General features: G+C 45.5%; 2 long non-coding RNA genes across 2 annotated transcripts; both read left to right on the forward strand.

Moving 5' to 3' along the window:
* Positions 1–34,369: 34,369 nt before the first annotated feature.
* LOC127906379 (uncharacterized) lies at positions 34,370–41,535 on the forward strand. Its single transcript, XR_008061080.1, has 4 exons — positions 34,370–34,560; positions 34,668–34,852; positions 38,396–38,591; positions 41,358–41,535. It is a non-coding gene; the product is annotated as an uncharacterized LOC127906379 (long non-coding RNA).
* On the forward strand, positions 36,140–37,897 carry LOC127906380 (uncharacterized). Its single transcript, XR_008061081.1, has 3 exons — positions 36,140–36,187; positions 37,500–37,547; positions 37,649–37,897. It is a non-coding gene; the product is annotated as an uncharacterized LOC127906380 (long non-coding RNA).
* Positions 41,536–72,089: the final 30,554 nt, after the last annotated feature.

A 72,089-nucleotide genomic window follows, 5' to 3' on the forward strand; every position in this document is an offset into this window, starting at 1 on the left:
TCGTTATCTTCTCGATTTGCATGGTTAACTGGAGACAAAGCAACATCCCAAAAGGTGAACATTCCATCTAACCATGACAATGTTGTACAGCTCAAAAAACTCCTCAGCCAATCACAATCTAAAATTCCAGAAAGCCGAACTGCAACTCTTCATGTTTTCTATCTATTAATTCATTACAATTAAACATAAGTGGGTTATAAAGATCACACATTGATCACAGAGGTCATTCCGCATCGTTACTGTTAAGCCAATAACAAATAAAGACAAACCCCCATCAGTTTCACAATAAGGCTGTAATACAACAAAATGTGGAAAGAGTCAAGGTGTCTGAATACCTTCCAGATGCACTGCAGAACAGACAGAGGAGCCCCTTCTGACTAATGCAGAACAGACAGAGGAGCCCCTTCTGACTAATAAAGAACAGACAGAGGAGCCCCTTCTGACTAATACAGAACAGACAGAGGAGCCCCTTCTGACTAATAAAGAACAGACAGAGGAGCCCCTTCTGACTAATAAAGAACAGACAGAGGAGCCCCTTCTGACTAATAAAGAACAGACAGAGGAGCCCCTTCTGACTAATACAGAACAGACAGAGGAGCCCCTTCTGACTAATACAGAACAGACAGAGGAGCCCCTTCTGACTAATACAGAACAGACAGAGGAGCCCCTTCTGACCAATACAGAACAGACAGAGGAGCCCCTTCTGACTAATAAAGAACAGACAGAGGAGCCCCTTCTGACTAATAAAGAACAGACAGAGGAGCCCCTTCTGACTAATACAGAACAGACAGAGGAGCCCCTTCTGACTAATAAAGAACAGACAGAGGAGCCCCTTCGGACTAATAAAGAACAGACAGGGGAGCCCCTTCTGACTAATAAAGAACAGACAGAGGAGCCCCTTCTGACTAATACAGAACAGACAGAGGAGCCCCTTCTGACTAATACAGAACAGACAGAGGAGCCCCTTCTGACTAATACAGAACAGACAGAGGAGCCCCTTCTGACCAATACAGAACAGACAGAGGAGCCCCTTCTGACTAATAAAGAACAGACAGAGGAGCCCCTTCTGACTAATAAAGAACAGACAGAGGAGCCCCTTCGGACTAATAAAGAACAGACAGGGGAGCCCCTTCTGACTAATAAAGAACAGACAGAGGAGCCCCTTCTGACTAATACAGAACAGACAGAGGAGCCCCTTCTGACTAATACAGAACAGACAGAGGAGCCCCTTCTGACTAATACAGAACAGACAGAGGAGCCCCTTCTGACCAATACAGAACAGACAGAGGAGCCCCTTCTGACTAATACAGAACAGACAGAGGAGCCCCTTCGGACTAATACAGAACAGACAGAGGAGCCCCTTCTGACTAATACAGAACAGACAGAGGAGCCCCTTCTGACTAATACAGAACAGACAGAGGAGCCCCTTCTGACCAATACAGAACAGACAGAGGAGCCCCTTCTGACTAATACAGAACAGACAGAGGAGCCCCTTCTGACCAATACAGAACAGACAGAGGAGCCCCTTCTGACTAATACAGAACAGACAGAGGAGCCCCTTCTGACTAATACAGAACAGACAGAGGAGCCCCTTCTGACCAATACAGAACAGACAGAGGAGCCCCTTCTGACTAATACAGAACAGACAGAGGAGCCCCTTCTGACCAATACAGAACAGACAGAGGAGCCCCTTCTGACTAATAAAGAACAGACAGAGGAGCCCCTTCTGACTAATACAGAACAGACAGAGGAGCCCCTTCTGACCAATACAGAACAGACAGAGGAGCCCCTTCTGACTAATAAAGAACAGACAGAGGAGCCCCTTCTGACTAATACAGAACAGACAGAGGAGCCCCTTCTGACCAATACAGAACAGACAGAGGAGCCCCTTCTGACTAATACAGAACAGACAGAGGAGCCCCTTCTGACTAATACAGAACAGACAGAGGAGCCCCTTCTGACTAATAAAGAACAGACAGAGGAGCCCCTTCGGACTAATAAAGAACAGACAGGGGAGCCCCTTCTGACTAATAAAGAACAGACAGAGGAGCCCCTTCTGACTAATACAGAACAGACAGAGGAGCCCCTTCTGACTAATAAAGAACAGACAGAGGAGCCCCTTCTGACTAATACAGAAAAGACAGAGGAGCCCCTTCTGACTAATACAGAACAGACAGAGGAGCCTCTTCTGACTAATACAGAACAGACAGAGGAGCCCCTTCTGACTAATACAGAACAGACAGAGGAGCCTCTTCTGACTAATACAGAACAGACAGAAGAGCCCCTTCTGACTAATACAGAACAGACAGAGGAGCCTCTTCTGACTAATACAGAACAGACAGAGGAGCCCCTTCTGACTAATACAGAACAGACAGAGGAGCCCCTTCTGACTAATACAGAACAGACAGAGGAGCCTCTTCTGACTAATACAGAACAGACAGAGGAGCCTCTTCTGACTAATACAGAACAGACAGAGGAGCCCCTTCTGACTAATACAGAACAGACAGAGGAGCCTCTTCTGACTAATACAGAACAGACAGAGGAGCCCCTTCTGACTAATACAGAACAGACAGAGGAGCCCCTTCTGACTAATACAGAACAGACAGAGGAGCCTCTTCTGACTAATACAGAACAGACAGAGGAGCCTCTTCTGACTAATACAGAACAGACAGAGGAGCCCCTTCTGACTAATACAGAACAGACAGAGGAGCCCCTTCTGACTAATACAGAACAGACAGAGGAGCCTCTTCTGACTAATACAGAACAGACAGAGGAGCCTCTTTGGACTAATACAGAACAGACAGAGGAGCCCCTTCTGACTAATACAGAACAGACAGAGGAGCCCCTTCTGACTAATACAGAACAGACAGAGGAGCCTCTTCTGACTAATACAGAACAGACAGAGGAGCCCCTTCTGACTAATACAGAACAGACAGAGGAGCCTCTTCTGACTAATACAGAACAGACAGAGGAGCCTCTTCTGACTAATACAGAACAGACAGAGGAGCCTCTTCTGACTAATACAGAACAGACAGAGGAGCCCCTTCTGACTAATACAGAACAGACAGAGGAGCCTCTTCTGACTAATACAGAACAGACAGAGGAGCCTCTTCTGACTAATACAGAACAGACAGAGGAGCATCTTCTGACTAATACAGGATTCTGGAAGGTGTGTTGGCTGACCTGCCAACCGCTGACCTGCTTACCTCACAACACACGTATTCACACACACATACTTTTGTCAAACCTTTCTAATGACCTGCCACTGGCTCGGAGTAAAGCCTGTGTGTCTATGTATGCGGATGAGTCAACACTATACATGTTAGCTACTACAGTGACTGAAATCACTGCAACACTTCACAAAGAGCTGCGGTCAGTTTCAGAATGGGTGCCAAGAAATAAGTTAGTCCTGAATATTTCAAAAACAAAAAGCCTTTTATTTGTGATAAATAATTCACTAAACCCTAAACCTCAACTAAAATGTGGAATGAATGATGTGGAAATTGTGCAAGTCGAGGAGACTAAACAGCCTGGACTAACCCTGGATTGTAAAACTATTATGGTCAAAACATATTGATGCAACAGTAGCTAAGTTGTGGAGAGCAGTGTCCGTAATAAAGCGCTGCTCTGCCTTCTTAAAAACACCATCAACAAAGCAAGTCCTACAGGCCCTAGTTTTGTCGCACCTGGATTACTGCCCAATCGTGTGGTCAGCTGCCACAAAGATGGACTTGGGAAAATAATAATAATATTCATGTAAATCTCTCACCGCTCAAAGTGGAGGAGAGATTGACTTCATCACTATTTGTTTTTTGTATTGACATTTTGAATGCACAGAGTTATCTGTTTAAAAGACAAGCACACAGCTCAGAGACCCATGCATACCCAACAAGACATGCCACCAGAGGTCTCTTCACAGTCCCCAAGTCCAGAACAGACCATGGGAGGCGCACAGTACTACATGCATGTAGAGCCAAGACTACATGGAACTCTATTCCACATCACGTACCTCACAAAAGCAGTAAAATCAGATTTAAAAACAGATGAAAATACACCTTATGGAACAGTGAGGACTGTGAAGAGTCACACACACAGGTACAAACACACACCTACAAACACACTATACAAACACACTATTCCACTATAGTGGAAGAAATACCCAATTGTCATACTTAAGTAAAAGTAAAGATACCTTAAAATAAAATGACTCAAGTAAAAGTGAAAGTCACCCAGTAAAATACTACTTGAGTAAAAGTCTACAAGTATTTGGTTTTAAATATACTTAAGTATCAAAAGTAAATGTAATCGCTAAAATATACTTAAGTATATTTAAGATGGCACCGGAGAAGATGGCAGACTTTTTACGTTCCCCCAGCCGATTAGGTTTTTTGTTTGTTTATTTGCATTGTTTGTAACTTATTTTTTAACTTATTTTGTACATTATGTTGCCGCCTGTATATAGTCTCGCTATTGTTATTTCACTGCTGCACTTTAATTACTTGTTACTTTTATCTCTTATCTGTATTTTTTTTTTACTGCAGTGTTGGTTAGGGGCTCGTAAGTAAACATTTCACTGTCGGCACATGTGACTAATACAATTTGATTAATTTGATTTGAATGATCAAAAGTAAAATATTCCTTATGTTAAGCAACCCAGATGGCACAAATTTCTTATTATTATTTCAATTTACGGATAGCCAGCGGTATACTTTAACAGTCAGACATCATTTACAAACACAGCATTATTTTTGTGTTTAGTGAGTCTGCCAGATCAGAGGCAGTAGGGATGACCAGGGATGTTCACTGTTTAGTGAGTCTGCCACATCAGAGGCAGTAGGGATGACCAGGGATGTTCACTGTTTAGTGAGTCTGCCAGATCAGAGGCAGTAGGGATGACCAGGGATGTTCTCTGTTTAGTGAGTCTGCCAGATCAGAGGCAGTAGGGATGACCAGGGATGTTCACTGTTTAGTGAGTCTGCCAGATCAGAGGCAGTAGGGATGTATGGGATGACCATGGGATGTTCACTGTTTAGTGAGTCTGCCAGATCAGAGGCAGTAGGGATGACAGTAGGGATGGGATGTTCTCTGTTTAGTGAGTCTGCCAGATCAGAGGCAGTAGGGATGACCAGGGATGTTCACTGTTTAGTGAGTCTGCCAGATCAGAGGCAGTAGGGATGACCAGGGATGTTCTCTGTTTAGTGAGTCTGCCAGATCAGAGGCAGTAGGGATGACCAGGGATGTTCACTGTTTAGTGAGTCTGCCAGATCAGAGGCAGTAGGGATGACCAGGGATGTTCTCTGTTTAGTGAGTCTGCCAGATCAGAGGCAGTAGGGATGACCAGGGATGTTCACTGTTTAGTGAGTCTGCCAGATCAGAGGCAGTAGGGATGACCAGGGATGTTCTCTGTTTAGTGAGTCTGCCAGATCAGAGGCAGTAGGGATGACCAGGGATGTTCACTGTTTTGAGTCTGTGAGTCTGCCAGGGATGTTCAGAGGCAGTAGGGATGACCAGGGATGTTCTCTGTTTAGTGAGTCTGCCAGATCAGAGGCAGTAGGGATGACCAGGGATGTTCACTGTTTAGTGAGTCTGCCAGATCAGAGGCAGAGGGATGACCAGGGATGTTCTCTGTTAGGGATGACCAGGGATGTTCACTGAGTCTGCCAGATCAGAGGCAGTAGGGATGACCAGGGATGTTCTCTGTTTAGTGAGTCTGCCAGATCAGAGGCAGTAGGGATGACCAGGGATGTTCACTGTTTAGTGAGTCTGCCAGATCAGAGGCAGTAGGGATGACCAGGGATGTTCTCTTGATAAGTGTGTGAATTAGAACATTTTCCTGTCCTGCTAAGAATTCAAAATGTAACGAGTACTTTTGGGTGTCAGGAGAAATGTATGGAGTAAAAAGTATATTATTTTCTTTAGGAATGTAGTGGAGTAAAAGTTGTCAAAAATATAAATAGTAAAGTAAAGAACAGATACCCCCCCAAAAACTTCTTAAGTAGTACTTTAATGTATTTTTACTTAAGTACTTTACAGCACTGGTTGTAGTAGAGTAGTGGCCCGAGGCCACACACTTTATGTGTTGTGAAATTTGTTGGAAAATGTATTTTAATGTTTGAACATTTTATTATAGTGTGCTGTATTTTACTGCCTTAATTTTAGCTGGACTCCAAGAAAAGTAGCTGCTGCCCTGGATGCATAATAAATACAAATACACCTACACAGAAGTACACACACACTTCACTGTTGGAATTTCCTGCCTCTATGTCATCCCATGTTTCCTCTGCTTGACAGCCATCCAGATAGCTTCAGTTCTCACTCATACTGACAGAGAGAGAGAATGCAAACACTTAAACTTTCGCATCCATGCCAATAAAAACGGGCAGAGAAAACAACAGCTTTAAATGTCACTGAGTTTGGAGAACAATATCTTGAGCCAAAACAAAAGCTAATCCTTTCTTTATTGTTTGCCGTTATCAGACAAACCTCCAACTTTCATGTTCGTACATCAATAGTGTTCGCTAACAAAGACCAACAATCTGCCAGGCTAATATTTGCTTTTCAGACCTGAATTTGAATATATCAACTACCAAAAATGTTGCACATCTTTTCAGACAGTGTGTGTGGGCATCTTTCTGTGTGCAACTGAAGATTTGTCTCCATCAGAAGTTTGCCTTTTCGCGGACACTTATCACTCTTCTCCAAAGGTGAATGTCTGTCAAACTCATTCATCATGACTCTGATCTTCATCTGTATAGACAGAAATATACATATCCCCAATGCCTCGCCAAGGGTCTCTGATCTGAGCTCCAGATCGAGACTGGGTTCAAGGACTATTTGAAATGTTTCAAATAGTCTACTCTGCCTGCAGTGCAAGATTGACAGGTTTTGATTTTTTGTGACTATTCTATTGGTTCCATTGTGCCAGGCAAGCTCAATCATGTCCAGAAAAATATTAAAATGGTAATTGAACCCAGGTCTGGTCTGTGAGTCCACAATCAGAATGCCCGAGTTCCCTATCCATGGAAGTCACAGTGCCAGCTCTGAAAAGCTTACATTAAACCCATCTTCTAAAGTCCACTCCTTTAGTGCCGGCCTTTTACATTTAGAGGCAAAGAAGACATTTAGTAGCAGCAGCATTTTTACAGTATCCATCCTGTTTGGGCCATTGGCATTGTGACCTAGACAATAGAAAGATTGTGTGCACTATGGCAATTTCTTTGCCTCAAAACAAAATGCATGTTAGATTAGTTCTTGCTGATTAAACGGGAGATGTATTGTAGAAGACGTGGCTGAGATTAGATGAGATGTTTGCCAGAACGGGTCAGGCTACTTCCTCTGGGCCACATCGTAATGATAGCACTTACAGTGGTTAGCTAGCTACCTACTGCAGAGTATAAAAGCGCAACATTTTACTGCAGTGGGCTAAATCAGGGTCACACAGAGTGATTATTAGTCTACACTACAAATTTACACTACATGGCCAAAAGTATTCTAATTTGCTTGATTTGGTCTCAGAGCATTTTGTAATATTCTGTACTTAAATCCGAGAGACTCCATTTAGTTTGATTTGTTACATTTGGTATAGTTACATAAGACAGATGGTTACTTAAGGCAAAATGGAAGTAGGGTGGATGTGTGGGCGTATAACGCAAACATCTTTATAATTTTAGCTAATTGGCAATTTTTCAACTACTTGCTACTTTTTAGCTACACTACATGACCAAAAGTATATGGACACCTGCTCGTCAAACTTCTCATTCCAAAATCATTGGCATTCATTTGGATTTGGTCCCCCCTTTGCTGCTACAACAGCCTCCACTCTTATGGGAAGGCATCCACTAGATGTTGGAACATTGCTGCGGGGACTTGCTTCCAATCAGCCACAAGAGCATTAGTGAGGTCGGGCACTGATGCTGGGAGATTAGGTATGGCTCGCACTCAGCGTTCCAATTCATCCCAAAGGTATTAGATGGGGTTGAAGTCAGGGCTCTGTGCAGGCCAGTCAAGTTCTTCCACACCGATCTCGACAAACCATGTTTGTATCGACCTCACTTTGTGCACGTGGGCATTGTTATGTTGAAACATGAAAGGGCCTTCCCAAACTGTTGTCACAAAGTTGGAAGCATAGAATCGTCTAGAATGTCATTGTATGTTGTAGCATTAAGATTTCACTTCACTGGGAGTAAGGGGCCTAGCCTGAACCATGAAAACAGCCCCAGACCATTATTCCTCATCCACCAAACTTTACAGTTGGCACTAAGCATTGGGGCAGTTAGCTTTACACTCCAGACGACGCTTATCATTGATCTCAGGCTTGTGAAATCCACTTCATGAAGCTCCCGACGAACAGTTCTTGTGCTGACATTTCTTCCAGAGGAATTTTGGAACTCGGTAGTGAGTGTTGCAACCGAGGACAAATTATTTTTACGCACTGCGCGCTTCAGCACTCGGAAATCCTGTTCTGTGAGCTTGTGTGGCCTACCACTTTGCGGTTGAGCCGTTGTTGCTCCAAGAGTAGATGTTTCCACTTCACAATAACAGCACTTAAAGTTGACCGGGGAAGCTCTAGCATAGCAGAAATTTGATGAACTGACTTGTTGGAAAGGTAACATCGTGTGACGGTGCCACGTTGAAAGTAACTGAGCTCTTCACTAAGGCCATTCTACTGCCACTATTTGTCGATGGAGATTGCGTGGCTGTGTGCTCAATTTTATACAACTGTCAGCTAATGGTGTGATTGAAATTGCTGGATCTATTCATTTAAAGGTGTGTCCACATACTTCTTTATATATAGTGTACTTTGAAACAAAAGTATACACCTCACACACATGGTTATAGGCTTAAAAAAAGATGTAACATTAAAAACCATGTCAGATATAGACATTTTGAATATTGATCCCAATATTAGACTTTATATACAACACAGAAGACTGAAAGACTGTTTGACATAGAAACACAAAATTAAACAAATAAACATTCTTTATGAATTATGAAATTATGAAAAATATTCATAACATTCCATAAGGCCAAAGAGGGCGCTTTTGGTCAATGACTGCAGGAAAGGGCTACAGAAAAAGTTATTGTTGCTGTTGTTGCATAGGTTGTGTGTAGAAAACACCTACTCTTTAGTACTTAACAGTAGTGATAAGACTAGCAGTAGTTTAGCTACAGTACCTACTACAGAGCCTAAAGTATAAACAGAATGTTGTTGATGCTGCAAAGGTTCTCAAGTGAACACATAAAACATTGAAGACAAATGCAATATCCATAGTTAATGTTGTTTAGTTATCATCTAGGGTTAAGTATTTCACATTAGATAACATAACAATGCTAATAGTCATTACAGAGTCGGAAGACGTTGGCGCAGTATACTTTTACATGGATTCATTTTCTCATATATCTCATACAATATATCTGACTTTGAATTTCGAGTTGTGATGCGTAAATAAAGGCAGTGGTGCCTTCAATGACCACTGAAAAGCATTATTAGATATGCCTCTCAAGATGAAGGGATTCAGATAACACATAAAAGTTCCTCTGCTTCAGATTCTTTAAATGACAAAACTAATCAGAATGTTCTGTCATTATAGACTGAGAAAACTCTAAAGCCTTCCGTTGAAGAGCATAGCCTCTAAACCAAATGCAGCTCCAGGCTAAGCTACGACTTGCGAGACATCAAATGAATTTCATGCACTGCAATCTTCCAAGGACAGATATTTTCCTTTGTGGAAATCTCACACACAAGTGCAGTCAAATGTGGTATCAGTGGCGGCTGTGGAACGCTTCAGAACAGCAGAGCCAGGTAATGACTTTGGACAACCTCTCACACACCTTTGATATTTCTCGCAGGTTAAACAAACCTCGGAAAAACCTGTTACCGTAAAACTTCTCTAAAGAAGCATTACCTTTCTCATGTACACATGTCGCTGCCTGGGAATTATCGATGAAAACCTGAACCAAAGCTTCCCTGATGTCGAATCAAATGACATAGCTTCCTATGGAATGTCATGCACCATTGCTTTATACGGACCAGCTGATTTCAAGATCAAAGAATCTTATTACATACAAGGTAAGAGAGTGCCTTCGAGATGCAAAACTATGATAACAGCTCCAATAATCATGCTTTACTGTACCTGTAATGACTGAGTGATAGCATGTGTCTGTCTCAGTCTGGCTATGACAGGTAAAACTCTAAATCATTTCAAGTCTTCCCCCCTTCCCACACCCATGTCTGTTTTGTTGATATTCATGTGTGTTGCCCCTTGCGAGCGAGCAGCCACCCAGAAATCTTATTCTACCCCATGTCATCTGATTGATAATGTTGTCAACGTCTCTCGTGGAGAGATCTGTCGCAGTAACCCTCCCTATCAGGGGCCTGGGTTAGGGTTAGAGAGATCTGTCGCAGTAACCCTCCCTATCAGGGGCCTGGGTTAGGGTTAGAGAGATCTGTCACGGTAACCCTCCCTATCAGGGGCCTGGGTTAGGGTTAGAGAGATCTGTCACGGTAACCCTCCCTATCAGGGGCCTGGGTTAGGGTTAGAGAGATCTGTCACGGTAACCCTCCCTATCAGGGGCCTGGGTTAGGGTTAGAGAGATCTGTCACGGTAACCCTCCCTATCAGGGGCCTGGGTTAGGGTTAGAGAGATCTGTCACGGTAACCCTCCCTATCAGGGGCCTGGGTTAGGGTTAGAGAGATCTGTCACGGTAACCCTCCCTATCAGGGGCCTGGGTTAGGGTTAGAGAGATCTGTCACGGTAACCCTCCCTATCAGGGGCCTGGGTTAGGGTTAGAGAGATCTGTGGTAGTAAATGATTAGCTCCCTATAAGGGGCCTGCCATGTAGCACATCTGCCTTAGAAGCTTAATTTCCCAAATAGCAAGGACGGCTCTTAAGTGTCCCGCACCTTCACAGACACACACACACACAGGGAGAGAGAGAGATATGGATGTTTATCTTCTCACTCTCATGGATGTATAATCAACTAACAATCAGTCAGCTTCCTGCCGTGAAGAAGTTGTCTGAAGATACTGACAGGCTTTATTTAGTCATGTGAAACATCAACACCAACAACACACAACAGGATACCAAAAACCCCATTGTGATGGGAATGATAAGGCATCTGCATTTCAATCTTAAACATACAACATACTTCCGATAGGATTTTAAACACAAACACTGTTTTTGAGAGGGGAGCTCTTTATCTTGTATTGTCCTCATGATACCGCCTAATCCCTCTGAAGGGCACGAGACGAGTCTAGACAGTACTGAAGACGAATGGTCTCCAGTCGAGCATGGAGTGTTTGACCGTAGCAACTTGATGTTGATGATAAATGAGTGCATCCAGCCTGTAGTTAACCGCTTTCATTTGATATTACATATGCATGGAGAGACAGGGTGGGCAAAGACAGGCCCACAGTGGATTGGTAGATCGACTTGCCGTCTCATTTTATTTCTAAATCTCCCTCAAGTGCTCTTCACAAGACAACACTAATCTTAACAATAGTACTGTACAGCAGCCACACTTACTATAATCCACTTGACTTGGAAAATCCCTGGGTTTATATACTCAATCACGCAAGTTAATAGTCCATATCTCATCTCTTGCAAACCTTAAACCCTTACACTGTGCCAGTAAAGCAGCTGAGAAGAGACGGTAGTGATGGTCTTATGGGTGGCTGATTCAGAGGCCAGCCAGGGTGAGGGCAGGAAGGTAGCAGGCTCAGTCTTCTGACACGTATTCCAATAATGTCTCCTTCCTCCTGAAGTGTTCACTTGCTCACTACTCCGTGACTGGAAGTGAACAAGTGTACACTTCGGGAGAAATAAGAGATTATTAGGACGCAAACGTGGTCTAATGCACCACTTCTCTCCTCTAATTACCACATCATCTCAGTAGTCCAGCAATCAGGCCAAGCTGATTATTAACACACTGAGAAGTGGACCGCCGGACCGTTGGCCTTAATTGAACACCTTCTCTTGACATTCAAGAGGCAGAAAGATACAGTAATGAGAGATGACGAGAAACTCAACACAAACAAGATGAACAATGTGTGTATAAGGGCACAAGGCGAGACCCATATGCAGACACAGGGGGCAGACGGCTGAGCTCTGATATTTATTATAACACAAGGGGTAGGCAAAAGGCAGGTCGGGTACAGGAGAGAGTTCAGTAACCAGGTCAGAGTCCAAACAGTACAGGGTGTTAGACCGTCTCGAAATCAGGGGTTCAGTTACCAGGTCAAAGTCCAAACAGTGGGGGGCACTAGAGAGCGTGCTATGGAGTAGACATCCTTTGCTAGAGCTCCGCTCCATTTTGAAACAAATTAGTATTTATCTTAACCTCTCACGACCTATATCTTCAAACAAATATGACAAAGGGAAAAGGCACCAGAAAAGGGAGCGCTAAACAAGATAATTTGAATGAGATAGACAACAAACCAATTTCAACGTCGCCAACCCACGAGAAGTTAGCTGAAGAGGCTAGCTTCCAAGAGATCCCCACAGAGCCTACGTAAAGTGACATACTGGCTGCCATAAACTCACTAAGCAAGAAGGTGGACACAAGGTTGACTGATATCTCAAAGAGTATTGGGACTTTGGCCGAAACTGTGAAGGCAACTCAGAGAAGGGTGCATGAGGTTGAGCAGACGACAGTCGATCACGAGGCCAGGCTACAGGACATAGAGAAACAGTGCGCAACGTTCAAAAATGACAACAAAACCCTGAAAGCCCGACTGGAAATGCTTGAGTCGCATTCAAGACGCCAGAACATCCGAATATGTGGCATCCAGGAGGACACTGAGAAAGGGAAACCCACTGAATTTGTCTCGGAGCTGATACCGGCCCTGCTGGGGAGTGAACACTTCAAAACGGCCATCCTGATCGACCGCGCACACAGATCTCAGGCAACGAAGCAGGCCAAGGGCGGGCCACCCAGGCCATTCATTGTACGGCTGCACTGTCCCCAGACCAGGGATCTCATCCTCAAGCTGGCTAGTCAAAAGTTCCCCCTTAACTTCAACGGAGCCAGGGTGTCTTTCTACCCAGATCTTACCTTGGAGGTGAGGAACCAACGGGAAGAGTATGATGAGGTACGCAACAAATGCAAGGCGGCAAACATCCGATATGGATTCCTCTTCCCAGCCCGGTTTAAGGTGACAGTCGAAGGATCAACACGTACGTTTGACAACCCAAAAGAGGCCGATCTGTTCTTGACAAGCAAGCTCCCTGGCTGAGGATACAGAACGGCTGTGTCAGCTGGCTAAATTACCAAATACAGGCCGATCTGTTCTTGTCAAGCAAGCTCCCTGGCTGAGGATACAGAACGGCTGTGTCAGCCGGCTAAATGACCAAATACAGGCCGATCTGTTCTTGTCAAGCAAGCTCCCTGGCTGAGGATACAGAACGGCTGTGTCAGCCGGCTAAATGACCCAATACAGGCCGATCTGTTCTTGTCAAGCAAGCTCCCTGGCTGAGGATACAGAACGGCTGTGTCAGCCGGCTAAATGACCAAATACAGGCCGATCTGTTCTTGACAAGCAAGCTCCCTGGCTGAGGATACAGAACGGCTGTGTCAGCCGGCTAAATTACCAAATACAGGCCGATCTGTTCTTGACAAGCAAGCTCCCTGGCTGAGGATACAGTACGGCTGTGTCAGCCGGCTAAATGACCAAATACAGGCCGATCTGTTCTTGACAAGCTCCCTGGCTGAGGATACAGAACGGCTGTGTCAGCCGGCTAAATGACCAAATACAGGCCAGGAATGTGTTTGAATTTCCAGACTATGTCTTTTCGATTAGAAGATCAGAATTTGTGACTTATGATTGGTGAGATGTTGTGGCTAACATAGCATTGTTTGGCACATCATGTTTTAGCGCCACTCACCCCCTAATGTGAGAGTTAAGTGTTAAGTGTTATCTAATATTAGCGTATATGCGGAGCATCTATAGACGACGAGTTAGTTCAAGCTGTATGTCTAGACACCCTAAGGTTTGTGTGTTAGCCAAGGAGTGCTTCGTTTGGGGAAGTCACTCAGTAATGGGACGGGAGGGGGGATGGGGTCTGTGTTTTATGTTCACGTTTATTAATACAGGTGGCATGACAAGCTCCCGCACGGCGGGACGTTTTTCTTCTGGGTTTTGTATGACAGCAACAATTTGCTCTAAAATAAGAAATGCCACATAGTGACAGAGCACAGAGTAGACAAGGTGGAATAAAGATAGTCAGCTGGAACTGTAATGGCTTAGGGCATGTGGTGAAACGAGCTAAGGTTTTTTCTCATCTTAAATCACTGGGTGCTGACATAGTGCTTCTTCAAGAAACTCATATTAAATGCTCCGCTCAGGCCAAGCTACGAGTCGGCTGGATCGGTCAGATATACCAGTCTAACTTTGATGCAAAAGCGAGAGGGGTAGCAATCCTGATAAGGAAAAACATTCCATTTGTTTACTCATCCTCGATTTCAGATCCTAATGGTCGGTATATTATTGTGGCTGGTACACTGAATTCGAAACCAGTAACCTTGGTCAATTTATATGGACCCAACTTCGATGATCCATTATTTTTTCAAAGGGTATTTAAGGACATACCAAATATCTCGGATACAAGTGTTATAGTTGGAGGGGACTTTAACTCTACGTTAGATCCTCTTGTAGATAAACAGCTATCAAGGTCACTTCAACAATCAAATGCCAGTGTCTGTCTAAATACATTGATGACAAACCTTAAAATTGTCGATATTTGGAGACTGACGCACCCAACAGACAGTGATTACTCTTTCTTTTCATCAGTTCATAAATCATATTCCAGAATTGACTATTTTTTGTTGGACTCCAAACTAATTTCAGCAGCTGAGTCGGTTACCTATCACCCTATTCTAATTACGGACCACTCTCCTCTGTCCATGGTGCTGAAACTCGACAATATGTCGACAGTTCGGCGACCATGGCGCTTAGACGCATACCTGCTGAAAGATGAGGCTCTTTGTCAGTATTTGAAGGAGCAGATTGCCTTTTTCCTCGGAACTAATGACACCGGGGATGTTGACGATTCCACCCTTTGGGAATCTCCCCATAGAATCTCCCCATAGAAAATAAGGTGTTGACAAAGATATTGGCAAACCGATTGAAAACATATATTTCTGACATCATACACCCTGACCAGACAGGTTTTATCCCGGGCCGACATATACACTACAATTTGAGACGTCTTTTCAATGTAATGTATCACGATCATAAGGTTGAGGCAGTGGTAATAGCTCTTGATGCAGAGAAGGCGTTTGACCGGATTGAGTGGAAATATATGATGTCGGTTCTAGAGCACTTCGGGTTCGGAAAGGAATTTGTTAATTGGATAAGAATTATTTATGCACACCGAATGGCGTCCGTGGTAACCAATCAAGAAATGTCGCAGTTATTCCGCTTGTTCAAGGGGTGCCGACAGGGGTGCCCTATTTTGCCTGCTCTCTTCGCTATAGCCATGGAACCCCTTGCTACTCTCATTCGGGCATGAGCCGATATAGCTTCTGTTAAATATAAAGGACACACAGCACAACATTTCCCTATATGCAGACGATGTTCTTTTGTTTTTGTCCAAGCCTAAAACTTCTATTCCACCCTTACTTAACTTGATAAACACATTTGGTTCCTTCTCTGGCTACAAGATAAACTGGCAAAAAAAGTGATTTGATGCCAATATCACGGCCTGTGGATATGCAATTTCTGCAATCTACCCCGTTTAGATCAGTGATGGACAAGTTCACAAGCCTTGGCATTGTAGTGACAAGAGACCTTGATCAACTATTGAAAGCGAATTGGGACATGAAAATATATCAGCTTAAACAAAATATAGATTTTTGGAAAACTCTGCCTATCTCCTTGGTTGGTCGTATAAACGCTATTAAAATGGTTGTCCTGCCCAGGTTTCTTTACCTCTTCCAATGTCTACCCAATTTCATACCACAAAGCTATTTTAAGAAACTGGATTCAATAGTAACTCCATTTTTATGGGATAACAAGGCAGCCAGAATTTCAAAGAAGCATTTATGCAAGTACAAAATAGAGGGGGGCTTTGGCCTTCCTCACTTTAAACTGTATTATTGGGCTGCTAATCTGAACATTTTGTCTTTCTGGAGGGAAGGTTTACCTGCGATGAGACAGAAGGATATGCCTGCATGGCTTTTGATTGACCAGGCCTCCTGTCAACGTTCCTCACTCCCTGCACTTGTAAACAGCCCATCATATGTGAACAAAATCCACTTATGACTCTAACCCAGTCATTTGTCATACGCTTATGATCTGGAAAAAGATGAGGTATTTTCTTAACATACCCACTGTATACATTGACAACCCGATTTACCTGAATCATGCTTTCCACCCCGCATTGGATAATGTGGTGTTTTTACAGTGGAGGGAGAAGGGGCTCACAACAATTGGTAATCTATACATAGATGGTCAGTTAGCTTCATTTCAACAATTACAGGGAAAGTTCAACATGCCAACAACACATTTTTCAGATACCTCCAAATCAGGAATTTTGTAAGGACACATATCCCACAGTATGGCATGAAGCCAAATAGTTCTACATTAGATAGCTTGATCCTTGTCAAACCCCATTCAAAAGGGTTGGTCTCTAGACTGTATGATGTGCTACAGGCCCACATAGAGGTATCCACAGACACCATTAAAAGGGCTTGGGAACAAGAACTTGGGTCAGAAATCTCAGATGAGGACTGGGTAGAAGCTCTCAGGAATATAAACCACAGTTCAGTGAATGCCAGACACAACCTTGTACAGTTTAAGGTGATACACAGGTTACATTACTCAAAAGTAAAACTGCATAAAATATTCCCGGACACCTCACCACTGTGTGAGAGGTGCAAGCAGGATGAGGGGACGTTGACCCACTTATTCTGGACATGTCCTAAATTACATGTTTACTGGGCTCTCATTTTTGATTATTTATCTAGAGCCTTTGATAGAGTTCTAGCCCCAGACCCATTGACCGCTCTGTTTGGTACAGTTGATGGGAATAACCACGAAGGGAAAGCTGTCTCTCTTTGTACTCTATTAGCCAAAAGGCTTATATTGCAATTTTGGAAACTGGAGACTGTACCCACATTTGAAATATGGTTACGGGATTTAGGGAATGTAATACATATGGAAAAGATTCGATACAATACCTCCAATAGAAGTCCAATGTTTTACAAAATATGGCAGCCGATACTGGATAAATGGTCTCGTCCCGCTTCATAACTGGGTTGACGATCTGCTGCTACTCTGTGCTGTACTCCACTCAATATCTATTTTTGGCTTAACTACACTGCTTGTAATGACTATATGCTGTCTTCTAATACATGTACCACCTAATAGGATTTAGTTTTATTCTGTGTGTGTGTGAGTTAAGTCTTGTTTTGTCCTCTAAATTGGCCATCCCATTCAACAGTACAATGAATGTCATTGTTAGTATTGCTGTCTTTTTTATTTGATTTTTTATTGTAAAATAATAAACATATTATTTTTTTAAAAGTCCAAACAGTACAAGGCGTTAGGCAGGCTCGAGGTCAGGGCAGGAAGAATGGTCAGGCAGGCAGGCAGGCAGATTCAGTGTCAGGACAGGCAAGGGTGAAAACCAGGAGCTCTAGGAAAAACAGAGACTGGGAAAATAGGAGCTAGGAGATAAACGCTGGTTGACTTGGCAAACAAGGTGAACTGGCACAGAGAGACAGAAAACACAGGGGTAAATACACCAGGAATGATGAGCGACACCTGGAGGGGGTGGAGACAAGCACAAGGACAGGTGAAACAGATCAGGGTGTGTCAGTATGTTTTATCTGTCACGCCCTGACCGTAGAGAGACGTTTTATTTCTCTATTTGGTGAGGTCAGGGTGTGATGTGGGGTGGGAATTCTGTGTTTTGTATTTCTTTGGTTTTGGCAGAGTGTGGTTCCCAATCAGAGGCAGCTGTCTATCATTGTCTCTGATTGGGAATCATACTTAGGTAGCTTGTTTTCCCACCTATGTTGTAGGATCTTGTTTTTTGTTAGCTCTGTGAAGCCGGCAGAACGTGACGTTAGTTATTCCTTTTGTTGTTTTTGTTTGGTGTTCTGAGTATAAAAGATCATGAACACTTACCACGCTGCACCTTGGTCTGCTTCTTCAGACGAGCGTCACATTATCTCCCTTCTGTCTTCCCTCAGAAGTACTCTTCTCTCAAATCCTTGTTGAGTCTCAAATGGCACTATATTTCCTACTCTGTATATTGCACTACTTTTGGCCAGGGCCCATTGAAAGAGTGTGCCATTTGGGCAGAGTGATTGTTTCATGAATTATGCCAACTCAGAGAATAACCCTCTATACCAGTGGTGTATACTCAGTGGTGTAACCCTTAAAGGGTCCCCTCCTTTCCAGGCAAATTACACATTGTTCATCTTTAATAGATGGTTTCTCACAAATATTCCTTATGTTATATTTGTTTCTTTATGTGAATGAATGCAACGTTTAGATTCAACTTAATAATGAGCTAGTACAGTGCATATAGCAATTTAAAATATATATTTTTTTATCCCGTTCTAGAGTATATTATGATTATGATATTATTATTTTCATTTCTCAGTGTAATATTTCTAGTGTTGACACGAGTTAAATTAGCTCTGTAAAGAGTTAAATAAACACTCAGTGGTGTAAAATAATACCAGTGCTGGTGTTAACCTGTTAAGTCGACCCTCTACTTTTTCGAACATTCTGTTCAAAATCGCGCAACATTTCAGCGCCCTGCTACTCAGGCCAGGAATATAGTATATGCATATGATTAGTATGTGTGGATAGAAAACACTTAGAAGTTTATAAAACTGGTTAAATCACGGCTGTGACTATAACAGAACGTGCGTTTCATCGAAAAGTGCAGGAAAATCTGATCACTGAAAATGGAAATAAATATCCTTGCGCTACTTCCAGGAATTGTTCAAAGTGAAACTAATTAAATGAGGCCGAGGTTGCAGTGCCTACAGCTTCCACACGATGTCTAGAGTCTTGTCATTTGATTCGGCTTTGATTCTTGGTCAAACCGAATCAAGGGAACCGATTCCCTCCGGTCTTCGACCGGATGTTTTGGTCGAGCTCTCTCCAGACATTTTTTCGAGACGGACACTTCAATTTGCTTACCACCCCAATAGAGCCACAGACGATGCAATCGCCATCACACTGCACACTGCTCCATCCCATCTTGACAAGAGAAATACCTATGTAAGAATGCTGTTTATTGACAATAGCTCAGCAACACCATAGTACCCTCCAAGCTCATCATTAAGCTCAGGGCCCTGGGTCTGAACCCCACCCTGTGCAACTGGGTCCTGGACTTCCTGATGGGCCACCCCCAGGTTGTGAAGGTAGGAAACAACACCTCCACTTCGCTGATCCTCAACACAGGGGCCCCACAAGGGTGCGTGTCAGCCCCCTAATGCACTCCCTATTCGCCCTTGACTGCGTGGCCAAGCACGCCTCAAACTCAATCATCAAGTTTGTAGATGACATGACAGCAGTAGGCCTGATTACCAACAATTACGAGAGCCTACAGGGAGGAGGTGAGGGCCTGGAAAATAACCTCTCTTTCACAGTGGAGAACGTGGAAAGCTTCATGTTCCTCTGCGTTCACATCACTGATGATCTGAAACGGTCTACCCACACAGACAGTATGGTGAAAAAGGCGCAACAGCGCCTCTTAAACCTCAGGAGTCTTAAGAAATTTGGCTTGGCCCCTAAAACCTTCACACTTTTACAGATGCACAATTGAGAGCATCCTGTTGGGCTGTATCATCGCTAGGCATGGCAACGCAGGGCTCCCCAGAGGGTGTTGTGTGCTGTAGGTGTCCATAGCGTGGTCCGGTCTGCCCAACCCATCACCGGGGACAAACTACCTGCCCTCCTGGACACCTACAGCACCAAATGTCACAGGAAGGCCAAAAATATAATCAAGGACACCAACCACCCAAGCCATGGCATGTTCTCCCTGCTATCATCAAAGAAGGCGAGGTCAGTACACTTGCATCAAACCTATGACCGAGAGACTGAAAAACAGCTTCTATCTCAAGGCTATCATATTGTTAAATAGCCATCACTAGCCAGCTTCCACCCAGTTACACAACCCTGCACCTTAGAGGCAGGGCTCCCCAAAGGGTGGTGCGGTCTGCCCAACGCATCACTAGAGGCAAACAACCTGCCCTCCTGGACACCTACAGCACCCGATGTCACAGGAAGCCATGGCCTGTTCACCCTGCCACCATCCAGAAGGCGAGGTCAGTACAGGTGCATCAAAGCTATATACAGACACAGACTTGGAATCACGGACCACATTAATAATGGAACACTAGTCACTTTAATAATATTTAAATAATGTTTACATGCTGCTTTACTAATCTAATATGTACATACTGTATTCTGTTATACTGTATTTTATTCAAAGCCACTCCGACATTGCTCAATCTAATATTTATATATTTCTTAATACTTCTTTTACTTTTAGATTTTTGTGTATTGCTGTGAATTGTTAGATAATACTGCACTGTTGGAGCTAGGAACACAAGCATTTCGCTACACCCACAATAACATCTGCTAAATATGTGTATGTGAACAATACAATTTGATTTGACATATTGCACCATTACTGAAATGGTTGTTCCAGTTTAAATGGTTTAGTTATTTTCATAACTGAGTCGACCCAACCAGGGCAGTCATTCTGAATTTTCGCATAGGATCAAATCAAATCAAATTGATTTATATAGCCCTTCGTAGATCAGCTGATAAATCAAAGTGCTGTACAGAAACCCAGCCTAAAACCCCAAACAGCAAGAAATGCAGGTGTAGAAGCACGGTGGCTCGGATAAACTCCCTAGAAAGTCCAGAACCTATGAAGAAGCCTAGAGAGGAACCAGGCTATGAGGGGTGGCCAGTCCTCGTCAGGGTTCCATAGCCGCAGGCAGAACAGTTGAAACTGGAGCAGCAGCACTGAGGAGGACTGGGGACAACAAGGAGTTGCCAGGTAGTCCTGAGGCATGGTCCTAGGGCTCAGGTCTTCCGAGAGAGAGAGAGAAAGAAAGAAAGAAAGAAAGAAAGAAAGAAAGAAAGACAGAAAGAAAGAAAGAAAGAAAGAAAGAAAGAAAGAAAGAAAGAGAGAAAGAGAGAATTAGAGAGAGCATACTTATATTCACACAGAACACCGGATAAGACAGGAGAAATACTCCAGATATAACAGACTGGCCCTAGCCCCCCAACACATAAACTACTGCAGCATAAATACTGGAGGCTGAGACAGGAGGGGTCAGGAGACATTTTGGTCCCACCGGACAGGGCCAAACAGGCAGGATATAAGCCCACCCACTTTGCCAAAGCACAGTCCCCACAAAACTAGAGGGATATCTTCAACCACCAACCTACCATCCTGAGACAAAGCCGAGTATAGCCCACAAAGATCTCCTCCACGGCACAACCCAAGGTGAGGCGCCAACCCAGACAGGAAGACCACAAGACTGGCCCTCCTAGGGACGGCATGGAAGAGCACCAGTAAGCCAGTGACTCAGCCCCTGTAATAGGGTTAGAGGCAGAGAATCCCAGTGGAGAGAGGGAAACCGGCCAGGCAGAGACAGCAAGGGCGGTTCGTTGCTCCAGTGCCTTTCCGTTCACCTTCACACTCCTGGGCCAGACTACACTCAATCATAGGACCTACTGAAGAGATGAGTCTTCAATAAAGACTTAAAGGTTAAGACCGAGTCTGCGTCTCTCACATGGATAGGCAGACCATTCCATAAAAATGGAGCTCTATAGGAGAAGCCCTGCCTCCAGCTGTTTGCTTAGAAATTCTAGGGACAATTGGGAGGCCTGCATATTGTGACCGTAGCGTACGTGTAGGTATGTACGGCAGGACCAAATCGGAAAAATAGGTAGGAACAAGCCCATGTAGGTTAGCAGTAACACCTTGAAATCAGCCCTTGCCTTAACAGGAAGCCAGTGTAGGGAGGCTAGCACTGGAGTAATATGATCAAATTTTTGGGTTCTTGTCAGCATTCTAGCAGACGTATTTCTGTAGTTTCTGATTTTTGCAATTTTAGGTAGATGAAAAAAAGCTGTCCTTGAAACAGTCTTGATATGTTCTTCAAAAGAGAGTTCAGGGTCCAGAGTAACGCTGATGTCTCACCCTGACCTTAGAGCCTTTTATTTCTCTATTTTTGGTTAGGTCAGGGTGTGATTAGGGTGGGAATTCTAGGTTTTCTGTTTCTATGTTTTGTAATTTTGTTGCAGTGTTCAGTTTATTAAAAATCATGAACGCTTTCAACGCTGGACCTTGGTCTCCTTCTTCAACCCTCGAGAGTCGTTACAGAACTCCCCACCACAAAAATACCAAGCAGTGTGGTCAGGAGAAATGGACGTGGGATGACATCCTGAATGGTAAAGGATCCTGGACATGGGAGGAGATCCTGGCTGGGATGAATCGCCTCCCAAGGGAGCAGACGGAGGCAGCGAGGAGGGAGCAACTATACAAGGGGTCACGGCTAGCACGGAAGCCCGAGAGGCAGCTCCAAAAAATGTTTTTGGGGGGGGGGGAACACGGGGAGATTGGCGGAGTCAGGGTTTAGACCTGAGCCAACTCCCCGTGTTTACCGTGGGAGCGTGTGACCGGTCGGGCACCGTGTTATGCGGTGATGCGCACCATGACTCCAGTGCGCAGTCACAGCCCGGTGCTCTATATTCCAGCTCCCAGCATTGGCTGGGCTAGAGTGGGCATCCATCCAGGAGGGATGGTGCTGGCTCAGCGCTCCTGGCCTCCAGTGCGTCTCTTCGGCCCAGAATATCCTGCGCCGACTCTGAGCACTGTGTCTCCGGTGCGTCTGCACAGCCCAGTGTGTCCAGTGCTAGCGCCCCGCATTTGCCGGGCAAAAGTAACCATCCAGCCAGGACGGGTTGTGCCAGCTCTACGCTTAAGACCTCCAGTGCGTCTCCACGGCCCAATGTATCCGGTGCCTGCTCCACGCACCAGGCTTCCAGGGCATCTCCCCAGTCCGGTGAGACCTGTTCCGGTTCCACGTATGAAGCATCCAGTATGTCTCCCCAGCCTGGTAAGCCCTGTGGCAGCTCCACGCACCAGGCTTCCAGTACGTCTCCTCAGTCTGGTGAGACCTGTTCCGGCTCCACGTACGAAGCCTCCAGTGATGATCCATGGCACGAAGCCTCCAGTGATGATCCATGGCACGAAGCCTCCAGTGATGATCAATGGCCCGGAGACTGCAGTGAGGATCCAGGGAAAGGAGCCTCCAGCAACGGTCCCCAGTCCAGAGCCTCCAGCGACGGTCCCCAGTCAAGAGCGTGCAGTGACAATCTACGTTCCGGAGGTCCCGGCGATGATCCCTGCACTGGAGGCACCACCGAAGTGGGGGGAGCCGAAAGCGGAGCGGGGTCTGCGTCCCGCACCGGAGCCCCCACTGAGAGTAGATGCCCACCCGGGCCCTATAGGTTCAGGTTTGCGGCCGGAGTCCGCACCTTTGGGGGGGTACTGTCACGCCCTGACCTTAGAGAGCCTTTTATTCCTCTATTTTTGGTTAGGTCAGGGTGTGATTAGGGTGGGCATTCTAGGTTTTTTGTTTCTATGTTTTCTATTTCTTTGTTGTTTTTGCCATGTGTGGTTCTCAATCAGAGGCAGCTGTCTATCGTTGTCTCTGATTGGGGATCATATATAAGTTGTGATTTTCCGTTTGGGTTTTGTGGAGAGTTATTTTCTGTTTAGCTGTTTTGTTGCCTGACAGAACTGTGCGCTTTCGTTTTTTTTCTACTTTGTTATTTTGTTGCGGTGTTCAGTTTATTCAAAATTATGAACGCCTACCACTCTGCACCTTGGTCTCCTTCTTCAACCCACGAGAGTCGTTACAGCCGAGGTCCTTCACAGTTTTATTTGAGATGACTGTACAACCATCAAGATTAATTGTCAGATTCAACTGAAGATCTCTTTGTTTCTTGGGACCTAGAACAAGCATCTCTGCATTGTCCGAGTTTAAAAGTAGGACATTTGCAGCCATCCACTTCCTTATGTCTGACACACATGCTTCCAGCGAGGCCAATTTTGGGCCTTCACCATGTTTCATTGAAATGTACAGCTGTGTGTCATCCGCATAGCAGTGAAAGTTAACATTATGTTTTCGAATGACATCCCCAAGAGGTAAAATATATAGTGAAAATAATAGTGGTCCTAAACGGAACCTAGAGGAACACCAACATTTACAGTTGATTTGTCAGAGGATAAACCATTCATAGAGACAAACTGATATCTTTCCGACAGATAAGATCTAAACCAGGCCAGAACTTGTCCGTGTAGAGTGTCTCTCTTGATCCTAGGTCCTGGCAGAGTTGTTCAGACTCAGGACAACTGAGCTTTGGAGGAATACGCCGATTTAAAGAGGAGTCCGTCATTTGCTTTCTAATGATCATGATCTTTTCCTCAAAGAAGTTCATGAAATTATTACTGCTGAAGTGAAAGCCATCCTCTCTTGGGGAATGCTGCTTTTTAGTTAGCTTTGCGACAGTATCAAAAAGACATTTCAGATTGTTCTTATTTTCCTCAATTAAGTTGGAAAAATAGGATGATCGAGCAGCAGTGAGGGCTCTTCGATACTGCACAGTACTGTCTTTCCAAGCTAGTCGGAAGACTTCCAGTTTGGTGTGGCGCCATTTCCGTTCCAACTTCCTGGAAGCTTGCTTCAGAGCTCAGGTATTTTCTGTATACCAGGGAGATAGTTTCTTATGACAAATGTTTTTAGTTTTTAGGGGTGCAACTGCATCTAGGGTATTGCGCAAGGTTAAATTGAGTTCCTCAGTTAGATGGTTAACTGATTTTTGTCCTCTGACGTCCTTGGGTAGGCCGAGGGAGTCTGGAAGGGCATCAAGGAATCATTGTGTTGTCTGAGAATTTATAGCACGACTTTTGATACTCCTTGGTTGGGGTCTGAGCAGATTATTTGTTGCGATTGCAAACATAATAAAATGGTGGTCCGATAGTCCAGGATTATGAGGAAAAACATTAAGATTCCCAATCCCAATTTATTCCATGGGACAAAACTAGGTCCAGAGTATGATTGTGGCTGTGAGTAGGTCCGATCTCATTAGTGAAGGCCACAGGATGGAAAATTAACAAATGCAACAACCATATCTCTTTCATGGTTGGTAACCAATGATATACACTCAGTGGCTAGTTTATCAGGTACACCCATCTAGTACCGGGTCGGACCCCCCTTTGCCTCCAGAACAGCCTGAATTCTTTAGGACATGGAAAATATGCTCAATTAGGTATCAGAGGACCAGGAAAACATTCCCCACACCATTACACCACTGCCATTAGCCTGTACCGTTGACACCAGGCAGAATGGGGCCATGGGCTCAAGCTGCTTATGCTTAACACCACTGCTGTACTGTACCGTTATTTGCCTGTTTGTGACCCTCCTGTTAACTTGGCGATTCTTGCCAATCTCCTTCGACCTCTCATCAACGAGTTGTTTTCGACCCACAGGATTGCCACTGACTGGATGTTTTTTGTTTGTCTCACCATTCTCTGTAAACCCTACACACTGTCATGAGTGAAAAGCCCAGGAGGCCAGTCGTTTCTGAGATACTGGAACCGGGGCGCTTGGCACCTACAATCATACCACACTCAAAGTCGCTCGTTTTGCCCATTCTAACGTTCAATTGAACAGTAACTGAATGCCTTCATACAGCAAGCCACGGCCATGTAACTCACTGTCTGAGCAAACCATTTTTGTGAACGGGGTGGTGTACCTATAAATTTGCCATTGACCTTATATGTACTCACTAGATGACTGACAGGGGGTGCTGTTCTGAAGTCACCGTCCATCATTATGATACTCCTCATAAGGAACAGCCTCCATAGGAATTTATTTACAGTATTTCAATGTAATGTTTCAAGGACAAAAATACATGCATGTCTTTGTTGTAGTGGGCACTGGAACATAACAACTCTATGCAACGTTCAAACATGTTTTTATGTTGTACATTTTAAGTGAGAAATGATTGGATTCTGTTCAATTTATACAATACTATATATTGTTTTAAAAAAGTATGTATTGCAGTGTCTGTAATAAAAAATAAAAATAAAAGCATATATTTATTTATCTAGCTGTTGAAATGGAAAATGTGCAGCTCACCTCTCTACACTTCAAATCAACACAGTGTTGATTACTATAATGTACAGCTGGACAAGTTAATACATGATCCCTTAATAATATGTTTTCAATATTGCTGACCAATTTAAGATCAATCTGATGCAAAGTCACTCCTCCATGAAGCCAGTAAACCCAATAAATGACGCTTAGTACAATAAACCTAGTAACTGGTTCACTGGTGGTCTTTTTCTATAGATCATGTAATGTGGTACTAGGCTTGACATTAACATCAACTACATTCAATATATATCAATCAAATGTATTTATAAAGCCCTTTTTATATCATCAGATGTCAAAAAGTGTTATACAGAAACCCAGCCTAAACCCCCAAAAAGCAAGCAATGCAGGTGTAGAAGAATTGTGGCTAGGAAAAACTCCCTAAAAAGGCTGGAATTTAGGAAGAAACCTAGAGAGGAATCAGGCTCTGAGGGGTGGCCAGTCCTCTTCTGTCTGTGCCGGGTGGAGATTATAACGGTACATGGCCAAGATGTTCAAACATTCATAGATTACCAGCAGGGTCAAATAATAATAACAATAATCACAATATTTGTTCAACAGTTGTGAAAGGACTATAAGAAAACCCATAAGAACAGCAGCTAAATTGTACACAGTTCCACAAAATCTGAATAATGATCCTAAAATTCCTGAAGGGATTTCGAAGTTTTCACGTCTTCGCCAAAGCTTTCCTATGTGAGTCAACTGTATGATAATAATTTTCAGTTAAACCTATTTTTTTTTACTATGTTGAGAGCTAACGAGTACAACGATGTCTCTATGGGTTTAATTAGATACTTGCTAACACAACGCTTGTCACATTATATAGTAGTCATACCCATGAAACAGAATGCCAAACCCACACATCAATCACATTCATAGGTCGACTAGATCTGAACTTAGGAAGACACAGAATAACATGCATTGATATGGGAAAGTAACTAAATTCAAGTCTATTTTGCTTTCCATCGGTCTCTCCTGCTCTCCCCCCTCCCTCTCTCCCTCCCTATCTCTCTCTCTCGCCCTCGTTCGCTCTCTCCCTCGCTCGCTCTCTCCCTCGCTCGCTCGCTCTCTCCCTCAATCTCTCTCTCCCTCGCTCTCTCTCTCCCTCGCTCTCTCTCTCCCTCGCTCTCTATCTCTGCTAACATGTATGCGCATTGTGTGTATGGTTGAGTACACATTTCCCAAAGGTTGCAAACCCTGTTCTGTATAAACTTAATTAACTTCAGAATAAAGCCAGGTGTCATATTCTAAGCGTGTGTGGAATATGTTATATATTGCTAGTATGACTATTGCATTTAATCAACTACTGTGGCAATTCAGAGAGGACCTTAGCCAGAAAACATACGCTGATCTCATGGGTGTTTCTATGGTCCTGTGGACTCATATGGGAAACACAACACAACGGGTCTTTCTCATTGTTATTCATTGGGGTGGTGTTAGAAGCGGAAAACTTTTGCTTGAGCGATTTCGAAGAAAAAAGCTTATGAATTCTACATCAGCCATATATTTATACCAAACACTACAATTTTATCCCCTGTGATACAGTGAGAAATCTCAGGTAGCTCCAAGGGGCCAAGTCAATCACTTTAAACAGTCTCTCTATCTCTCTCTCTTTCTTTCTCTCCCTCTCTTGCTCTCTCCCTATTTATCCCTCTCTCCCTAAAACATCTGTCTTTTTATGCTAAAACCTTCTTTCTGATATATACCTTCTATAGCTTTTAAATGACTGTCAGTTTCCAACATTGCCTAGTCACAGTTTTTACGTCAGCCTACAGAAAACGCAAATGGCTTTTAAAAAAACAACATGAGACCTATTTACATGCACCCTTCTCCAGATCATTATTCTTCATTATTTATGCTTTGAATTTAGAAGAATATGGCAATGTTTTAGCAGAGCTCATCAAAATAGCCATTACAAGTCACTTGTACAACACCCGCAACATGTACCCGGCATGTACTGTATGAACAGCATGAGTCTTAGACTAGGGGTCTCTGAATCAGGCAGAGCTGCTTGTACATTAAGAGAGAGTACAATGTACATACTGTACAGCATCCTCTGTGTACTGAGATTGAAACTGAATGAACCATTTCATTTTCACAATGCATGAGTGTAGAGCAGAAGTGTCAAACACCCCGCAAGCCCCTTCAATCGGACCTGCCATACTGTGTTGAAATTATAATGAACCTACATTTATAGTCTATTTACTCTGTCCAGTGTGCTAACAGTCATTTACAGACTATTTTCTCTGTCCAGCTTGAAAATAATCATTTACAGACTATTTTCTCTGTACAGCTTGATAACAGTCATTTATAGACTCTTTACTCTGTCCATCTTGCTAACAGTCATTTATAGACTCTTTCCTCTGTCCAGCTTGCTAACTGTCATTTATAGACTCTTTCCTCTGTCCAGCTTGCTAACTGTCATTTATAGACTCTTTACTCTGTCCAGCTTGCTAACAATCATTTATAGACTCTTTACTCTGTCCATCTTGCTAACAGTTATATATAGACTATTTACTCTGTCCAGTTTGCTAACAGTCATTTATAGACTATTTTCTCTTTCCAGCTTGCTAACAGTCATTTATAGATTATTTACTCTGTCCAGCTTGCTTATGGTCATCGAAATGAAAGCTACACAGCCAGGGAGCATCCAAAGCGATGGATAGAGGATTTTTTTTGTTGCACATTTTGTCAGTGAGGAAATATAACCAATTTTAAGTGCGGCCCTCTGGACTGAATGTGGCCCACGGGGCAAAATGAGGTTGGCTCACCCCTGGCCTCGAGGGATAATATCATTTCTGTCTCAATCAAAGACATCGTTTGGCATTTTAAAATGACGAAGAGTTTCAGATGTCTGTATTGTTTGTACATTATAGAGCAATCTGAATTCTTCAACCTCAATATGGACAGCAGTAGTGTTGCAAAATAGACACTGTGAATGCTTAGGCCTACATTTCCATAGAGATCAATAGATAGGCAAATATGTATGTTTTTTAACCCCAGAGAGGAAATTTCATAGATCCTTGGCAATGAGCATTTATTTATTTTACTAGGCAAGTCAGTTAAGAACAAATTCTTATTTTCAATGATGGCCTAGGAACAGTGGGTTACCACTGTACCTTGTACCTTGTCAGCTCAGGGTTTGAACTTGCAACCTTCCGGTTACTAGTCCAACACTCTAAACACTGGGCTACCCTGCCACCCCAATGAAGCCTAGCCATGTTTTGCTTTCGTACAGAAAGAGGTAGAGGTTTGATTTTTACCCAGTATCCATCTTCCATCCAGTTCGTGGTTCATTAATGTGTTGTGACATCTTCCTGATTAAATGACTACAATTTTCCAGAGTTCTGCTTTTTGCATGTTCCCCCAACCTAATGCTTCTCGCTCACATCAGCATTCATATTTGCCATGGACTCATGCACTATTAACTGGTCAGAATCTCACACACAATAATGCCGCCTCCAGGTACGCGGATCCGCAAAATGTAATATTTTTTGTTCATTTATTACAATTGCCCACCAGCGTATGGAGATATGATATTACTCCATCTAGGCTATACTCTCCTCGCATTGAGAAACACTGGCCCATTTCCTGTCTTGCTGGGTTTGAATTGATCACACAGTAACAAAGGTGATTGTTATTCTACCTGATTTAGAACCCAAAAATAACCCAATGTATCTCAATCGTCATCCAATTCTCCAGTGTACTACTTTTGTCCCGGAGAATAGGGTGTCATTTGACATGGACCCAGGGTTTAGGAGAACAGAACTTCTGAGGGAAGAAAAAAGGGAGATAAAACATATATTGTTCATCTTGTTTGAGTTGAGTTTCTCGTCATCTCTCATTACTGTAATTGTACCCGGGTATCTTTCTGCCTCTTGAATGTCAAGAGAAGGTGTTCAATAAAGGCCAACGGTCCGGCGGTCCACTTCTCAGCGTGTGTTAATAATCAGCCTGGCTTGAGTACTGGACTACTGAGATGATGTGGTAGCTGACTATCTGATCACATTGTAACACCGCCACTTTTCGTTCACGTTCTTTGTTCTCTAATGACTATTGCTATTTCATCCCGTTTCAATTACAAACTGTTGAAAAAGTAGCTTGTAATAGGAAGATATGGGGAGTCGAGGCTTGGCATTGTGAGAGGAGTGATGGCTCCAGGCTGGATCTGGGTCTCTTTGATTTGAACACCATGAACACCAGCCGTAAGGATAATCTGAGGGAAAGAACTATAAGATCTTCTTTTATTTCCTCCCGTGAAAGGTCCCTGCAGAGGAAGGGGCCAGAGGAGCAGCTGTTTAATCTCTATATGCTTCCCAATTGGCACCCTATTCATTTACATTTACATTTAAGTCATTTAGCAGACGCTCTTATCCAGAGCGACTTACAAATTGGTGCATACACCTTATGACAACCAGTGGAACAGCCACTTGCATCTAAATCTTGTTGGGGGGGAGAGAAGGGGGGTGAGAAGGATTACTTACCCTTACTTACGAGTTGCAGTAATCAAGACGGGAGATGACAAGTGCCTGGATTAGGACCTGCGCCGCTTCCTGTGTGAGGCAGTACTCTGCGGATGTTGTAGAGCATGAACCTACAGGAACGGGACACCGCCTTGATGTTAGTTGAGAACGTCAGGGTGTTGTCCAGGATCACGCCAAGGTTCTTAGCGCTCTGGGAGGAGGATTCCCTAAATAGTGCACTACTTTTGACCAGAGCTCTATGGGCCCTGGTCAAAAGTAGTGTACGGTAAAGGGAATAGGGTGCCCCTTGGGACTCGACACAAGTGTGTCAGCAGCACACCTCTTAGCGGTTTGGCTGTGTGCCATCCAGTGCCCCATTCTTTGCTCCTACAGGCCTCTTAAGTCTGTTTCCTCGGAGGAGAAGACTATCACTTACATAACTGGATACCTTTAAGAGATGGACCCCTCACTCTATGCGTTTCACCCAGTCATCTGAGTAGCTCCCTCCCCCGCTCCATCTCTCCACTATACTTCAGTCTCTCTCCCTCGCTCCATCTCTCCACCATTCTTCCGTCTCCCTCGCTCATCTCTCCACTATTCTTCAGTCTCCCTCCATCTCTCCACTATACTACAGTCTCCCTCGTGTTCTCTCCACCATTCTTCAGTCTCCCTCGCTCTGTCTTTCCCCCATTCTTCAGTCTCCCTCGCTCTGTCTTTCCGCCATTCTTCAGTCTCCCTCGCTCTATCCCTCCACCATTCTTCAGTCTCCCTTGCTCTATCTCTCCCCCATTCTTCAGTCTTCCTCGCTCTATCCCTCCACCATTCTTCAGTCTCCATTGCTCTATCTCTCCCCCATTCTTCAGTCTCCCTCGCTCTATCCCTCCACCATTCTTCAGTCTCTCTCCCTCCCTCTCTCTCCACCATTCTTCAGTCTCCCTTGCTCTATCTCTCCCGCATTCTTCAGTCTCCCTTGCTCTCTCTCAACCATTCTTCAGTCTCCCTTGCTCTCTCTCCACCATTCTTCAGTCTCCCTTGCTCTCTCTCCACCATTCTTCAGTCTCCCTTGCTCTCTCTCCACCATTCTTCAATTACCCTTGCTCTATCTCTCCCCATTCTTCAGTCTCCCTCACTCTCTCTCCCCATTCTTCAGTCTCCCTTGCTCTCTCTCCACCATTCTTCAGTCTCCCTCACTCTCTCTCCCCATTCTTCAGTCTCCCTTGCTCTCTCTCCACCATTCTTCAGTCTCCCTTGCTCTATCTCTCCCCATTCTTCAGTCTCCCTCACTCTCTCTCCCCATTCTTCAGTCTCCCTTCCTCCCTCCATCTCTCCACTATACTATAGTCTCCTTCGCTCTCTCTCCACCATTGTTCAGTCTCTCTCCCTCCGTCTCTCCACTATACTACAGCGTTATCTCTCCACCATTCTTCAGTCTCCCTTGCTCTATCTCTCCCCATTCTTCAGTCTCCCTCACTCTCTCTCCCCATTCTTCAGTCTCCCTTCCTCCCTCCATCTCTCCACTATACTATAGTCTCCTTCGCTCTCTCTCCACCATTGATCAGTCTCTCTCCCTCCGTCTCTCCACTATACTACAGCGTTATCTCTCCACCATTGTTCAGTCTCCTTCCTTCGCTCTACCTCTCCACCATTCTTCCGTACAAAGTCTTACAAATGAATGGAAAGGGGCAGTTGTAAACCTTTGAACCTGTATGCGAAAAGACTGAAAATACAAATTAAACTTAATTGGCTGCCCAGTTTTTACTTAATTAAATCAAAATATTATTGTAAAATGGTATGACTAAGATTAACTAGTGTTGAGAGAACTCAGAATGTCTGTTCTAAGTTGTCTGGCACCGTAAGGTGAAGATAGTTGAACGTGAAAGCGAAAGCTCACAGACAGAACCAGCCATATGAATTAGCACTAAAGTCTGCGTGGGGGTTATCTGCAGTGCAAAGAGCAGGCAAAGGTGTTTTTCAGTGTCTTATGAACTGTCTGCATCTATGAATAATTTGGGGTAGTTCTATGACTTCAGTATCCAGATAAGTTCTGCATTGATACAGACTGAGACTGAGACTGTGACCCCCCACAATAACAACATGGATATTAGTCAGGAAGAAGGACATTCATTTCCTCTGATATAAACATTTCTGATGATTTCTGTGATTTTCATGAAAGAAACCTGAATTGAAATGAACGCCAGGTCTGCTATTGATAGTGAGAGTGGATGAGCGAAACAAATTGAAGAAATTAACATATTAAGCTTTTTGTACATGATCGTTTATTAGTTTTGAGCTATATGGGCAGAAAGCTTACTTATTCATAGATAGATAGAAAAGCTATTCTGATTGTTTGAATCAATTTATTCCCACATAGAAAAGCTATTCTGATTCTTTGAATCAATTTCTTCCCAGTTTAAATGCAGGGAAAGAAAGGTTAATTGGGAGTGCCCAGTCAAATAGAAAATTAACAGGTGGAAAAAAATCATCTCCCATTTTACTAATCTGAAATGTGCAATGAGCTATTGTTGCTCTGGGGTGGTAAACTATTAATGAGGTTATAGAGAGTATAGACAGATAACTCCATAATGTTAGGCCAATACCACTACCAGATGACAATTTATGCATTTCACAAAAACGATCTGCATAAAATGATTGATCTAAAATGAGAATGTCTCGCTGAGGATGGAGCAGGGAGTTTTTCCTGAAGTAACATGGTCAGGGAAAACTCTGATCCCCTCTCATGATGTAGTGCGAATGGAAGACCAGAGGGTCATGGCTCCTCTTGACACCAGGGCATCAACAACAGCCATATGTTAGAAGCTCTTTTGGGAAAGACAACTGTATTTCTATCGGATCTTTTTGACTTGGTCCATGGTCCATCCATTGAAGATACATTTTAAAATGGTTAAGATAAAGGTTAAGGTTAGGGTTAGGTAACGGTTAGGGTTCATGTTAGGGTAAGGGTAGGGGTAAAGGTTAAGGTTAGGGTTAGGGTTAGGTAACGGTTAGGGTTCATGTTAGGGTAAGGGTAGCGGTAAAGGTTAAGGTTAGGGTTCATGTTAGGGTAAGGGTAAAGGTTAAGGTTAGGGTTCATGTTAGGTTAAGGGTAGGGGTAAAGGTTAAGGTTAGGGTTCATGTTAGGGTAAGGGTATCGATAAAGGTTGAGGTTAGGGTTAGGTAATGGTTAGGGTTCATGTTAGGGTAAGGGTAGGGGTAAAGGTTAGGGTTAGGGTTAGGTAACGGTTAGGGTTCATGTTAGGGTAAGGGTAGGGGTAAAGGTTAAGGTTAGGGTTCATGTTAGGGTAAGGGTATCGATAAAGGTTGAGGTTAGGGTTAGGTAATGGTTAGGGCTCATGTTAGGGTAAGGGTAGGGGTAAAGGTTAAGGTTAGGGTTCATGTTAGGTTAAGGGTAGGGGTAAAGGTTAAGGTTAGGGTTCATGTTAGGTTAAGGGTAGGGGTAGAGGTTAAGGTTAGGGTTCATGTTAGGTTAAGGGTAGGGGTAAAGGTTAAGGTTAGGGTTCATGTTAGGGTAAGGGTAGGGGTAAAGGTTAAGGTTAGGGTTCATGTTAGGTAAGGGTAGGGAAAAAGGTTAATGTTAGGGTTCATGTTAGGGTAAGGGTAAAGGTTAAGGTTAAGGTTATGTAATGGTTAGGGTTCATGTTAGGGTAAGGGTAGGGGTAAAGGTTAAGGTTAGGGTTCATGTTAGGGTAAGGGTAGGGGTAAAGGTTAAGGTTAGGGTTCATGTTAGGGTAAGGGTAGGGGAAAAGGTTAATGTTAGGGTTCATGTTAGGGTAAGGGTAAAGGTTAAGGTTAAGGTTAAGGTTAAGGTTAGGGTTATGTAATGGTTAGGGTTCATGTTAGGGTAAGGGTGGGGTTAAAGGTTAAGTTTAGGTAATGGTTAGGGTTCATTTTAGGGTAAGGGTTAAAGGTTAAGGTTAGGGTTAGGTAACGGTTAGGGTTCATGTTCGGGTAAGGGTCGGGTTAAAGGTTAGGATTAGGTAACGGTTAGGGTTCATGTTATTGTAAGGGTCGGGTTAAAGGTTAGGGTTAGGTAACGGTTAGGGTTCATGTTAGGGTAAGGGTTGGGTTAAAGGTTAAGGTTAGGGTTCATGTTAGGGTAAGGGTAGGGGTAAAGGTTAAGGTTAGGGTTCATGTTAGGGAAAGGGTAGGGGTAAAGGTTAAGGTTAGGGTTCATGTTAGGGTAAGGGTAGGGGTAAAGGTTAAGGTTAGGGTTCATGTTAGGGTAAGGGTAGCGGTAAAGGTTGAGGTTAGGGTTAGGTAATGGTTAGGGTTCATGTTAGGGTAAGGGTAGGGGTAAAGGTTAGGGTTATTGTTAGGTAACGGTTAGGGTTCATGTTACGGTAAGGGTAGCGGTAAAGGTTAAGGTTAGGGTTCATGTTAGGTTAAGGGTAGGGGTAAAGGTTAAGGTTAGGGTTCATGTTAGGGTAAGTGTAAAGGTTAAGGTTAGGGTTCATGTTAGGTTAAGGGTAGGGGTAAAGGTTAAGGTTAGGGTTCATGTTAGGGTAAGGGTAGGGGTAAAGGCTAAGGTTAGGGTTCATGTTAGGGTAAGGGTAGGGGTAAAGGTTAAGGTTAGGGTTCATGTTAGGGTAAGGGTAGGGGTAAAGGTTAAGGTTAGGGTTCATGTTAGGGTAAGGGTAGGGGTAAAGGTTAAGGTTAGGGTTCATGTTAGGGTAAGGGTAGGGGTAAAGGTTAAGGTTAGGGTTCATGTTAGGGTAAGGGTCGGGGTAAAGGTTAAGGTTAGGGTTCATGTTAGGGTAAGGTTAGGGGTAAAGGTTAATGTTAGGGTTCATGTTAGGGTAAGGGTAGGGGTAAAGGTTAAGGTTAGGGTCATGTTAGGGTAAGGGTAGGGGTAAAGGTTAAGGTTAGGGTTCATGTTAGGGTAAGGGTAGGGGTTAAAGGTTAAGGTTAGGGTTCATGTTAGGGTAAGGGTAGGGGTAAAGGTTGGTTAGGGTTCATGTTAGGGTAAGGGTAGGGGTAAAGGTTAAGGTTAGGGTTCATGTTAGGGTAAGGGGTAGGGGTTCAGGGTTAGGTAAGGTTAGGGGTAAAGGTTAGGTTAGGGTAGGGGTAAAGGTTAAGGTTAGGGTTCATAAAGGTTAGGGTAGGGTTAGGTAATGGTTAGGGTTCATGTTAGGGTAAGGGTAGGGGCGGTTAAAGGTTAGGGTTAAAGGTAAGGTTAGGGTTCATGTTAGGGTAAGGGTAGGGGTAAAGGTTAAGGTTAGGGTTCATGTTAGGGTAAGGGTAGGGGTAGGGTAAAGGTTAAGGTTAGGGTTCATGTTAGGGTAAGGGTAGGATAAAGGTTAAGGTTAGGGTTAGGTAATGGTTAGGGTTCATGTTAGGTAAGGGTAGGGGTAAAGGTTAAGGTTAGGGTTCATGTTAGGGTAAGGGTAGAGGTAAAGGTTGAGGTTAGGGTTAGGTAATGGTTAGGGTTCATGTTAGGGTAAGGGTAGCGGTAAAGGTTAAGGTTAGGGTTCATGTTAGGTTAAGGGTAGGGGTAAAGGTTAAGGTTAGGGTTCATGTTAGGGTAAGGGTAAAGGTTAAGGTTAGGGTTCATGTTAGGTTAAGGGTAGGGGTAAAGGTTAAGGTTAGGGTTCATGTTAGGGTAAGGGTAGGGGTAAAGGCTAAGGTTAGGGTTCATGTTAGGGTAAGGGTAGGGGTAAAGGTTAAGGTTAGGGTTCATGTTAGGGTAAGGGTAGGGGTAAAGGTTAAGGTTAGGGTTCATGTTAGGGTAAGGGTAGGGTAAAGGTTAAGGTTAGGGTTAGGTAATGGTTAGGGTTCATGTTAGGGTAAGGGTAGGGGTAAAGGTTAAGGTTAGGGTTCATGTTAGGGTAAGGGGTAAGGGTTGAGGTTAGGGTAAAGGTTAAGGTTAGGGTTCATGTTAGGGTAAGGGTAGGGGTAAAGGTTAAGGTTAGGGTTCATGTTAGGGTAGGGTTAGGGTCGGGTTAAAGGTTAAGGTTAGGGTTCATGTTAGGGTAAGGGTAGGGGTAAAGGTTAAGGTTAGGGTTCATGTTAGGGTAAGGGTAGGGTAAAGGTTGAGGTTAGGGTTCATGTTAGGGTAAGGGTAGCGGTAAAATGTTAAGGTTAGGGTTAGGTAATGGTTAGGGTTCATGTTAGGGTAAGGGTAGGGGTAAAGGTTAAGGTTAGGGTTCATGTTAGGTTAAGGGTAGGGATAAAGGTTGAGGTTAGGTTCATGTTAGGTAATGGTAGGGGTCATGTTAGGTTAGGGTTCATGTTAGGGTAAAGGGTAGGGTAAAGGTAACGGTTAGGGTTCATGTTAGGGTAAGGGTAGGGGTAAAGGTTAAGGTTAGGGTTCATGTTAGGTAAGGGTAGGGGGGGTAAAGGTTAAGGTTAGGGTTCATGTTAGGTAAGGGTCGATAAAGGTTGGGTAAAGGTTAGGTAATGGTTAGGGTTCATGTTAGGGTAAGGGTAGGGGTAAAGGTTAAGGTTAGGGTTCATGTTAGGTTAAGGGTAGGGGTAAAGGTTAAGGTTAGGGTTCATGTTAGGTAAAGGGGTAAAGGTTAAGGTTAGGGTTCATGTTAGGTTAAGGGTAGGGGTAAAGGTTAAGGTTAGGGTTCATGTTAGGTAAGGGTAGGGGGGTAAAGGTTAAGATTAGGGTTCATGTTAGGGTAAGTGTGGGGGTAAAGGTTAAGGTTAGGGTTCATGTTAGGTTAAGGGTAGGGGTAAAGGTTAAGGTTAGGGTTCATGTTAGGGTAAGGGTAGGGGTAAAGGTTAAGGTTAGGGTTCATGTTAGGGTAAGGGTAGGGGTAAAGGTTAAGGTTAGGGTTCATGTTAGGGTAAGGGTAGGGGTAAAGGTTAAGGTTAGGGTTCATGTTAGGGTAAGGGTAGCGGTAAAGGTTGAGGTTAGGGTTCATGTTAGGGTAAGGGTAGCGGTAAATGTTAAGGTTAGGGTTAGGTAATGGTTAGGGTTCATGTTAGGGTAAGGGTAGGGGTAAAGGTTAAGGTTAGGGTTCATGTTAGGGTAAGGGTATCGATAAAGGTTGAGGTTAGGGTTAGGTAATGGTTAGGGTTCATGTTAGGGTAAGGGTAGGGGTAAAGGTTAGGGTTAGGGTTAGGTAACGGTTAGGGTTCATGTTAGGGTAAGGGTAGGGGTAAAGGTTAAGGTTAGGGTTCATGTTAGGTTAAGGGTAGGGGTAAAGGTTAATGTTAGGGTTCATGTTAGGGTAAGGGTAGCGGTAAAGGTTGAGGTTAGGGTTAGGTAATGTTTAGGGTTCATGTTAGGGTAAGGGTAGGGGTAAAGGTTAAGGTTCATGTTAGGTTAGGGTTAAATGTTAGGGTTCATGTTAGGTTAAGGGGTAGGGTAAAGGTTAGGGGTTAGGTTAATGGTTAGGGTTCATGTTAGGTTAAGGGTAGGGGTAGAGGTTAAGGTTAGGGTTCATGTTAGGTTAAGGGTAGGGGTAAAGGTTAGGGTTCATGTTAGGGTAAGGGTAGGGGTAAAGGTTAAGGTTAGGGTTCATGTTAGGGTAAGGGTAGGGGTAAAGGTTAAGGTTAGGGTTCATGTTAGGGTAAGGGTAAAGGTTAAGGTTAGGGTTCATGTTAGGTTAAGGGTAGGGGTAAAGGTTAAGGTTAGGGTTCATGTTAGGGTAAGGGTAGGGGTAAAGGTTAAGGTTAGGGTTCATGTTAGGGTAAGGGTAGGGGTAAAGGTTAAGGTTAGGGTTCATGTTAGGGTAAGGGTAGGGTAAAGGTTGAGGTTAGGGTTCATGTTAGGGTAAGGGTAGCGGTAAAGGTTAAGGTTAGGGTTAGGTAATGGTTAGGGTTCATGTTAGGGTAAGGGTAGGGGTAAAGGTTAAGGTTAGGGTTCATGTTAGGGTAAGGGTATCGATAAAGGTTGAGGTTAGGGTTAGGTAATGGTTAGGGTTCATGTTAGGGTAAGGGTAGGGGTAAAGGTTAGGGTTAGGGTTAGGTAACGGTTAGGGTTCATGTTAGGGTAAGGGTAGCGGTAAAGGTTAGGGTTAAGGTTAGGGTTCATGTTAGGGTAAGGGTAGGGGTAAATGTTAGGGTTAGGGTTCAGGGGTTAGGGTTAGGGTTCGATTAGGGTAAGGGTTAGGGTTAGGTAATGGTTAGGGTTCATGTTAGGTAAGGGTAGGGGTAAAGGTTAAGGTTAGGGTTCATGTTAGGTTAAGGGTAGGGGTAAAGGTTAAGGTTAGGGTTCATGTTAGGTTAGGGTAGGGGTAAAGGTTAAGGTTAGGGTTCATGTTAGGTTAAGGGTAGGGGTAAAGGTTGAGGTTAGGGTTCATGTTAGGGTCCATGTTAGGGTAGGGGTAAAGGTTAAGGTTAGGGTTCATGTTAGGGTAAGGGTAGGGGTAAAGGTTAAGGTTAGGGTTCATGTTAGGTTAAGGGTAGGGGTAAAGGTTAATGTTAGGGTTCATGTTAGGGTAAGGGTAGCGGTAAAGGTTGAGGTTAGGGTTAGGTAATGTTTAGGGTTCATGTTCGGGTAAGGGTAGCGGTAAAGGTTAAGGTTAGGGTTCATGTTAGGTTAAGGGTAGGGGTAAAGGTTAGGGTTAGGGTTAGATAACGGTTAGGGTTCATGTTACGGTAAGGGTAGCGGTAAAGGTTAAGGTTAGGGTTCATGTTAGGTTAAGGGTAGGGGTAAAGGTTAGGGTTCATGTTAGGGTAAGGGTAGGGGTAAAGGTTAAGGTTAGGGTTCATGTTAGGGTAAGGGTAGGGGTAAAGGTTAAGATTAGGTAATGGTTAGGGTTTATTTTAGGGTAGGGTTAAAGGTTAAGGTTAGGGTTAGGTAACGGTTAGGCTTCATGTTTGGGTAAGGGTCGGGTTAAAGGTTAGGATTAGGTAACGGTTAGGGTTCATGTTATTGTAAGGGTCGGGTTAAAAGGTTAGGCTAGGTTAGGTAACGGTTAGGGTTCATGTTAGGGCAAGGGTTGGGTTAAAGGTTAAGGTTCGGGTTCATGTTAGGGTAAGGGTAGGGGTAAAGGTTAAGGTTAGGGTTCATGTTAGGAAAGGGTAGGGTAAAGGTTAAGGTTAGGGTTCATGTTAGGGTAAGGGTAGGGGTAAAGGTTAAGGTTAGGGTTCATGTTAGGGTAAGGGTAGGGTAAAGGTTGAGGTTAGGGTTAGGTAATGGTTAGGGTTCATGTTAGGGTAAGGGTAGGGGTAAAGGTTAGGGTTATTGTTAGGTAACGGTTAGGGTTCATGTTACGGTAAGGGTAGCGGTAAAGGTTAAGGTTAGGGTTCATGTTAGGTTAAGGGTAGGGGTAAAGGTTAAGGTTAGGGTTCATGTTAGGGTAAGGGTAAAGGTTAAGGTTAGGGTTCATGTTAGGTTAAGGGTAGGGGTAAAGGTTAAGGTTAGGGTTCATGTTAGGGTAAGGGTAGGGGTAAAGGCTAAGGTTAGAGTTCATGTTAGGTTAAGGGTAGGGGTAAAGGTTAAGGTTAGGGTTCATGTTAGGGTAAGGGTAGGGGTAAGGTTAAGGTTAGGGTTCATGTTAGGGTAAGGTTAGGGTAAAGGTTAATGTTAGGGTTCATGTTAGGGTAAGGGTAGGGGTTAAAGGTTAAGGTTAGGGTTCATGTTAGGGTAGGGTAGGGGTAAAGGTTAAGGTTAGGGTTCATGTTAGGGTAAGGGTAGGGTAAAGGTTGAGGTTAGGGTTCATGTTAGGGTAAGGGTAGCGGTAAATGTTAAGGTTAGGGTTAGGTAATGGTTAGGGTTCATGTTAGGTAAGGGTAGGGGTAAAGGTTAAGGTTAGGGTTCATGTTAGGCAAGGGCATCGATAAAGGTTGAGGTTAGGGTTAGGTAATGGTTAGGGTCATGTTATAAAGGGTAAAGGGGGTTAGGTTAATGGTTAGGGTTCATGTTAGGGTAAGGGTAGGGTAAAGGTTAGGTTAGGGTTAGGGTTAGGTAACGGTTAGGGTTCATGTTAGGGTAAGGGTAGGGGTAAAGGTTAAGGTTAGGGTTCATGTTAGGGTAAGGGTAGGGTAAAGGTTAAGGTTAGGGTTCATGTTAGGCAAGGGTATCGATAAAGGTTGAGGTTAGGGTTAGGTAATGGTTAGGGTTCATGTTAGGGTAAGGGTAGGGGTAAAGGTTAAGGTTAGGGTTCATGTTAGGTTAAGGGTAGGGGGTAAAGGTTAAGGTTAGGGTTCATGTTAGGTTAAGGGTAGGGGTAAAGGTTAGGGTTAGGTAACGGTTAGGGTTCATGTTACGGTAAGGGTAGCGGTAAAGGTTAAGGTTAGGGTTCATGTTAGGTTAAGGGTAGGGGTAAAGGTTAGGGTTCATGTTAGGGTAAGGGTAGGGGTAAAGGTTAAGGTTAGGGTTCATGTTAGGGTAAGGGTAGGGGTAAAGGTTAAGGTTAGGGTTCATGTTAGGGTAAGGGTAAAGGTTAAGGTTAGGGTTCATGTTAGGTTAAGGGTAGGGGTAAAGGTTAAGGTTAGGGTTCATGTTAGGTTAAGGGTAGGGGTAAAGGTTAAGGTTAGGGTTCATGTTAGGTTAAGGGTAGGGGTAAAGGTTAAGGTTAGGGTTCATGTTAGGTTAAGGGTAGGGGTAAAGGTTAAGGTTAGGGTTCATGTTAGGGTAAGGGTAGCGGTAAAGGTTGAGGTTAGGGTTAGGTAATGGTTAGGGTTCATGTTAGGGTAAGGGTAGGGGTAAAGGTTATGGTTAGGGTTAGGTAACGGTTAGGGTTCATGTTAGGGTAAGGGTAGGGGTAAAGGTTATGGTTAGGGTTAGGTAACGGTTAGGGTTCATGTTAGGGTAAGGGTAGGGGTAAAGGTTAAGGTTAGGGTTCATGTTAGGTTAAGGGTAGGGGTAAAGGTTAATGTTAGGGTTCATGTTAGGGTAAGGGTAGCGGTAAAGGTTGAGGTTAGGGTTAGGTAATGTTTAGGGTTCATGTTAGGGTAAGGGTAGCGGTAAAGGTTAAGGTTAGGGTTCATGTTAGGGTAAGGGTAGGGGTAAAGGTTAAGGTTAAGGTTAAGGTTAGGTTAAGGTTAGGGTTATGTAATGGTTAGGGTTCATGTTAGGGTAAGGGTGGGGTTAAAGGTTAGGTTAGGTTCATGTTAGGTTAAGGGTAGGGGTAAAGGTTAAGGTTAGGGTTCATGTTAGGGTAAGGGTAGGGTAAAGGTTAGGTAATGGTTAGGTTCATGTTAGGTAAGGGTAGGGTAAAGGTTAAGGTTAGGGTTCATGTTAGGGTAAGGGTAGGGATAAAGGTTAAGGTTAGGGTTAGGTAATGGTTAGGGTTCATGTTAGGGTAAGGGTAGGCGGCAAGGTTAGGGTTAGGGTTAGGTTAACGGTTAGGGTTCATGTTAGGTAAGGGTAGGGGTAAAGGTTAAGGTTAGGGTTCATGTTAGGTAAGGGTAGGGGCAAAGGTTAGGTTAGGGTTCATGTTAGGGTAAGGGCATCGATAAAGGTTGAGGTTAGGGTTAGGTAATGGTTAGGGTTCATGTTAGGGGTAAGGGTAGGGTAAAGGTTAAGGGTTAGGTTCATGTTAGGCAGGCAAGGGCAGGGGTAAAGGCAAGGTTAGGGTTCATGTTAGGTTAAGGGTAGGGGTAAAAGGTTAAGGTTAGGGTTCATGTTAGGTTAAGGGTAGGGTAAAGGTTAAGGTTAGGGTTCATGTTAGGGCAAGGGTAGGGTAAAGGTTAAGGTTAGGGTTCATGTTAGGGCAAGGGTAGGGGTAAAGGTTAAGGTTAGGGTTCATGTTAGTAAGGGTAAAGGTTAAGGTTAGGGTTCATGTTAGGTTAAGGGTAGGGCAAAGGTTAAGGTTAGGGTTCATGTTAGGTTAAGGGTAGGGTAAAGGTTAAGGTTAGGGTTCATGTTAGGTTAAGGGTAGGGGTAAAGGTTAAGGTTAGGGTTCATGTTAGGTTAAGGGTAAGGGTAAAGGTTAAGGTTAGGGTTCATGTTAGGGTAAGGGTAGCGGTAAAGGTTGAGGTTAGGGTTAGGGTAATGGTTAGGGTTCATGTTAGGGTAAGGGCAGGGGTAAAGGTTAGGGTTAGGTTAGGCAAGGTTAGGGTTCATGTTAGGTAAGGGTAGGGTAAAGGTTAGGGTTAGGGTTAGGTCCGGTTAGGGTTCATGTTAGGTAAGGGTAGGGGTAAAGGTTAAGGTTAGGGTTCATGTTAGGTTAAAGGGTAAAGGTTAAGGGTTAGGGTTCATGTTAGGTAAGGGTAGCGGTAAAGGTTGAGGTTAGGGGTTAGGTAATGGTTTAGGGTTCATGTTAGGTAAGGGTAGGGGTAAAGGTTAGGGTTAGGGTTAGATAACGGTTAGGGTTCATGTTACGGTAAGGGTAGGGTAAAGGTTAAGGTTAGGTTCATGTTAGGTTAAGGGTAGGGGTAAAGGTTAGGGTTCATGTTAGGGTAAGGGCAGGGGTAAAGGGTTAAGGTTAAGGTTAGGGTAATGGTTAGGGTTCATGTTAGGGTAAGGGTAGGGGTTAAAGGTTAGGTTAGGGTTAGGTAATGGTTAGGGTTCATGTTAGGGTAAGGCAGGGGTTAAAAGGGTTAGGTAACGGTTAGGTTCATGTTTGGGTAAGGGTAGGGGTTAAAGGTTAGGATTAGGTAAGGTTAGGTTCAGGTTAGGTAACGGGTCAAGGGTTAAAGGTTAGGTTAGGCTGGTTAGGGTTCATGTTAGGGTAAGGGTTGGGTTAAAGGTTAAGGTTAGGGTTCATGTTAGGGTAAGGGTTGGGTTAAAGGTTAAGGTTCGGGTTCATGTTAGGGTGAGGGTAGGGGTAAAGGTTAAGGTTAGGGTTCATGTTAGGGTAAGGGTAGGGGTAAAGGTTAAGGTTAGGGTTCATGTTAGGGTAAGGGTAGCGGTAAAGGTTGAGGTTAGGGTTAGGTAATGGTTAGGGTTCATGTTAGGGTAAGGGTAGGGGTAAAGGTTAGGGTTATTGTTAGGTAACGGTTAGGGTTCATGTTACGGTAAGGGTAGCGGTAAAGGTTAAGGTTAGGGTTCATGTTAGGTTAAGGGTAGGGGTAAAGGTTAAGGTTAGGGTTCATGTTAGGGTAAGTGTAAAGGTTAAGGTTAGGGTTCATGTTAGGTTAAGGGTAGGGGTAAAGGTTAAGGTTAGGGTTCATGTTAGGGTAAGGGTAGGGGTAAAGGCTAAGGTTAGAGTTCATGTTAGGTTAAGGGTAGGGGTTAAAGGTTAAGGTTAGGGTTCATGTTAGGGTAAGGGTAAGGGTCGGGGTAAAGGTTAAGGTTAGGGTTCATGTTAGGTAAGGTTAGGGGTAAAGGTTAATGTTAGGGTTCATGTTAGGGTAAGGGTCGGGTTAAAGGTTAAGGTTAGGGTTCATGTTAGGGTAAGGGTAGGGGTAAAGGTTAAGGTTAGGGTTCATGTTAGGGTAAGGGTAGGGGTAAAGGTTAAGGTTAGGGTTCATGTTAGGGTAAGGGTAGGGGTAAAGGTTAGGGTTAGGGTTAGGTAAAGGTTAGGGTTCATGTTAGGGTAAGGGTAGGGGTAAAGGTTAAGGTTAGGGTTCATGTTAGGGTAAGGGTAGGGGTAAAGGTTAAGGTTAGGGTTCATGTTAGGGTAAGGGTATCGATAAAGGTTGAGGTTAGGGTTAGGTAATGGTTAGGGTTCATGTTAGGGTAAGGGTAGGGGTAAAGGTTAAGGTTAGGGTTCATGTTAGGTTAAGGGTAGGGTAAAGGTTAAGGTTAGGGTTCATGTTAGGTTAAGGGTAGCAAAGGTTAAGGTTAGGGTTAGGTAATGGTTAGGGTTCATGTTAGGGTAGGGTAGGGGTAAAGGTTAAGGTTAGGGTTCATGTTAGGTTAAGGGTAGGGGTAAAGGGTTAGGTTAGGGTTCATGGGCAAGGGTAAGGGTAGGGTAAAGGTTAAGATTAGGGTTCATGTTAGGGTAAGTGTGAGGTTAAGGTTAGGTTCATGTTAGGGTAGGGTAAAGGTTAAGGTTAGGGTTCATGTTAGGGTAAGGGTAGGGTAAAGGTTAAGGTTAGGGTTCATGTTAGGTTAAGGGTAGGGGTAAAGGTTAAGGTTAGGGTTCATGTTAGGTTAAGGGTAGGGGGGTAAAGGGTTAAGGTTAGGGTTCATGTTAGGTAAGGGCAGGGGTAAAGGTTAAGGTTAGGGTTCATGTTAGGTAAGGGTAGCGGTAAAGGTTGAGGTTAGGGTTAGGTAATGGTTAGGGTTCATGTTAGGGTAAGGGTAGGGTAAAAAGGTTAGGGTTAGGCAAGGTTAAGGGTAACGGTTAGGGTTCATGTTAGGGTAAGGGGTAGGGGCAAAGGTTAGGGTTAGGGTTAGGTAACGGTTAGGGTTCATGTTTAGGGCAAGGGTAGGGGCAAAGGTTAAAGGTTAGGGTTCATGTTAGGTTAAGTTAGGGTAAAGGTTAAGGTTAGGGTTCATGTTAGGGTAAGGGTAGCGGTAAAGGTTGAGGTTAGGGTTAGGTAATGTTTAGGGTTCATGTTCGGGTAAGGGTAGGGGTAAAGGTTATGGTTAGGGGTTAGATAACGGTTAGGGTTCATGTTACGGTAGGGTAGGGGTAAAGTTTAAGGTTAGGGTTCATGTTAGGTTAAGGGTAGGGGTAGAGGTTAAGGTTAGGGTTCATGTTAGGGTAAGGGTAGGGGTAAAAGTTAAGATTAGGGTTCATGTTAGGGTAAGGGTAGGGGTAAAGGTTAAGGTTAGGGTTCATATTAGGTTAAGGGTAGGGTAAGGTTAAGGTTAGGGTTCATGTTAGGGTAAGGGTAGGGGTAAAGGTTAAGGTTAGGGTTCATGTTAGGGCAAGGGTAGGGGTAAAGGTTAAGGTTAGGGTCCATGTTAGGGTAAGGGTAAAGGTTAAGTTTAGGGTTCATGTTAGGGTAAGGGTAAAGGTTAAGGTTAGGGTTCATGTTAGGTTAAGGGTAGGGGTAAAGCTTAAGGTTAGGGTTCATGTTAGGTTAGGGTAGGGCAAAGGTTAAAGGTTAGGGTTCATGTTAGGTAAGGGTAGGGGCAAGGGTTAAGGTTAGGGTCCATGTTAGGTTAAGGGTAGGGGTAAAGGTTAAGGTTAGGGTTCATGTTAGGTAAGGGTAGGGGTAAAGGTTAAGATTAGGGTTCATGTTAGGGTAAGGTGTAGGGGCAGGGGGTTAAGGTTAGGGTTCATGTTAGGGTAAGGGTAAAGGTTAAGGTTAGGGTTCATGTTCGGGTAAGGGTAAAGGTTAAGGTTAGGGTTCATGTTAGGTTGAGGGTAGGGGTAAAGCTTAAGGTTAGGGTTCATGTTAGGTTAAGGGTAGGGGTAAAGGTTAAGGTTAGGGTTCATGTTAGAGTAAGGGTAGGGGTAGAGGTTAAGGTTAGGGTTCATGTTAGGTTAAGGGTAGGGGTAAAGGTTAAGGTTAGGGTTCATGTTAGGGTAAGGGTAGGGGTAAAGGTTAAGATTAGGGTTCATGTTAGGGTAAGTGTAGGGGTAAAGGTTAAGGTTAGGGTTCATGTTAGGGTAAGGGTAAAGGTTAAGGTTAGGGTTCATGTTAGGGTAAGGGTAGGGGTAAAGGTTAAGGTTAGGATTCATGTTAGGGTAAGGGTAGGGGTAAAGGTTAGGGTTCATGTTAGGTTAAGGGTAGGGGCAAAGGTTAAGGTTAGGGTTCATGTTAGGGTAAGGGTAGGGGTAAAGGTTAAGGTTAGGGTTCATGTTAGGGCAAGGGTATCGATAAAGGTTGAGGTTAGGGTTAGGTAATGGTTAGGGTTCATGTTAGGGCAAGGGGTAGGGGCAAAGGTTAAGGTTAGGGTTCATGTTAGGTTAAGGGTAGGGGTAAAGGTTAAGGTTAGGGTTCATGTTAGGTTAAGGGTGGGTTAAGGTTAGGGTTAGGTAATGGTTAGGTTCATGTTAGGGTAAGGGTAGGGGTAAAGGTTAAGGTTAGGGTTCATGTTAGGTTAAGGGTAGGGGTAAAGGTTAAGGTTAGGTTCATGTTAGGTAAGGGTAGGGGCAAAGGTTAAGGTTAGGGTTCATGTTAGGGTAAGTGTGGGGGTAAAGGTTAAGGTTAGGGTTCATGTTAGGGTAGGGTAAAGTTAAGGTTAGGGTTCATGTTAGGTTAAGGGTAGGGGTAAAGGTTAAGGTTAGGGTTCATGTTAGGTTAAGGGTAGGGGGGGTAAAGGTTAAGGTTAGGGTTCATGTTAGGTTAAGGGTAGGGGTAAAGGTTAAGGTTAGGGTTCATGATAGGTTAAGGGTAGGGGCAAAGGTTAAGGTTAGGGTTCATGTTAGGGTAAGGGTAGGGCAAAGGTTAAGGTTAGGTTAGGGTTAGGTAATGGTTAGGGTTCATGTTAGGGTAAGGGTAGGGGGTAAAGGTTAGGGTTAGGGTTAGGTAACGGTTAGGGTTCATGTTAGGGCAAGGGTAGGGGCAAAGGTTAGGGTTAGGGTTAGGTAATGGTTAGGGTTCATGTTAGGGTAAGGGTAGGGGTAAAGGTTAAGGTTAGGGTTCATGTTAGGTTAAGGTAGGTAAAGGTTAAGGTTAGGGTTCATGTTAGGGTAAGGGTAGCGGTAAAGGTTGAGGTTAGGGTTAGGTAATGTTTAGGGTTCATGTTAGGGCAAGGGTTGGGGTAAAGGTTAGGGTTAGGGTTAGATAACGGTTAGGGTTCATGTTACGGTAAGGGTAGGGGTAAAAAAGGTTAGGGTTCATGTTAGGTTAAGGGTAGGGGTAAAGGTTAAGGTTAGGGTTCATGTTAGGGTAAGGGTAGCGGCAAAGGTTAAGGTTAGGGTTCATGTTAGGGTAAGGGTAAAGGTTAAGGTTAGGGTCATGTTAGGTTGAGGGTAGGGGTAAAGCTTAAGGTTAGGGTTCATGTTAGGTTAAGGGTAGGGGTAAAGGTTAAGGTTAGGGTTCATGTTAGAGTAAGGGTAGGGGTAGAGGTTAAGGTTAGGGTTCATGTTAGGTTAAGGGTAGGGGTAAAGGTTAAGGTTAGGGTTCATGTTAGGGTAAGGGTAGGGGTAAAAGGTTAAGATTAGGTTCATGTTAGGGTAAGTGTAGGGGTAAAGGTTAAGGTTAGGGTTCATGTTAGGGTAAGGGTAAAGGTTAAGGTTAGGGTTCATGTTCAGGTAAGGGTAAAGGTTAAGGTTAGGGTTCATGTTTAGGGCAGGGGTAAAGCTTAAGGTTAGGGTTCATGTTAGGTTAAGGGTAGGGGCAAAAAGGTTAAGGTTAGGGTTCATGTTAGGGGGTAAGGGTAGGGTAGAGGTTAAAAGGTTAGGGTTCATGTTAGGTTAAGGGTAGGGGTAAAGGTTAAGGTTAGGGTTCATGTAAGGTTAGGGTAAGGGGGTAGGGGTAATAGGTTAAGATTAGGGTTCATGTTAGGGTAAGTGTAGGGGTAAAGGTTAAGGTTAGGGTTCATGTTAGGGTAAGGGTAAAGGTTAAGGTTAGGGTTCATGTTAGGGTAGGGTAAAGGTTAAGGTTAGGGTTCATGTTAGGTTAAAGGGTAGGGGTAAAGGTTAAGGTTAGGGTTCATGTTAGGGTAAGGGTAGGGGTAAAGGTTAAGGTTAGGGTTCATGTTAGGGTAAGGGTAGGGTAAAGGTTAGGGGGTAAAGGTAATGGTTAGGGTTCATGTTAGGGTAAGGGTAGGGGTAAAGGTTAAGGTTAGGGTTCATGTTAGGGTAAGGGTAAAGGTTAAGGTTAGGGTTCATGTTCGGGTAAGGGTAAAGGTTAAGGTTAGGGTTCATGTTAGGTTGAGGGTAGGGGTAAAGCTTAAGGTTAGGGTTCATGTTAGGTTAAGGGTAGGGGTAAAGGTTAAGGTTAGGGTTCATGTTAGGTAAGGGTAGGGGTAAAGGTTAGGGTAGGGTTAATGTTAGGGTTCATGTTAGGGCAAGGGTGGGGGTAAAGGTTAATGTTAGGGTTCATGTTAGGGTAAGGGTGGGGGTAAAGGTTAAGGTTAGGGTTCATGTTAGGTTAAGGGTAGGGGTAAAGGTTAAGGTTAGGGTTCATGTTAGGGTAAGGGTAAAGGTTAAGGTTAGGGTTCATGTTAGGTTTAGGGTAGGGGTAAAGGTTAAGGTTAGGGTTCATGTTAGGTTAAGGGTAGGGTTAAAGGTTAAGGTTAGGGTTCATGTTAGGGTAAGGGTAGGGGAAAGGTTAATGTTAGGGTTCATGTTAGGGTAAGGGTAGGGGTAAAGGTTAAGGTTAAGGTTAAGGTTAAGGTTAAGGTTAGGGTTAGGTAATGGTTAGGGTTCATGTTAGGGTAAGGGTGGGGTTAAATGTTAAGGTTTGGTAATGGTTAGGGTTCATTTTAGGGTAAGGGTTAAAGGTTAAGGTTAGGGTTAGGTAACGGTTAGGGTTCATGTTAGGGTAAGGGTCAGGTTAAAGGTTAAGGTTAGGGTTCATGTTAGGGTAAGGGTAGGGGTAAAGGTTAAGGTTCGGGTTCATGTTAGGGTAAGGGTAGGGGTAAAGGTTAAGGTTAGGGTTTAGGGGTAGGGATGTCCCATGGACCCTTAATAGCACTGACCTTTTTGACTGTACATGTTCCGTTTTACCTTGTAATCCAGAGTCACCTTGTAATACAAAGTCTCTTCATATTCTAAGCTGCTAAACAACAGTCCATTGATCGAGTCTCTTCATATTCTAACCTGCTAAACAACAGTCCATTGATCAAGCCTCTTCATATTCTAAGCTGCTAAACAACAGTCCATTGATCAAGTCTCTTTGTATTCTACGCTGCTAAACAACAATTCATTGATCAAGTGTCTTTGTATTCTAAGCTGCTAAACAACAGTCCATTGATCAAGTGTCTTTGTATTCTAAGCTGCTAAACAACAGTCCATTGATCAAGTGTCTTTGTATTCTAAGCTGCTAAACAACAGTCCATTGATCAAGTGTCTTTGTATTCTAAGCTGCTAAACAACAGTCCATTGATCAAGTGTCTTTGTATTCTAAGCTGCTAAACAACAGTCCGTTGATCAAGTGTCTTTGTATTCTAAGCTGCTAAACAACAGTCCGTTGATCAAGTGTCTTTGTATTCTAAGCTGCTAAACAACAGTCCATTGATCAAGTCTCTTTGTTGTCTAAGCTGCTAAACAACAAGCCTTGATTGTCTGTTCGAAGCTTTTCTGCACTAGCACCCAGGCCCCGCCTCTTAGAACTGTGATAAAAACTCCTTTAGGTATAACAACAACAAAAAACTACAAACAATTATCATCTACCTAGAGCAGTACACAAAACTATTCTTTATTCCAGCATTTACCAAACTCTGTCCTCGAGACCCCAAGGGGTGCATGTTTAGGTTTTTGCGCTAGTACTACACAGCTGATTCAAATAATCAACGATTCATCTAGCTTTGATCATTTGAGTCAGTGTAGTGTTAGAGACTATTTTTTTTAAAAAGTGCACCCCTTGCCGTCCCCAGGACCGAGTTTGGGAAAATCTTGTCTATTCTCTTTATGACCCCTGGGGGGAAAGCTGTCATGCCTGAAAAATTACAACTGTACATACCGCAATGCTGGTTCATTCGGATTAATCCCAATATTTTACAGCTACTGTAGTGCAATGGACAGAACCCTCGTTGGGATAGACCTAGCCTCGTCCCCAGGCTCAACTGCTACCGCATAGAGCCAGCTGGTGGACAAGATTAGGATAGGCCTACTGTATATCACTGTAAAACACATGCAGATGGAGCACGGTATGATGTCGTCAGTACACTGCTGTGACCATTACAGCAGTGTAGAGAATGCTGAGCCTGTTATTAGCAGAGTCGTTAAAAATGTAATAGCAAGTTTTTGTGGTCTGTGGGCAAAAAAAAATTCAAATTACACTTGTGACAAGAAATTATTCAGGAATGGAGATACTGGGGAAACAGTGCAGTTAACATACACACCTTTTGGACTAGGAGATAGAGTGTATGAAATAGATATACCTACAAGTGCTTTGTTCTCAGGGCTATACTTGATTTATGTTGCGTGCATAAATGCTTTGTGGAAAGTAAGGAAACATTCCAAAATGGTGTGGTTGCTGTTTGATTCTCCCAAAGTGTGTGACACATTTGATTTCAGTGGGTCACCGTGCTCAAGCATGGTGCTGGTGCTGGGGCTCAGGCCACCCAGAGCTGGTTCTGTGTGATGTGAGACAGCAGGCGGGGCAGGAGGTAACATTTGATAGAATGGAGGAACAGTGGGAACAGAACAGATCTGAGTATAGTGGAGGAACGATGGGAACAGAACAGATCTGAGTAGAGTGGAGGAACGATGGGAACGGAACAGATCTGAGTATAGTGGAGGAACGATGGGAACAGAACAGATCTGAGTAGAGTGGAGGAACGATGGGAACGGAACAGATCTGAGTGGAGTGGAGGAACGATGGGAACAGAACAGATCTGAGTATAGTGAACGATGGGAACAGAACAGATCTGAGTAGAGTGGAGGAACGATGGGAACAGAACAGATCTGAGTATAGTGGAGGGATGGGAACAGAACAGATCGAGTGGAGGAACGATGGGAACAGAACAGATCAGATCGATGGGAACAGAACAGATCTGGAGGAACGATGGGAACAGAACAGATCTGAGTAGAGTGGAGGAACGATGGGAACAGAACAGATCTGAGTATAGTGGAGGAACGATGGGAACAGAACAGATCTGAGTAGAGTGGAGGAACGATGGGAACAGAACAGATCTGAGTAGAGTGGAGGAACGATGGGAACAGAACAGATCTGAGTATAGTGGAGGAACGATGGGAACAGAACAGATCTGAGTATAGTGGAGGAACGATGGGAACAGAACAGATCTGAGTATAGTGGAGGAACGATGGGAACAGAACAGATCTGAGTGGAGTGGAGGAACGATGGGAACAGAACAGATCTGAGTGGAGTGGAGGAACGATGGAAACAGAACAGATCTGAGTGGAGTGGAGGAATGATGGGAACAGAACAGATCTGAGTGGAGTGGAGGAATGATGGGAACAGAACAGATCTGAGTGGAGTGGAGGAACGATGGGAACAGAACAGATCTGAGTGGAGTGGAGGAATGATGGGAACAGAACAGATCTGAGTGGAGTGGAGGAACGATGGGAACAGAACAGATCTGAGTATAGTGGAGGAACGATGGGAACAGAACAGATCTGAGTAGAGTGGAGGAACGATGGGAACGGAACAGATCTGAGTGGAGTGGAGGAACGATGGGAACAGAACAGATCTGAGTGGAGTGGAGGAACGATGGGAACAGAACAGATCTGAGTATAGTGGAGGAACGATGGGAACAGAACAGATCTGAGTGGAGTGGAGGAACGATGGGAACAGAACAGATCTGAGTGGAGTGGAGGAACGATGGGAACAGAACAGATCTGAGTATAGTGGAGGAACGATGGGAACAGAACAGATCTGAGTGGAGTGGAGGAACGATGGGAACAGAACAGATCTAAGTATAGTGGAGGAACGATGGGAACAGAACAGATCTGAGTGGAGTGGAGGAACGATGGGAACAGAACAGATCTGAGTGGAGTGGAGGAACAGTGGGAACAGAACAGATCTGAGTGGAGTGGAGGAACGATGGAAACAGAACAGATCTGAGTAGAGTGGAGGAACGATGGGAACGGAACAGATCTGAGTGGAGTGGAGGAACGATGGGAACAGAACAGATCTGAGTGGAGTGGAGGAACGATGGGAACAGAACAGATCTGAGTATAGTGGAGGAACGATGGGAACAGAACAGATCTGAGTAGAGTGGAGGGACGAGGGGAACGGAACAGATCTGAGTGGAGTGGAGGAACGATGGAAACAGAACAGATCTGAGTGGAGTGGAGGAACGATGGGAACAGAACAGATCTGAGTGGAGTGGAGGAATGATGGGAACAGAACAGATCTGAGTATAGTGGAGGAACGATGGGAACGGAACAGATCTGAGTAGAGTGGAGGAATGATGGGAACAGAACAGATCTGAGTAGAGTGGAGGAACGATGGAAACAGAACAGATCTGAGTGGAGTGGAGGAATGATGGGAACAGAACAGATCTGAGTGGAGTGGAGGAACGATGGGAACAGAACAGATCTGAGTATAGTGGCGGAACGATGGGAACAGAACAGATCTGAGTGGAGTGGAGGAACGATGGGAACAGAACAGATCGGAGTGGAGTGGAGGAACAGTGGGAACAGAACAGATCTGAGTGGAGTGGAGGAATGATGGGAACGGAACAGATCTGAGTAGAGTGGAGTAACGATGGGAACAGAACAGATCTGAGTGGAGTGGAGGAACAGTGGGAACAGAACAGATCTGAGTGGAGTGGAGGAACGATGGAAACAGAACAGATCTGAGTGGAGTGGAGGAACGATGGGAACAGAACAGATCTGAGTGGAGTGGAGGAATGATGGGAACAGAACAGATCTGAGTATAGTGGAGGAACGATGGGAACAGAACAGATCTGAGTAGAGTGGAGGAACGATGGGAACAGAACAGATCTGAGTGGAGTGGAGGAATGATGGGAACAGAACAGATCTGAGTATAGTGGAGGAACGATGGGAACAGAACAGATCTGAGTGGAGTGGAGGAACGATGGGAACAGAACAGATCTGAGTATAGTGGAGAACGATGGGTGGTGGAGGAACGATGGAAACAGAACAGATCTGAGTAGAGTGAGGAACAGAACAGATCTGAGTGGAGTGGAGGAATGATGGGAACGGAACAGATCTGAGTGGAGTGGAGGAACGATGGAAACAGAACAGATCTGAGTTGAGTGGAGGAACAGTGGGAACAGAACAGATCTGAGTGGAGTGGAGGAACAGTGGGAACAGAACAGATCTGAGTATAGTGGAGGAACGATGGGAACGGAACAGATCTGAGTGGAGTGGAGGAACGATGGGAACAGAACAGATCTGAGTAGAGTGGAGGAACGATGGGAACAGAACAGATCTGAGTAGAGTGGAGGAACGATGGGAACAGAACAGATCTGAGTAGAGTGGAGGAACGATGGGAACGGAACAGATCTGAGTGGAGTGGAGGAATGATGGGAACAGAACAGATCTGAGTATAGTGGAGGAACGATGGGAACAGAACAGATCTGAGTAGAGTGGAGGAACGATGGGAACAGAACAGATCTGAGTGGAGTGGAGGAATGATGGGAACAGAACAGATCTGAGTGGAGTGGAGGAACGATGGGAACAGAACAGATCTGAGTGGAGTGGAGGAACGATGGGAACAGAACAGATCTGAGTGGAGTGGAGGAACATGGGAACAGAACAGATCTGAGTGGAGTGGAGGAACAGTGGGAACAGAACAGATCTGAGTGGAGTGGAGGAACGATGGGAACAGAACAGATCTGAGTAGAGTGGAGGAACGATGGGAACGGAACAGATCTGAGTGGAGTGGAGGAATGATGGGAACAGAACAGATCTGAGTATAGTGGAGGAACGATGGGAACAGAACAGATCTGAGTAGAGTGGAGGAACGATGGGAACGGAACAGATCTGAGTGGAGTGGAGGAATGATGGGAACAGAACAGATCTGAGTGGAGTGGAGGAACGATGGGAAGGAACAGATCTGGAGTGGAGAACGATGGGAACAGAACAGATCTGAGTGGAGTGGAGGAACAGTGGGAACAGAACAGATCTGAGTGGAGTGGAGGAACGATGGAAACAGAACAGATCTGAGTGGAGTGGAGGAACGATGGGAACAGAACAGATCTGAGTGGAGTGGAGGAATGATGGGAACAGAACAGATCTGAGTATAGTGGAGGAACGATGGGAACAGAACAGATCTGAGTAGAGTGGAGGAACGATGGGAACAGAACAGATCTGAGTGGAGTGGAGGAATGATGGGAACAGAACAGATCTGAGTATAGTGGAGGAACGATGGGAACAGAACAGATCTGAGTGGAGTGGAGGAACGATGGGAACAGAACAGATCTGAGTATAGTGGAGGAACGATGGGAACAGAACAGATCTGAGTGGAGTGGAGGAACGATGGAAACAGAACAGATCTGAGTGGAGTGGAGGAACGATGGGAACGGAACAGATCTGAGTGGAGTGGAGGAATGATGGGAACGGAACAGATCTGAGTGGAGTGGAGGAACGATGGAAACAGAACAGATCTGAGTTGAGTGGAGGAACAGTGGGAACAGAACAGATCTGAGTGGAGTGGAGGAACAGTGGGAACAGAACAGATCTGAGTATAGTGGAGGAACGATGGGAACGGAACAGATCTGAGTGGAGTGGAGGAACGATGGAAACAGAACAGATCTGAGTAGAGTGGAGGAACAGTGGGAACAGAACAGATCTGAGTGGAGTGGAGGAATGATGGGAACAGAACATATCTGAGTATAGTGGAGGAACGATGGGAACAGAACAGATCTGAGTGGAGTGGAGGAATGATGGGAACAGAACAGATCTGAAGTGGAGGAACGATGGGATCTGAGTGGAGTGGAGGAACGATGGGAACAGAACAGATCTGAGTGGAGTGGAGGAATGATGGGAACAGAACAGATCTGAGTGGAGTGGAGGAACGATGGGAACAGAACAGATCTGAGTGGAGTGGAGGAACGATGGGAACAGAACAGATCTGAGTGGAGTGGAGGAACGATGGGAACAGAACAGATCTGAGTGGAGTGGAGGAACGATGGGAACAGAACAGATCTGAGTGGAGTGGAGGAACGATGGGAACAGAACAGATCTGTTAGAGTGGAGGGAACATGGGATCTGAGTGGAGTGGAGGAACGATGGGAACAGAACAGATCTGAGTGGAGTGGAGGAACGATGGGAACAGAACAGATCTGAGTGGAGTGGAGGAACGATGGGAACAGAACAGATCTGAGTGGAGTGGAGAATGAGAACAGAACAGATCTGGTGGATGGAGGAACGATGGGAACAGAACAGATCTGAGTATAGTGGAGGAACGATGGGAACAGAACAGATCTGGAGTGGAGGAGTGGGAACAGAACAGAAGTGGATGGGAACAGAACAGATCTGGAGTGGAGGAAGATGGGAACAGAACAGATCTGAGTGGAGTGGAGGAACAGTGGGAACAGAACAGATCTGGAGTGGAGGTGGAGGAGATCTGAGTATAGGGAACGATGGGAACAGAACAGATCTGAGTGGAGTGGAGGAATGATGTGGAGGAACAGAACAGATCTGAGTGGAGTGGAGGAACAGTGGGAACAGAACAGATCTGAGTGGAGTGGAGGAACAGTGGGAACAGAACAGATCTGAGTGGAGTGGAGGAACGATGGGAACAGAACAGATCTGAGTGGAGTGGAGAACAGTGGGAACAGAACAGATCTGAGTGGAGTGGAGGAACGATGGGAACAGAACAGATCTGAGTGGAGTGGAGGAATGATGGGAACAGAACAGATCTGTGGGAACAGAACAGATCTGAGATAGGGAACAGAACAGATCTGGAGTGGAGGAACGATGGGAACAGAACAGATCTGAGTATAGTGGAGGAACGATGGGAACAGAACAGATCTGAGTGGAGTGGAGGAACGATGGGAACAGAACAGATCTGAGTAGAGTGGAGGAACGTGGGAAGGAACAGATCTGAGTGGAGTGGAGGAACGATGGGAACAGAACAGATCTGAGTGGAGTGGAGGAATGATGGGAACAGAACAGATCTGAGTGGAGTGGAGGAACGATGGGAACAGAACAGATCTGAGTGGAGTGGAGGAACGATGGGAACAGAACAGATCTGAGTGGAGTGGAGGAACAGTGGGAACAGAACAGATCTGAGTGGAGTGGAGGAACGATGGGAACAGAACAGATCTGAGTGGATAGTGGAGGAATCGATGGGAACAGAACAGATCTGAGAGGAGTGGAGGAACGAGTGGGAACAGAACAGATCTGAGTGGAGTGGAGGAACAGTGGGAACAGAACAGATCTGAGTATAGTGGAGGAATGATGGGAACAGAACAGATCTGAGTAGAGTGGAGGAACGATGGGAACGGAACAGATCAGTGGGAGTGGAGGAATGATGGGAACAGAACAGATCTGAGTGGAGGAAGATGGAACAGAACAGATCTGAGTATAGTGGAGGAATGATGGGAACAGAACAGATCTGAGTGGAGTGGAGGAGTGGAACAGAACAGATCTGAGTGGAGTGATGGGAACAGAACAGATCTGAGTGGAGTGGAGGAACAGTGGGAACAGAACAGATCTGAGTGGAGTGGAGGAACAGTGGGAACAGAACAGATCTGAGTGGAGTGGAGGAACGATGGGAACAGAACAGATCTGAGTAGGTGGAGAAGTGGAGTGGAGAATGGGAGTGGAACAGAACAGATCTGAGTGGAGTGGAGGAACAGTGGGAACAGAACAGATCTGAGTGGAGTGGAGGAACAGATGGGAACAGAACAGATCTGAGTGGAGTGGAGGAACAGTGGGAACAGAACAGATCTGAGTGGAGTGGAGGAATGATGGGAACAGAACAGATCTGAGTATAGTGGAGGAACAGATGGGAACAGAACAGATCTGAGTAGAGTGGAGGAACGATGGGAACAGAACAGATCTGAGTGGAGTGGAGGAACATGGGAACAGAACAGATCTGAGTATAGTGGAGGAACGATGGGAACAGAACAGATCTGAGTGGAGGAACAGTGGGAACAGAATCTGATATAGTGGAGGAACATGGGAACAGAACAGATCTGAGTGGAGTGGAGGAACAGATGGGAACAGAACAGATCTGAGTATAGTGGAGGAACGAGTGGGAACAGAACAGATCTGAGTGGAGTGGAGGAACGATGGGAACAGAACAGATCTGAGTATAGTGGAGGAACGATGGGAACGGAACAGATCTGAGTGGAGTGGAGGAACGATGGAAACAGAACAGATCTGAGTAGAGTGGAGGAACAGTGGGAACAGAACAGATCTGAGTGGAGTGGAGGAATGATGGGAACAGAACAGATCTGAGTATAGTGGAGGAAGGATGGGAACAGAACAGATCTGAGTAGAGTGGAGGAACGATGGGAACGGAACAGATCTGAGTGGAGTGGAGGAATGATGGGAACAGAACAGATCTGAGTAGAGTGGAGGAACGATGGGAACAGAACAGATCTGAGTGGAGTGGAGGAATGATGGGAACAGAACAGATCTGAGTGGAGTGGAGGAACGATGGGAACAGAACAGATCTGAGTATAGTGGAGGAACGATGGGAACAGAACAGATCTGAGTGGAGTGGAGGAACGATGGGAACAGAACAGATCGGAGTGGAGTGGAGGAATGAGTGGGAACAGAACAGATCTGAGTATAGTGGAGGGTGGGAACAGAACAGATCTGAGTGGAGTGGAGGAACAGTGGGAACAGAACAGATCTGAGTATAGTGGAGTGAACAGAACAGATCTGAGTGGGAACAGAACAGATCTGAGTGGAGTGGAGGAACGATGGGAACAGAACAGATCTGAGTGGAGTGGAGGAACGATGGGAACAGAACAGATCTGAGTGGAGTGGAGGAACGATGGGAACAGAACAGATCTGAGTGGAGTGGAGGAACGATGGGGAACAGAACAGATCTGAGTGGAGTGGAGGAACGATGGGAACAGAACAGATCTGAGTGGAGTGGAGGAACGATGGGAACAGAACAGATCTGAGTGGAGTGGAGGAACGATGGGAACAGAACAGATCTGAGTGGAGTGGAGCAACGATGGGAACAGAACAGATCTGAGTGGAGTGGAGGAACAGATGGGAACAGAACAGATCTGAGTGGAGTGGAGGAACAGTGGGAACAGAACAGATCTGAGTGGAGTGGAGGAACAGTGGGAACAGAACAGATCTGTATAGTGGGTGGAACAGAACAGATCTGAGTGGAGTGGGGAACAGAACAGATCAGATCTGGTAGAGTGGAGGAACAGTGGGAACAGAACAGATCTGAGTGGAGTGGAGGAACAGTGGGAACAGAACAGATCTGAGTATAGTGGAGGAACGATGGGAACAGAACAGATCTGAGTATAGTGGAGGAACGATGGGAACAGAACAGATCTGAGTGGAGGAAGTGGAGGAACGAGTGGGAACAGAACAGATCTGAGTGGAGTGGAGGAACAGTTGGGAACAGAACAGATCTGAGTGGAGTGGAGGAACGTGGGAACAGAACAGATCTGAGTGGAGTGGAGGAACGATGGGAACAGAACAGATCTGAGTGGAGTGGAGGAACAGTGGGAACAGAACAGATCTGAGTAGAGTGGAGGAACGATGGGAACAGAACAGATCTGAGTGGAGTGGAGGAACAGTGGGAACAGAACAGATCTGAGTGGAGTGGAGGAACGATGGGAACAGAACAGATCTGAGTGGAGTGGAGGAACAGTGGGAACAGAACAGATCTGAGTATAGTGGAGGGATGGGAACAGAACAGATCTGAGTGGAGTGGAGGAACAGTGGGAACAGAACAGATCTGAGTGGAGTGGAGGAAACAGTGGGAACAGAACAGATCTGAGTGGAGTGGAGGAACAGTGGGAACAGAACAGATCTGAGTATGGAGTGGAGGAACAGTGGGAACAGAACAGATCTGAGTATAGTGGAGGAACGATGGGAACAGAACAGATCTGAGGAGTGGAGGAACAGTGGGAACAGAACAGATCTGAGTGGAGTGGTGGAGGAACAGTGGGAACAGAACAGATCTGAGTGGAGTGGAGGAACATGGGAACAGAACAGATCTGAGTGGAGTGGAGGAATGTGGGAACAGAACAGATCTGAGTAACAGTGGGAACAGAACAGATCTGAGTGGAGTGGAGGAACGATGGGAACAGAACAGATCTGAGTGGAGTGGAGGAACAGTGGGAACAGAACAGATCTGAGTATAGTGGAGGAACAGAACAGATCTGAGTGGAGTGGAGGAACAGTGGGAACAGAACAGATCTGAGTAGAGTGGAGGAACGATGGGAACGGAACAGATCTGAGTGGAGTGGAGGAACAGTGGGAACAGAACAGATCTGACTGGAGTGGAGGAACAGTGGGAACAGACCAGATCTGAGTGGAGTGGAGGAACGATGGGAACAGAACAGATCTGAGTGGAGTGGAGGAACAGATGGGAACAGAACAGATCTGAGTGGAGTGGAGGTGGAGAACAGAACAGATCTGAGTGGAGTGGAGGAACAGTGGAACAGAATCTGAGTATGGAGGAAGTGGAGGAACAGATCTGGGAACAGAACAGATCTGAGTATAGTGGAGGAACGATGGGAACAGAACAGATCTGAGTGGAGTGGAGGAACAGATGGGAACAGAACAGATCTGAGTAGAGTGGAGGAACAGTGGGAACAGAACAGAAGTGGAGGAACATGGAACAGAACAGATCTGAGTATAGTGGAGGAACGATGGGAAAGAACAGATCTGAGTGGAGTGGAGTGGAGGAACAGTGGAGTGGAGGAACAGTGGGAACAGAACAGATCTGAGTATAGTGGAGGAACTGAGGAGTGGAGGGGAACAGAACAGATCTGAGTGGAGTGGAGGAACAGTGGGAACAGAACAGATCTGAGTGGAGTGGAGGAAGTGGAGGAATCTGAGTGGAGTGGAGGGGAACAGAACAGATCTGAGTAGAGTGGAGGAACGATGGGAACAGAACAGATCTGAGTGGAGTGGAGGAACGATGGGAACAGAACAGATCTGAGTATAGTGGAGGAACGATGGGAACAGAACAGATCTGAGTGAGTGGAGGAATGATGGGAACAGAACAGATCTGAGTGGAGTGGAGGAACAGTGGGAACAGAACAGATCTGAGTGGAGTGGAGGAACAGTGGGAACAGAACAGATCTGAGTGGAGTGGAGGAACAGATGGGAACAGAACAGATCTGAGTGGAGTGGAGGAACGATGGGAACAGAACAGATCTGAGTGGAGTGGAGGAACGATGGGAACAGAACAGATCTGAGTGGAGTGGAGGAAGTGGGAACAGAACAGATCTGAGTGAGTGGAGGAACAGTGGGAACAGAACAGATCTGAGTGGAGTGGAGGAATGATGGGAACAGAACAGATCTGAGTGGAGTGGAGGAACGATGGGAACAGAACAGATCTGAGTGGAGTGGAGGAACATGGGAACAGAACAGATCTGAGTGGAGTGGAGGAACAGATGGGAACAGAATCAGAGTGGAGGAACAGTGGGAACAGAACAGATCTGAGTGGAGTGGAGGAACGATGGGAACAGAACAGATCTGAGTGGAGTGGAGGAACAGTGGGAACAGAACAGATCTGAGTGGAGTGGAGGAACAGTGGGAACAGAACAGATCTGAGTATAGTGGAGGAACGATGGGAACAGAACAGATGTGAGTATAGTGGAGGAACAGTGGGAACAGAACAGATCTGAGTGGAGTGGAGGAACGATGGGAACAGAACAGATCTGAGTGGAGTGGAGGGACAGTGGGAACAGAACAGATCTGAGTGGAGTGGAGGAACAGTGGGAACAGAACAGATGTGAGTAGAGTGGAGGAACGATGGGAACAGAACAGATCTGAGTGGAGTGGAGGAACGATGGGAACAGAACAGATCTGAGTGGAGTGGAGGAACAGTGGGAACAGAACAGATCTGAGTGGAGGAACAGTGGAGGAGGAGTGGGAACGATGGGAACAGAACAGATCTGAGTGGAGGACAGTGGGAACAGAACAGATCTGAGTGGAGTGGAGGAACAGAACAGAAGATCTGAGTATAGTGGATGGGAACAGAACAGATCTGAGTGGAGTGGAGGAACAGTGGGAACAGAACAGATCTGAGTGGAGTGGAGGAACGATGGGAACAGAACAGATCTGAGTAGTGGAGGATGGGAACAGAACAGATCTGAGTGGAGTGGAGGAACGATGGGAACAGAACAGATCTGAGTGGAGTGGAGGAACGATGGGAACAGAACAGATCTGAGTGGAGTGGAGGAACGATGGGAACAGAACAGATCTGAGTGGAGTGGAGGAACAGTGGGAACAGAACAGATCTGAGTGGGAGTGGAGGAACGATGGGAACAGAACAGATCTGAGTGGAGTGGAGGAACAGTGGGAACAGAACAGATCTGAGTGGAGTGGAGGAACAGATGGGAACAGAACAGATCTGAGTGGAGTGGAGGAACAGATGGGAACAGAACAGATCTGAGTGGAGTGGAGGAACAGTGGGAACAGAACAGATCTGAGTGGAGTGGAGGAACAGATGGGAACAGAACAGATCTGAGTATAGTGGAGGAACAGAACAGAACAGATCTGAGTAGAGTGGAGGAACGATGGGAACAGAACAGATCTGAGTGGAGTGGAGGAATGATGGGAACAGAACAGATCTGAGTGGAGTGGAGGAACGATGGGAACAGAACAGATCTGAGTGGAGTGGAGGAACGATGGGAACAGAACAGATCTGAGTGGAGTGGAGGAATGATGGGAACAGAACAGATCTGAGTGGAGTGGAGGAACGATGGGAACAGAACAGATCTGAGTAGAGTGGAGGAACGATGGGAACAGAACAGATCTGAGTGGAGTGGAGGAACAGTGGGAACAGAACAGATCTGAGTGGAGTGGAGGAACAGTGGGAACAGAACAGATCTGAGTGGAGTGGAGGAACGATGGGAACAGAACAGATCTGAGTGGAGTGGAGGAACAGTGGGAACAGAACAGATCTGAGTGGAGTGGAGGAACAGTGGGAACAGAACAGATCTGAGTGGAGTGGAGGAACGATGGGAACAGAACAGATCTGAGTGGAGTGGAGGAACAGTGGGAACAGAACAGATCTGAGTGGAGTGGAGGAATGATGGGAACAGAACAGATCTGAGTATAGTGGAGGAACGATGGGAACAGAACAGATCTGAGTAGAGTGGAGGAACATGGGAACAGAACAGATCTGAGTGGAGTGGAGGAACGATGGGAACAGAACAGATCTGAGTGGAGTGGAGGAGGAACAGAACAGATCTGAGTATAGTGGAGGAACAGAACAGATCTGAGTATGGAGTGGAGGAGTGGGAACAGAACAGTGGGAACAGAACAGATCTGAGTATAGTGGAGGAACGATGGGAACAGAACAGATCTGAGTGGAGTGGAGGAACAGTGGGAACAGAACAGATCTGAGTGGAGTGGAGGAACAGTGGGAACAGAACAGATCTGAGTATAGTGGAGGAACGATGGGAACAGAACAGATCTGAGTGGAGTGGAGGAACAGTGGGAACAGAACAGATCTGAGTGGAGGGGAGGAACGATGGGAACAGAACAGATCTGAGTGGAGTGGAGGAACAGTGGGAACAGAACAGATCTGAGTATAGTGGAGGAACGATGGGAACAGAACAGATGTGAGTATAGTGGAGGAACAGTGGGAACAGAACAGATCTGAGTGGAGTGGAGGAACAGTGGGAACAGAACAGATCTGAGTGGAGTGGAGGAACATGGGAACAGAACAGATCTGAGTATAGTGGAGGAACGATGGGAACAGAACAGATCTGAGTGGAGTGGAGGAACAGAACAGAACAGATCTGAGTATAGTGGAGGAACGATGGGGAGGAACGAGTGGAGGAACAGAACAGATCTGAGTGGAGTGGAGGAACAGTGAACAGAGATCTGAGTATAGTGGAGGGAACAGTGGGAACAGAACAGATCTGAGTGGAGTGGAGGAACAGTGGGAACAGAACAGATCTGAGTATAGTGGAGGAACGATGGGAACAGAACAGATCTGAGTGGAGTGGAGGAACGATGGGAACAGAACAGATCTGAGTAGAGTGGAGGAACAGATGGGAACAGAACAGATCTGAGTGGAGTGGAGGAATGATGGGAACAGAACAGATCTGAGTAGTGGAGGAACGATGGGAACAGAACAGATCTGAGTGGAGTGGAGGAACGATGGGAACAGAACAGATCTGAGTGGAGTGGAGGAACGATGGGAACAGAACAGATCTGAGTGGAGTGGAGGAACAGTGGGAACAGAACAGATCTGAGTGGAGTGGAGGAACAGTGGGAACAGAACAGATCTGAGTATAGTGGAGGAACGATGGGAACAGAACAGATCTGAGTGGAGTGGAGGAACAGTGGGAACAGAACAGATCTGAGTATAGTGGAGGAACAGTGGGAACAGAACAGATCTGAGTATAGTGGAGGAACAGAACAGATCTGAGTGGAGTGGAGGAACAGTGGGAACAGAACAGATCTGAGTAGAGTGGAGGAACGATGGGAACGGAACAGATCTGAGTGGAGTGGAGGAACGATGGGAACAGAACAGATCTGAGTAGAGTGGAGGAACGATGGGAACGGAACAGATCTGAGTGGAGTGGAGGAACGATGGGAACAGAACAGATCTGAGTAGAGTGGAGGAACGATGGGAACAGAACAGATCTGAGTGAGTGGAGGAATGATGGGAACAGAACAGATCTGAGTGGAGTGGAGGAACATGGGAACAGAACAGATCTGAGTATAGTGGAGGAACTGGGAACAGAACAGATCTGAGTGGAGTGGAGGAACAGTGGGAACAGAACAGATCTGAGTGGAGTGGAGGAACGATGGGAACAGAACAGATCTGAGTGGAGTGGAGGAACAGTGGGAACAGAACAGATCTGAGTGGAGTGGAGGAACAGTGGGAACAGAACAGATCTGAGTGGAGTGGAGGAACGATGGGAACAGAACAGATCTGAGTATAGTGGAGGAACAGAACAGATCTGGGAGGAACAGAACAGATCTGAGTGGAGTGGAGGAACAGTGGGAACAGAACAGATCTGAGTGGAGTGGAGGAACAGTGGGAACAGAACAGATCTGAGTATAGTGGAGGAACAGTGGGAACAGAACAGATCTGAGTATAGTGGAGGAACAGTGGGAACAGAACAGATCTGAGTGGAGTGGAGGAACAGTGGGAACAGAACAGATCTGAGTGGAGTGGAGGAACTGAGTGGAGTGGAGGGAACAGAACAGATCTGAGTGGAGTGGAGGAACAGTGGGAACAGAACAGATCTGAGTATAGTGGAGGAACGATGGGAACAGAACAGATCTGAGTGGAGGAACAGGAACAGAACAGGAGTGGAGGAACGATGGAACAGAACAGATCTGAGTATAGTGGAGGAACAGTGGGAACAGAACAGATCAGTGGAGGAACAGAACAGATCTGAGGGAGTGGAGGAACAGTGGGAACAGAACAGATCTGAGTGGAGTGGAGGATGGGAACAGAACAGATCTGAGTATAGTGGAGAACAGAACAGACTGAGTGGAGTGGAGGAACAGTGGGAACAGAACAGATCTGAGTAGAGTGGAGGAACGAGTGGGAACAGAACAGATCTGAGTGGAGTGGAGGAACGATGGGAACAGAACAGATCTGAGTGGAGTGGAGGAACAGATGGGAACAGAACAGATCTGAGTGGAGTGGAGGAACGATGGGAACAGAACAGATCTGAGTGGAGTGGAGGAACAGTGGGAACAGAACAGATCTGAGTGGAGTGGAGGAACAGTGGGAACAGAACAGATCTGAGTGGAGTGGAGGAACAGTGGGAACAGAACAGATCTGAGTGGAGTGGAGGAACAGTGGGAACAGAACAGATCTGACTATAGTGGAGGAACGATGGGAACAGAACAGATCTGAGTGGAGTGGAGGAACAGTGGGAACAGAACAGATCTGAGTATAGTGGAGGAACAGAACAGATCTGAGAGTGGAGGAACAGAACAGATCTGAGTGGAGTGGAGGAACAGTGGGAACAGAACAGATCTGAGTATAGTGGAGGAACAGAACAGATCTGAGTGGAGTGGAGGAACAGTGGGAACAGAACAGATCTGAGTAGAGTGGAGGAACGATGGGAACGGAACAGATCTGAGTGGAGTGGAGGAATGATGGGAACAGAACAGATCTGAGTGGAGTGGAGGAACAGTGGGAACAGAACAGATCTGAGTATAGTGGAGGAACGATGGGAACAGAACAGATCTGAGTGGAGTGGAGGAACAGTGGGAACAGAACAGATCTGAGTGGAGTGGAGGAACGATGGGAACAGAACAGATCTGAGTGGAGTGGAGGAACAGTGGGAACAGAACAGATCTGAGTGGAGTGGAGGAACAGTGGGAACAGTACAGATCTGAGTGGAGTGGAGGAACGATGGGAACAGAACAGATCTGAGTATAGTGGAGGAACAGAACAGATCTGAGTGGAGTGGAGGAACAGAACAGAACAGATCTGAGTGGAGTGGAGGAACAGTGGGAACAGAACAGATCTGAGTGGAGTGGAGGAACAGTGGGAACAGAACAGATCTGAGTATAGTGGAGGAACAGTGGGAACAGAACAGATCTGAGTGGAAGTGGGAACAGGATCTGGTATAGTGGAGGAACAGTGGGAACAGAACAGATCTGAGTATAGTGGAGGAACAGTGGGAACAGAACAGATCTGAGTGGAGTGGAGGAACAGTGGGAACAGAACAGATCTGAGTGGAGTGGAGGAACGATGGGAACAGAACAGATCTGAGTGGAGTGGAGGAACAGTGGGAACAGAACAGATCTGGAGTGGAGGAACAGTGGGAACAGAACAGATCTGAGTGGAGTGGAGGAACAGAACAGATCTGGTATAGTGGAGGAACGATGGAACAGAACAGATCTGAGTATAGTGGAGGAACTGAGTGGAGTGGGAACAGAACAGATCTGAGTATAGTGGAGGAACAGTGGGAACAGAACAGATCTGAGTATAGTGGAGGAACAGTGGTAACAGAACAGATCTGAGTATAGTGGAGGAACGATGGGAACAGAACAGATCTGAGTGGAGTGGAGGAACAGTGGGAACAGAACAGATCTGAGTATAGTGGAGGAACGATGGGAACAGAACAGATCTGAGTATAGTGGAGGAACGTGGGAACAGAACAGATCAGTGGAGGAACAGTGGGAACAGAACAGATCTGAGTGGAGTGGAGGAACAGTGGGAACAGAACAGATCTGAGTGGAGTGGAGGAACGATGGGAACAGAACAGATCTGAGTATAGTGGAGGGAACAGATCTGAGTGGAGTGGAGGAACAGAACAGATCTGAGTGGAGTGGAGGAACAGTGGGAACAGAACAGATCTGAGTGGAGTGGAGGAACAGTGGGAACAGAACAGATCTGAGTATAGTGGAGGAACGGTGGGAACAGAACAGATCTGAGTATAGTGGAGGAACAGTGGGAACAGAACAGATCTGAGTATAGTGGAGGAACAGTGGGAACAGAACAGATCTGAGTATAGTGGAGGAACAGTGGGAACAGAACAGATCTGAGTGGAGTGGAGGAACAGTGGGAACAGAACAGATCTGAGTGGAGTGGAGGAACGATGGGAACAGAACAGATCTGAGTGGAGTGGAGGAACAGTGGGAACAGAACAGATCTGAGTGGAGTGGAGGAACGATGGGAACAGAACAGATCTGAGTATAGTGGAGGAACAGTGGGAACAGAACAGATCTGAGTGGAGTGGAGGAACAGAACAGATCTGAGTATAGTGGAGGAAACAGAACAGATCTGAGTGGAGTGGAGGAACGATGGGAACAGAACAGATCTGAGTATAGTGGAGGAACAGAACAGATCTGAGTGGAGTGGAGGAACAGTGGGAACAGAACAGATCTGAGTAGAGTGGAGGAACGATGGGAACGGAACAGATCTGAGTGGAGTGGAGGAACGATGGGAACAGAACAGATCTGAGTAGAGTGGAGGAACGATGGGAACAGAACAGATCTGAGTGGAGTGGAGGAATGATGGGAACAGAACAGATCTGAGTGGAGTGGAGGAACGATGGGAACAGAACAGATCTGAGTGGAGTGGAGGAACGATGGGAACAGAACAGATCTGAGTGGAGTGGAGGAACAGTGGGAACAGAACAGATCTGAGTGGAGTGGAGGAACAGTGGGAACAGAACAGATCTGAGTGGAGTGGAGGAACAGTGGGAACAGAACATAACTATAGTGGAGGAACAGAACAGATCTGAGTGGAGTGGAGGAACAGTGGGAACAGAACAGATCTGAGTATAGTGGAGGAACAGTGGGAACAGAACAGAAGTGGAGGAACAGAACAGATCTGAGTGGAGTGGAGGAACAGTGGGAACAGAACAGATCTGAGTATAGTGGAGGAACAGAACAGTGGAGGAACAGTGGGAACAGAACAGATCTGAGTGGAGTGGAGGAACGATGGGAACAGAACAGATCTGAGTGGAGTGGAGGAACCGATGGGAACAGAACAGATCTGAGTATAGTGGAGGAACGATGGAACAGATCTGAGTGGAGTGGAGGAACAGTGGGAACAGAACAGATCTGAGTGGAGTGGAGGAACAGTGGGAACAGAACAGATCTGAGTATAGTGGAGGAACGATGGGAACAGAACAGATCTGAGTGGAGTGGAGGAACAGTGGGAACAGAACAGATCTGAGTGGAGTGGAGGAACGATGGGAACAGAACAGATCTGAGTGGAGTGGAGGAACAGTGGGAACAGAACAGATCTGAGTGGAGTGGAGGAACAGTGGGAACAGAACAGATCTGAGTGGAGTGGAGGAACGATGGGAACAGAACAGATCTGAGTATAGTGGAGGAACAGTGGGAACAGAACAGATCTGAGTGGAGTGGAGGAACAGTGGGAACAGAACAGATCTGAGTGGAGTGGAGGAACAGTGGGAACAGAACAGATCTGAGTATAGTGGAGGAACGTGGGAACAGAACAGATCTGAGTATAGTGGAGGAACGATGGGAACAGAACAGATCTGAGTAGTGGAGGAACAGTGGGAACAGAACAGATCTGAGTGGAGTGGAGGAACAGTGGGAACAGAACAGATCTGAGTGGAGTGGAGGAACAGTGGAACAGAACAGATCTGACTATAGTGGAGGAACATGGGAACAGAACAGATCTGAGTGGAGTGGAGGAACAGTGGGAACAGAACAGATCTGAGTATAGTGGAGGAACAGTGGGAACAGAACAGATCTGAGTATAGTGGAGGAACAGAACAGATCTGAGTGGAGTGGAGGAACAATCTGGGAACAGAACAGATCTGAGTATAGTGGAGGAACAGAACAGATCTGAGTATAGTGGAGGAACAGTGGGAACAGAACAGATCTGAGTATAGTGGAGGAACGATGGGAACAGAACAGATCTGAGTGGAGTGGAGGAACGTGGAACAGAACAGATCTGAGTGGAGTGGAGGAATGATGGGAACAGAACAGATCTGAGTATAGTGGAGGAATGATGGGAACAGAACAGATCTGAGTATAGTGGAGGAACGATGGGAACAGAACAGATCTGAGTGGAGTGGAGGAACAGTGGGAACAGAACAGATCTGAGTGGAGTGGAGGAACGATGGGAACAGAACAGATCTGAGTGGAGTGGAGGAACAGTGGGAACAGAACAGATCTGAGTGGAGTGGAGGAACAGTGGGAACAGTACAGATCTGAGTGGAGTGGAGGAACGATGGGAACAGAACAGATCTGAGTATAGTGGAGGAACAGAACAGATCTGAGTGGAGTGGAGGAACAGAACAGATCTGAGTGGAGTGGAGGAACAGTGGGAACAGAACAGATCTGAGTGGAGTGGAGGAACAGTGGGAACAGAACAGATCTGAGTATAGTGGAGGAACGATGGGAACAGAACAGATCTGAGTATAGTGGAGGAACGATGGGAACAGAACAGATCTGAGTATAGTGGAGGAACAGTGGGAACAGAACAGATCTGAGTATAGTGGAGGAACAGTGGGAACAGAACAGATCTGAGTGGAGTGGAGGAACAGTGGGAACAGAACAGATCTGAGTGGAGTCGATGGGAACAGAACAGATCTGAGTGGAGTGGAGGAACAGTGGGAACAGAACAGATCTGAGTGGAGGAACAGTGGGAACAGAACAGGAGTGGAGTGGAGGAACAGAACAGATCTGAGTATAGTGGAGGAACATGGGAACAGAACAGATCTGAGTATGGTGGAGGAACAGTGGGAACAGAACAGATCTGAGTATAGTGGAGGAACAGAACAGATCTGAGTATAGTGGAGGAACGATGGAAACAGAACAGATCTGAGTATAGTGGAGGAACAGAACAGATCTGAGTGGAGTGGAGGAACAGTGGGAACAGAACAGATCTGAGTGGAGTGGAGGAACAGTGGGAACAGAACAGATCTGAGTATAGTGGAGGAACGATGGGAACAGAACAGATGTGAGTATAGTGGAGGAACAGTGGGAACAGAACAGATCTGAGTGGAGTGGAGGAACGATGGGAACAGAACAGATCTGAGTGGAGTGGAGGGACAGTGGGAACAGAACAGATCTGAGTGGAGTGGAGGAACAGTGGGAACAGAACAGATGTGAGTATAGTGGAGGAACGATGGGAACAGAACAGATCTGAGTGGAGTGGAGGGACAGTGGGAACAGAACAGATCTGAGTGGAGGAACAGTGGAGAACAGTGGGAACAGATCTGAGTGGAGTGGAGGAATGATGGGAACAGAACAGATCTGAGTGGAGTGGAGGAACAGTGGGAACAGAACAGATCTGAGTGGAGTGGAGGAACAGTGGGAACAGAACAGATCTGAGTGGAGTGGAGGAACGTGGAACAGAACAGATCTGAGTATAGTGGAGGAACGATGGGAACAGAACAGATCTGAGTGGGAGTGGAGGAACAGAACAGATCTGAGTGGAGTGGAGGAAGTGGGGGAACAGAACAGATCTGAGTGGAGTGGAGGAACAGTGGGAACAGAACAGATCTGAGTGGAGTGGAGGAACAGTGGGAACAGAACAGATCTGAGTGGAGTGGAGGAACATGGGAACAGAACAGATCTGAGTATAGTGGAGGGAACAGATCTGGGAACAGAACAGAACAGATCTGAGTGGAGTGGAGGAACAGTGGGAACAGAACAGATCTGAGTGGAGTGGAGGAACAGTGGGAACAGACAGATCTGAGTATAGTGGAGGAACAGTGGAGGAACAGAACAGATCTGAGTATAGTGGAGGAACGATGGGAACAGAACAGATCTGAGTATAGTGGAGGAACAGTGGGAACAGAACAGATCTGAGTATAGTGGAGGAACAGTGGGAACAGAACAGATCTGAGTGGAGTGGAGGAATAGTGGGAACAGAACAGATCTGAGTGGAGTGGAGGAACGATGGGAACAGAACAGATCTGAGTGGAGTGGAGGAACAGTGGGAACAGAACAGATCTGAGTGGAGTGGAGGAACAGTGGGAACAGAACAGATCTGGAGTGGAGGAACAGAACAGATCTGAGTATAGTGGAGGAACGATGGAACAGAACAGATCTGAGTATAGTGGAGGAACAGTGGGAACAGAACAGATCTGAGTGGAGTGGAGGAACAGAACAGATCTGAGTATAGTGGAGGAACGATGGAACAGAACAGATCTGAGTATAGTGGAGGAATAGTGGTAACAGAACAGATCTGAGTGGAGTGGAGGAACGATGGGAACAGAACAGATCTGAATGGAGTGGAGGAACAGTGGGAACAGAACAGATCTGAGTATAGTGGAGGAACGATGGGAACAGAACAGATCTGAGTATAGTGGAGGAACGGTGGGAACAGAACAGATCTGAGTGGAGTGGAGGAACGATGGGAACAGAACAGATCTGAGTGGAGTGGAGGAACAGTGGGAACAGAACAGATCTGAGTGGAGTGGAGGAACAGTGGGAACAGAACAGATCTGAGTATAGTGGAGGAACGATGGGAACAGAACAGATCTGAGTGGAGTGGAGGAACAGTGGGAACAGAACAGATCTGAGTATAGTGGAGGAACAGTGGGAACAGAACAGATCTGAGTGGAGTGGAGGAACAGTGGGAACAGAACAGATCTGAGTGGAGTGGAGGAACGATGGGAACAGAACAGATCTGAGTGGAGTGGAGGAACGATGGGAACAGAACAGATCTGAGTGGAGTGGAGGAACGATGGGAACAGAACAGATCTGAGTATAGTGGAGGAACAGTGGGAACAGAACAGAACTGAGTATAGTGGAGGAACAGTGGGAACAGAACAGAACTGAGTATAGTGGAGGAACGATGGGAACAGAACAGATCTGAGTATAGTGGAGGAACGATGGGAACAGAACAGATCTGAGTGGAGTGGAGGAACAGTGGGAACAGAACAGATCTGAGTATAGTGGAGGAACGATGGGAACAGAACAGATCTGAGTATAGTGGAGGAACAGTGGGAACAGAACAGAACTGAGTATAGTGGAGGAACAGTGGGAACAGAACAGAACTGAGTATAGTGGAGGAACGATGGGAACAGAACAGAACTGAGTATAGTGGAGGAACGATGGGAACAGAACAGATCTGAGTGGAGTGGAGGAACGATGGGAACAGAACAGATCTGAGTATAGTGGAGGAACAGTGGGAACAGAACAGAACTGAGTATAGTGGAGGAACGATGGGAACAGAACAGATCTGAGTATAGTGGAGGAACGATGGGAACAGAACAGATCTGAGTATAGTGGAGGAACGATGGGAACAGAACAGATCTGAGTGGAGTGGAGGAACGATGGGAACAGAACAGATCTGAGTATAGTGGAGGAACGATGGGAACAGAACAGATCTGAGTATAGTGGAGGAACAGTGGGAACAGAACAGATCTGAGTATAGTGGAGGAACGATGGGAACAGAACAGATCTGAGTATAGTGGAGGAACGGTGGGAACAGAACAGATCTGAGTATAGTGGAGGAACGATGGGAACAGAACAGATCTGAGTGGAGTGGAGGAACGATGGGAACAGAACAGATCTGAGTATAGT

The sequence above is a fragment of the Oncorhynchus keta genome, chromosome 12 (assembly GCF_023373465.1).
Source record: "Oncorhynchus keta strain PuntledgeMale-10-30-2019 chromosome 12, Oket_V2, whole genome shotgun sequence".
Lineage (NCBI taxonomy): Eukaryota > Metazoa > Chordata > Actinopteri > Salmoniformes > Salmonidae > Oncorhynchus > Oncorhynchus keta.